General features: G+C 35.5%; 1 protein-coding gene and 1 long non-coding RNA gene across 5 annotated transcripts; one reads left to right on the top strand and one right to left on the bottom strand.

The window, feature by feature from the left end:
* Window positions 1–24734: 24734 nt before the first annotated feature.
* LOC149144359 (uncharacterized) lies at window positions 24735–32187 on the top strand. Its single transcript, XR_016264527.1, has 5 exons — window positions 24735–25483; window positions 25652–25710; window positions 31650–31724; window positions 31810–31892; window positions 32031–32187. It is a non-coding gene; the product is annotated as an uncharacterized LOC149144359 (long non-coding RNA).
* Window positions 32188–38774: 6587 nt separating this feature from the next.
* Window positions 38775–48008, bottom strand: LOC149144358 (uncharacterized). 4 transcript variants are annotated; one of them, XM_089452997.1, is made up of 3 exons: window positions 46863–48008; window positions 46575–46642; window positions 38775–41054 (listed from the first exon to the last, which is right to left on the bottom strand). In XM_089452997.1, the coding sequence occupies exon 1, from the start codon at window positions 47885–47887 to the stop codon at window positions 47264–47266; it is 624 nt and encodes a 207-aa protein (XP_089309123.1). In that variant the 5' UTR covers window positions 47888–48008; the 3' UTR covers window positions 38775–41054; window positions 46575–46642; window positions 46863–47263. The 4 variants fall into 4 exon arrangements, with proteins under 4 accessions (XP_089309123.1, XP_089309124.1, XP_089309125.1 ...); XM_089452998.1 differs by having other exon boundaries at window positions 38775–38851; XM_089452999.1 differs by having other exon boundaries at window positions 46867–48008.
* Window positions 48009–72089: the final 24081 nt, after the last annotated feature.

Genomic DNA, 72089 nt, shown 5'->3' with positions numbered 1-72089 from the left:
TGGCCACCCACCTATTCCACTTGGACCCCTGCCATTGTTTGTTTTAGTTTCCTTAATTATAGCATAGTTTACTATTTTTGGCAATTTTTCGGGTGTTGAACTTTCAGAGCCATTTTGAGGCCCTAAACAACTTTTTTTTGGAAAACGGGAAAACTCATAATTTGTAGTTAAAAGTTATACTCCTGAGATATATATTTCAAATGAGGTATCATATACGTTAAACGGAGATTGTATGCCAAAGTTATGACGCCATGAAGTTGATGTGCAAAATTACCCCAACAGGGCTCACAAGATTTTGGCGCTTAATCTCCTAGGGTTAGGTTTTTGGATGTTTAGAGTTTTCCATTGTTTCTCAATAATAAATAGGCCTTCGAGCCAGTCATTGTAACATAGTTTAGAAGGCATGTATATGCCACATCTTTTCTCAAAGATAAGTTACCATTGCCTGAGCTAGTTTATTTCCATTCTGCATGTAAATAATTTTCATTACTTTGTTATTAATGAATTGAAGTTTTGTTTTCATTGTATCTATGTGTTTATGTTTATCTCTGTATTTCATTTCATTCCTTCATAAATATGGATCAGTGGTATCATATAGGTCTGCTCTTCCTTTATTTTTTTGTGCATGTTCCCAATGAGGTCGGGGTATAAGGAGTTAGGATTTGAACTGGTTGAGCCTTTACAAGACTGTCCTTATCGACACCGAAGACCTCCCATGGGGGAAGAAAAGAAGGAAGAGGGAGTAAGATATCTTATCAAATTGTTGCTCGAAGAAGCCCTTGAGCGGAAAAGGAACAAGATGATGGACAACTTTTCCCATATCCTTTGGTAGATTCCCACTGAAGATGCATATTCATCTAGCAACCACTTCATAGGTGTTTCCCCATTCAAGGTACATGTGAAATTTGATATCCCTATATTCGAAGGCCAAATAGATGTAGATGTTGTAGATAAATGATTGAATCTGTTGGAAGGTTATTTTTTGGTCCATATTTTCTCCGACAAGGAGAATATTACTTTTGCATTGCTATGGTTGCCCCCCATGTCAAGGACTGGTGGGGAATTAATTATAAAAAAAGGGCCGAGGAACCCTATTTGTTTACATTCGCCCCCTCTTGGAACTCTTTTTGAGATGCTGTCGAGGAACAATATTACCTTGTGGGGAGCTATGGGGACAAGTAAATACAGTGGACCACACTACGGAAATAAAGAGACCAAGATGTGCATGAGCTCACAAATATTTTTCATACTCTATGCACAAAGTTCAATGTCAAAGACTCTGAGTGACATCTAGTGCTCAAGCATTGTGGTTGTTTGAACAAATACATTCATGAAGAAATGAAGTTCTTCGACATATCCTCACTTGGTGCAACATATCGATAAGCTACCAATATTGAAAAAAAGTTTAAACAAAAGAAACATGACTTTGGATCTGCGAATCTGAAGCAAGGCAAGAGCGCCCCCAAACCGCAGAATAAAGGACAAAAATAAGGTGGAGCAACCCATGACAACCCATCAGAGCCACAAGAAAATAATGGCACCATGAAGATGAAGGACACATGAAAGTTGTGTCAGTTCCATAAGAGCCTCACTGACAACACAAATGAGTGTTGCACCAAGTAGTCATTAGTGGCAAAGCTAAAAGCTTCAGAATTTGATGCATGTTTTGATTTTGAGCCAGAACTTGACAAGGAGAATGACAAGGGGAAGTATATTATTGATTCATACCCAATGCCACCATTTTCGCCACCAAGGTCCAAAATATTGAGCCAAAATATCTTGAGGAGAGGGGGCATCTCTTCCACTCACATATGTGGGTGAAGTGTTTTTTGCTGCAGTACATAGACTTTACTGAGAAAAGAAACACATGAAAACAGAGAAATAACAATTACAAGAGGAAAGACATCACCATTTCGCCTTACACATGAATCCTAAAACACTATCTGTATTAATGGAAATTGATCACTTTAGCTCAGTGACATCAAATGGTAATCGTTTTTTGATACAAATCCCAACCTTTGTACTTCGATTTGGGAAGTGCTTATACAAAATTATCAAAAAATATCTTGAGTAAAAACCTCAAGATCTTTTACAAAATTATCTTAAACTATTTGTAAAAATAGAACAAAAATATAGATAACTGAAACAATTTTGATGATATCTATCTTCGAGGCTTGTTGTTGATGACTGGGCTTGGAAAAAGTGTTGCTTTGTTACTAAAGATCAAACAATTTTTACTCCAATTTTTTACATAAATGGTCCCATCTGTCTTCATCTGGAATTGGCATTTTAATAAAATTTCTGTATGTCTCATCTACCTCAGTGAATTTTTGGAAAGTTGGTTTGACCAAAAATAAATGTTTGATTTCATATTTGATAAGCAAATCAAATTCCAAAGTCTCCATGAAATCTCCTCCTATGATTGAGCCTCTAATCACTGAAAACATTGATTTGTCCCCGGCTATTGAGTACAAATTTTGCTGATAATCTGTTAGGGGCACTAACTTGTCTCCAATTCCCTTTAGTCCTGGAAGTCCTTTCAAATGTAATGCATTGAATTTCTTATGAAACTTCTGGATGCCGGTCTCCAAATGCTGGCACTTATTTTCCAACTATACTAGCAATTTCATTTTAGTAAGGACTCTCCTGACTTCCAAGATAGTCTCTGTCCTATGTAAATCATCCTTGGTTTTTGAATTCAAAACTTTAATTAAAGTGTTAGCTTCCCCTGGCCTCTGTCCCAAGTTATTTCTTACATATTACATTAAATCCTTTGATATTTGTATTAAGTCCTCTTGTTCAAATATTATTTCAATTGAAGGCCATATTTCTCTGATGGCGTCATTTATCTCAACCCATATGCATTCTTTAGCCTGTGGTAGTGCTTGAGCCATCACAGTCTTATTTCCTAGCTACTCAATTCTTTGGGTTAACCTGTGAGATTTATGTAGTTCTGCTATGTATAAATTATCTATCTTCAAATTTTGATCCTGCAAAGTTTTAAGTTGGGCTTTTAATTTTTCAATTTCCTGCCCTTTTATGGACAAGTGTTCCATAGATTTAACCAACTCATTTGAGGAATCTGTAGTCTATGCTTATGTTGTTGTCAACATAGATGCTCCCGCTATGGTTGCAATTGAAATAGGCACTGTGGTTAGAGGAACTATTGCTAGTTGTGAAGATTGTTCCTTTTCCTTCAACGACCTTTCCATCTCAATATTCATGTCCTTAATCTGACCATTTTGTTCAATTATTATTTTGAACATGTCCTCCTTTTCTTTCTCAATCTCCCCAACTTCCTTAGCTTAGGGATCCTCAGAGGAGGGAAGTTTGAGTTGCTTCATAAATGTTGTTATGTCTGCATTTTTTCTCCTCACAATTTCTTCTGCTACTTTTATATCTTTGGGGTCATACCCCAGTTTAATTACCAGGTCCTCCAACAGTTTGATCCTGGTTTCCTTAGCCAGAGATGAGATCTTTTCAAGTTTTAATTGAGAGTATGTTGTTGACAGAGGCCTGCAGTTTGGATGTTGTCATGGCAGTATTGGTTAGAGTAGAGTATAACATTTCACCGGTTTGTTTATGCGGGTCTATTTGGTCAATGGGGTGAATATTCTTGGCATCAAAGGAGAATATATATTTATTGTAATCAACTAGAGTCTTTGGAAATGGAACCTGTGTTTGAAGGAATGCAATTTTCATTTTCCCCTTTTCTAAATCGAAGGCTGAAAAAAGCCTGTGTTGTGAAGAGGTTGTTTGCTTCCAGAATTAGGAGTAGGTTGTGGCTTTGAGAAACTCATTCTTCTTCTTAATTTCTTTAAATTTTGCAAAAATAATTAGTTCATCCTGGTCCTGAACTAACTCTGTTGTTTGAGCTATATTTGGGGGATCTTGGGAAGCTAAGGAAGTTGGGGATCCTATGAGGATATCTTCTTCCCTTGTGGAAACATGAGGGCTTGTTAGGACTATGGTGGCTTTCTCCTCATCCTCTTGCATAAAAACGGGTTTAGTATTAGTCTTCTGCTTCTTCTTGCATATCATAAACTCTTTGACTCCAGCCTATATCACTGAAGGGGAATCATCCTCCCTTGGAATTTTTTCCTTCTTTACTTGAGGTACTGGAGTCTATGAGGTAGTTGTGGATATCACCTGTTCTTCTACCTCTTGTAGTGTATTCTCCTCCCACTGACCTTGATTCATGAACTTCTCTATCTCTGGTCTAGGAGTGTGAGTATACGAAGTGGTTTTTTGCTCCACTCTTAATTTGGAAATGATGGGAAAAGGGTCATATGACCAAGTGAAACTCAACTTGAAATTCATTTTCTTAAGGAGAAAATCTTCATCCTTACTTGTTGCCCTGGTGTTACATATAAATGGTCCAACTTGTGGCTTGATCTTGAACTGAGATTTTTTCTTTGCTGCAACAAAATGAAGCTCACCCATGTTTATCATCTGTCTTATATATTCTAGTGAGAATATCCTCATCGGAATAAATTCTGGCACCCTGTATGGTGGAAATTCACACCCATAAACTCTATTCTCGATATAATTTTGGTACAAGTACCAATCTCTTGTCTTATTCTTCTCACTGAGATGCATAATTCTCTGTATTTCTGGTCCTATCCTAGGTTACACTTTACTATTCAACAAGCATGCAACTGTATATAAAAACGGATCTACAAAGTCACTAAAAGTAAACTCATTGGAATGCTTCCTGATCAAGGAAGTCCAATGAATTATTGATTGAGAATTGCCCTGCTCATATAATTTCTGCAATGAAAATTGGAATCTCTTGACTTGGTGAAACAAAAATAGATGCACTAATACAAAAGCATATTTAAGCATTCCTTCTATTGAAAATTTCATAAATTGATCATGAATTGTGTCTACTAGAAACTAGCTGTAGTGGAACATGACATAAGGTTTCTCTCCTGTGGAAAAAAACTGATAGAAAACCAAGGATAGGCTCATCAACCCACTGATTGGATTGATAGCCTAAAATACATGATACTAGTGAGACAATCTGCTTGGTCATGTATGGAAACATAGAAGATGGGTAAGGTGGATTATTTTTAGGTAACTAGACATCTTCTAGTAGGAAAATCTAAAAAATTTGGCTCTCTGTGGGAAGGTAAGCTTCTGGTAGAGTTCCATGAGGGAATCTACTCAGGGAGTCATTGTTTGGGATATGGAGCATTTGGTTTATTGACTCGAGGGTTATGTTGAACAGAATGTCTCCAATCTAGGCCACATTTGCCCTCTGAATAGGGATATACCTAAATTGACACCAGGAGACGAATTCAGGGAAGTCGTGTGTTTGGGGAAAAATGAATTGGGGTAGGATAGAATCCCAGAGGCTCAGTTCATTGCGCTAGTCCAAGAAGTTATGTTTTAACCAGTTGTGGAGTTCATACAGGTCGAACTCACAATTGGTTTCGATAGTTTTATACTCCTGGTCCACCAGAGGTTGATGGTCTAGGTCTATGATTGGGGGTAACATAGGGTTTTCCTCTACAATTTTAGATTTTGCTTTAGGGGCCATGTTAACAAAGGATTCAAATTACTCGTGAAACTGGTTGAAAAACTAGTATTAGAGGTGCAAACTGGTGATTGGAAAGATGCATGTGTCCCAACAAGGGTTTAGATCACTGTTGCAGTGGCAGGTTCTGGTTGATTAAAAGAGCATTGTAACAACTTTGGTACAATATCTTGAAATGAAAAAGAAGGTGGATAGAACGGGATTGCTGGGTTAATATATGCAAATGGTGCTTATGGTTGCAAATTAGCAGTTGGAGGCACAGGTCCATTGTCATAGGGAACAAACAAATAATAATTGGTAACGGTTTAGAGATGATGTGGTGGGTGGCCAGGTGGCAACAATATATTGGGAGAAGTGAGGACAGGATGACCACCTAGCGGATGGTGAATGGAGTGAAGGTCGAAGGTCAATGGTCATATAATGGGAGTGGGAGCGGAAGGTCAATGACTATGAAGCAAGAGTGGGATGGTGGTTTTCAGGGGGGGGAGGGGCAGTTTGTGGTTTTGGGGGGGGGGGGGGGGGGTTGCGAATAATTTGGGAGGCCACCACGTAGAATGGGTGGTAAAAGGGGGAACTGCTTTTCTGATTCCCCCCTTGGTTAACCGTCGAAAGGACGGGGCGAGGGGGGGGACTGAAGGTCACCACCCGTTGTTGATCCGAGCGAGTGAGATATCATCCATCTAATATTGCACGCTTTTTACCTAGAAGACGACAAAACGTCCCGCCGCATTACACTTCATTTCAAACCTTACACATATTCGTGCTTTAAGCATAGAAAGTAGGCTTTATTGCACTAATTTAATTAAACCACAATTAAAGATGTAATTTAAGTAATCAAGCCTAACTAATCTAATAAAATCACAGTTAAGCCATGATTAAACAATGTGGCTAACCCATTTTATTCTACCTATTGTAATTTAACCACGGTTACACTAGGTGGTTAATTATTCACTAATCTAAACTAATGATATTTAATTAGGCCTAATCACACTTAAACAGAGTGATTAAACCTCTAATCCTATTTATCTAACTTCACCGTGGCATTTTGACTAGCAACACATTATTCAAAATTTCTAAGGTATGACTTATGCATTTTTTCAATTTTTTGAGTGGCATTTAGACTTGCTCACTTATTCTTGGTGTATTTTGATCCGTTTTCTTATTTCCATTTTTTTCATATATGTATATTTTTGTATCCCCTTTGTTTATTTTTTCTTTATTTTATTTTATTTTTTTCTTTTTCAAATTTCATTTTTCTTTTTGGAAATAACTTGCAGAATGAAAGATTATTTACGACATCTCATTTATAAAACTCAACAGCTAAATAGTCAGCTTATCCTATATATTATAAGACTCTAACAATGTGTTTAAGAAGAACTTAAATACATAAGGTAAGTTGAGAAGCACAAAGCTTTGATAGTAGCAAAGATATATTCCCCTGTAGAGGAATTTGATTTTAGTGATATTTTTTTCTATTGTTAAAATAACTTCTATTAAATTTATTTTGTGTATTGTTTCTTTTTTTCTTTTTTCCAAGAGAACAAAAATTGTATTTTTAATTAACAGTAATAAAAATTACATTTTGTAAACACACTAGAGTGTCTATGAAAATTAGTCAATAACATCAAAGCATAGAAACACAAAAATATATTAGACACGAGTCAACAATAAATTAGAGATTCTCGAAATACATAAGGCCGAGAAGCTCACTGACATGTGAGTGCATATAATATCATGTTTTTCACACAGAAATGAGAATTTATGATGTCCATAACAAATAATATCTAACAGATAATAAAAAAACAAAAAGAACAAAAAGTAGAAGTTTGTGAACGATCTACGTGAGCCAAGTGAGATATTATGCTTAAGGAGTGGATCTGTGAACCAGCTATAAGAAAATATAGAAATAGTGCCACCATGGTACTCAGTGATCCGCCAACAATCCCGAACCAAATCTAGAGCCTCTTTGGAGAGACCATCTACACTCTAGTTGATTTCCTTGTATATATGATGGCAAGATAAATATGAGAACATAGTTTTTAACCAAAAAACATCATCTAGTATAGGTGATAATATAAATTCTTGCACAATTGTGTGTCATTCAACCACTTGACCACAATCTTAGAATCTTCATAAATTTGTATATGCAAAGCACCCTGTTCAATAACAAATGCAAGAAGGTTTTGACAAGCAAGTAGTTCAACATAATTATTTGTTCCAACACCTAGACCCATGGAAATGTGAAAAAGGATGTCAATAGAGAGATGAAGAATGAAGTTTCCCCCACAGTTACCACATAAATTAACCGAAGCACCATCAAAGTATGCCCATGGTTTTTTCATGTCAGGATGCTCAACCATGATTTCACGCACCCAACAAACATCTTTCTCTTGTGGAAAACAACTTAGGATTGATTTTTCTCCAACAACAAGGATCCTTGGAGAATAGACATGGTCTTGAAAGATAGCTTGATTATAGGTTATCCAAATTCCCCAACATATGATTAACGAAAGAGATTTGAAAGTACGGGAGGACAAGAGAGAGAGCCAATGTAGCCAAGCAAATTTAACAGATTGTCCATACTAGGGTCTAATTTGAGCTTCTGCGAACCTGCAATGTTCACGGATTTGATGAACGAAAGGGTAGCTAAGAAATAGGTGAGAAATTTTTTCTCCTTTTGCCTGACATAGAGCACACCGTCCAAGCCCAATATAGAAACACCTTTTGAGAACATCCCACATAGGGACTTTTCCATTCATAACACCACATGGGAATCTTAGCCTTCAGTGGGGATTTGGATTTCCAAATGATCTTCCACCACCATTGTGAAACAATTAGATGATGCTTAGAAGAAATAAAGATATAACCAATTTTTGGGGAATATAGCCCACTCTTATCCTCGACCCAAACAAGATCATCATCCTTTCTCGTTATATGAACATGACTAGACTGTAAGGAACTAATATAATGGTTCCGATGTTCCATGAAAGGTTCTAGGATTTCCATCTCAACTGCAAATTTCCAACCTTGAATCCAAAAGGAAGTGGAAGTTGGGTTGGTAATGTGAGCTAACTTTGAATACCCATGATCCCGAAGATAATAAATTAATGGGGAGGGGAGAATATGTTCACATTAACAACTAGGCCAGGGGTCTTGGCTAAGATGGACCTGAAGACTCGATCCAACTTTCCAAACTAGACCATTGCAGATGGTTTCAAAAGTATTTTAGATAACTCTCCATATGACATAGATATTTTGTTGATGTTTGTCCTTAGGAGAGACCCAATCCTCCATTGTGAGAGGAGAAATTTATTTATCAATTACCACCATTGTCCAAAGGCTTTGTGTGGTAAGAAGGAACCATCCACATTTTATAACTTGAGCATGGGATAATAGGAAGATGTTATTTAGGCCCTAACCACCAAGGGCCTTTGGTTTAGATATATTTTCCCACCTCACCCAAGGGAGGGATACTTCAGAGTTGGAACCGAACCATTAAAAATTGTAACATACCCACCTTATGTGCTACAAGACACCTTTTTGGAATCCATGCAAGGGAATACCAATGCACATGAATTGCTTCAAGTATAAATTTGATGAATACCAGCCTACATGCCTAAGAAATCCATCTGTGACACCATATTTTAATACGTTTCTCAACCTTAGGTATTAATGAACACTAATCCGATTATTCTATAAGTATTTTTCTTTAGGTGAAACCCCAAATATTTGATGCCATCATCAAGGTGAGATATTTCTAATGTATTGATTTTTTGTATTCCATCCTCCTCCAAATTTGAAATAAGAAGGAAAGATTATTGAAAATTTATTGACATACCAGTGGCCTTCCCAATTAATGTAATAATGTTCTTCAATACCACCACCTTGCGAGGATTTCCATTACAAGAAATGAGGATACCATCTATGAATAATAAACGGGACATAGCTAGGGATGTAGTTACTAAGCACCCATGGAAATCCCCATTTTGTTTTTCTTCCTCCAAGAGCTTGCTAAGACCCTCAACAACCAACAAAAATAAAATGTCCAGAGAGGGGGGAACCCTGTTGAAGATCCATTTGAGCATGAAAGAAAGGAGATGTTGCAACGTTGATTAACGTAACAAAGGGGATTGTTTATATATAACTCATAAACCATGTCATGAAATCGATATTGAAACCCACATGAGCTAAAAGTAACTAGAGATAAATTCAACTGACTTGATCACAGACCTTTGATAAATCAAGTTTAAAGATAGCCCCTTTGAGATTCATTGTCTTAAGGTAATACATACCTTCCTGCGCCACCCCAATTGTTTCACGAATCTGTCTACCTTCAAGGAAATTGAAATTTTCTTTAGAAATGGAGGCAGAGAGTATCGATTTAAGACGAGGGGCAATCATCTTCATGATAAATTTGAAAATGACATAGCATAAGTATATGGCCCTAAATTTATCGAAGGAAGTAAGGGAGTCCATTTTAGGGAGCAGAGCTATAAATTTAAAATTTAATGCAGGGAGCATATGGTGGTTCCTATGAGATTCCTTAACCACAGGTAATAGATCATTCCCCAAAATTTCATAAAGACCCAGAAAGAATTCAATACCCCATCCATCTGGACCAGGGCTCTTGTCTTTTTGGAAGCTTTGGAGAATGATATTTAACTCATCCTCTAAAACTTTGGCGATTAGTTAACAATTGTCCTTCTCATTGAGAAAATGGGGAAAGGGGAGAGTCGTACAGATGATTTCATCTATTGTGGCCTCCTCTTGGGCTTTAACGAGATCTTCAAAGTGGTGGACACCCAATACGTCTAGATCTGAGAACGTAGAAACACACCTTCTCGAATGATCCTTTAATGACCAAATCATGTTTTCCATCTTGCGGCCTTTGGAAAATGCATGGAAGAATTTTGTGTTATTGTCCTTGCATTCCAACCAAATGGCTTTACTCTTCCAGAATATATTTCCTTCTCTTTTCCTATTGGAAGAGTAGGTCTCTAGATTCAATAAACTCATAGCCTTCTGCCTCTTGTAATGCAACATCCATAAGATTTTCATTAATCGCCTTAAGTCTGACTATTTTTTTGTATAAGCCCAATCCTTTGTTTTTTGCTTGATTTCCTTAAGGTTTTCCAGTCGAAATCCATAAAAGTGGTGAGAAAGGAGACCACTATTCTTTAACCATCTCCATTAAGAAGGCATCCTTCAACTAGGTGGAATTCATATTGAAAGGGTAAGCTCGCTTACAGGTGGCAACTTTAATTTCAAGGAAGATAGTGAAATGGTCAGATGCCCCGCCGGTGTTGACCCACTGTTTAATGGAGAAGAATTAATCAATGATAGCTTCTAAAATGAGGGACCGGTCTAGTCTCTTGGCTATATAATTTGGACCTGACCTCTTATTTCTCCAGGCAGGGTAAAGCTTCAGAGACTCCACATCTATAAGGGATCAATTAATTAAGAAGTCATGGAAAAAATTAGCCAATGAATCAATATTTTCTTTGTACCCCCAGGATTCAGAGGCACCCATGGATACATTTAGATCTCCCCCATTTATGAGAGTAGAATGATTTAAAATGTCTTACTAAAAAAAGACTCCAAAAAGTGTCTTCTATTTTGAGTAGGACCATATACATTGAGCAAGGAGAGGGAGCTAGAAAATTCCTATAAAAAATGTTCTATACCAATACCTGCCATCATGCTCCATGCATTGAGGAATTTGAAGCTTCGACTAATCCATCCCGCCACCAAACCCCCTGAGCGACCTACAAAATATATACACTAAACATTCCACCCACGCAATAGTTTTTCAAGACATTGAACAATAGAGGGTCCAAGTCCCAGGGTCTCTTGGAGGAAAATAAGACCAAGGGACTCAGATTAAATAAGGTGTTTTAGAGAGATTCTTTGTGGTAGACTCGTTAGACACCTAAAATTGAAAGAGAGGATTCTCACAAGGGCACATTTAAGGGGGTTGCAATTGCTCTAAGGGCCCATTGTATTGAAGCTTGTCTTCTTGCTACCATATCAACCTTGGAACACTCTTTAACCTTTGTGGTATAGGACTTCCTACCCCGACCCATAGAATAAGTGCAAGAGATATAAATTTGACCTAACCCTAAATTAGAGAGTTTTTTAAAGTGATCATTTAAATGGGGACGAACATTTTATGCATAAGAATCATCACTCGACAAGTGGGAGAGAGAATGTGAGGGGGTGGTAATAGGAGAGGATAAATCACATTGAGAAAAAGAAAGGGTGTAGAGGGCTTGGGATGGAGAGGTAAATGCAGCGAGGAGAGATAGAGGAGAAACCCATAAAGGTGTGGGAGAGGGGAAACCATGATTATTATTAGAAAAGAAAAATATATCACTATTGTGAGAAAAAACAGAGGAGGTAGGAAGGGTACCTAGAATAGAAGCTCTAGGGGTTTTAGAAAACCGATCCCTTGTCCACATGTATGGGATCCAACTGAGTTGTAACAGCTATGGATTCCATCTTCTCTGAAATCCTGGGAGGAACACCCGCCTCCCCACTAGAAAAAGGAAACTTGTTCAGAAGCCCCACATCTTCCCAAAACAGATTCTCCTCATTTGTCGATGCTAACCAAACCATTGGGAAATATTTTACAAGGTGACCATGTCGATGACATCTGCGGTAGTGGAAATGAAAACCTTTGTAATCAAGTTCCTAAATAAACCATTCCCCAACTCTGAGGTCAATTTATTTAGGAAGACCACCACTAATATCCACCTTAACCATAATGAGATCCATAATCAAAATCCATGATGTGAGATACAAAGAATCATGGGCCAAATATTTGTCAATATTATTTTCGATATCTTGAAATGTCTCATCCATCCAATAGTCTAATGACAAACCTGACAATTGAATCCAAAATGGAACTAGATTCGACTGCTTGCGAGCATTGAATAGCAACGACCAAAATTTAAAAATAAAAGGAGACAAATTGATATGCTAAACCCTTTATTCGATAACTTTTGCATCACCTGAGTCTGCAAATTTCAAGTGAATCCACCCCTTCATAAGAAGCTCCATCTCTGGTTGTGCCTGAACCAAGGGAGAAATGTCACGAGCGACCTACTCCCTTAGGATTTGAATCACAAAACAATGACCTTGAACCCTCACAACCAATGATGTTTCTGCCATGGCCATAGTCCTCTCTATTTGGACATTTCCCCCCAACACCAAAGCCACCTTAGGGAAATATTTCTTGTGGATGTAGTGGGGTTTCTTTTGAGCAGTCCTAGTATAAATAGAATTCTTTCTAAGACGAAACCTCGAGATATGTTTCTAGGAGAAACCTTTGGATTGAGTTGACCCAACTTGAGATACCAGAAACTATGAACACTGAAGCTGAATGGGATCAATACCGATAGGGTTTGGAAAATGACAACAACTATAATGCACATAGGAACATAGGCATGGATAGGCACATATGCCCTGAAACCCCATATGACTCCCATGTCAATACCAAATCCAATCGACTCCTGGGATCCCAGACCAATAAATGAAGGGTTGTTTAACAAAAATTCCAATAACGGTACCAACCTTGATAGGATCGAATCCCATACTAGACCAATCAAGCCTAAACTCCATCCCACTGAGAGTTGTCAAGTGTCCTCCTTAGAGCAAGAAATCGACTGATCAGTTGACACCATAGCGTCCACATCATTGGATGAATTTTCACGAGCCATATCTGGAAAAGTGAGATGTGGAGAGTGGCAGCCTGATGTAAACAGTGAGGACCCTGAGATGTCCATTGAATCCAACAATGGATATCGTGAAAAAATACAACCTAGTAAAACACACCAAAGAAACAAGGTAGAAGCAGGAGTAAACTAAGAAAAAACTTAAAAAACCATAATCACTAACCCCTGAGTCCCTATAATGTGTTAATTCCATATCTAGGGCTCCTGCACCTCTAAGGGTCTATACCCATTGTTGATTTTGTTGATCTTATATTAGAACAAATATATGTGAACATATTGTTCCTACATAGGGATCTTGAAGAAGAAATCTACATGAAACAGCTAAAATGTTTTGGAAGATAAAGAAGTCCCTATATGAATTAAAACAATCCTAAGAATATGACATATAAGTTTGATACCTATTTACTGGGACATGGTTTTTAATCTAAGCAAAGTTGTTCAGTGTGTGTATTCTAAGAATATTGGTGACCATTTTGTTTATGTGTTCTTGTATGTGGATGGTATGTTGTTGATTACAAACAATAAGGAATTCATCAAAGATGTCAAAGCTCATTTTTATTTTGAATTTGAATTTATTTAGGTCATGAAAGTTAAGAGTTTGGAAAAATAAATAACTCTGGGTGAATCAAAAGAAATATGTTAAGATAATATTGCATATGCTTAATATGCAGGATTGAAAATTGGTAAAGGTCCCTATTCCAATAGGTATGAAGTTATCTAGAAATCAATGTTCCAAGACAAAATAAGAGGTTGAGGACATATACCTTCTTCACTATGTAAGTGTTGTTGGAAGTGTAACGTATGCTATGCCCTATACTAAACTAGTCATTGCCCATGTAGTGGGAGTTTTTAGTATGTTGTTAAAGTCAAGGAGAATTCTATGGTTGTAAAAAGGGCCTTCAAATATCTATGTGGCACTCTAGATTATGCAATATGCTACCAAGGGATACTTGGATCTCACAAAAAGATAGATATGTAGGGCTTTGTTGATACAAATTGAGCTAGATATCTTAATCACATAAGATATACAAGTGGTTACGTTTCTAACGTATTTGGTGGAGAAATAATTTGGATGAGTAACAAGTAGGTTGTAGTTGCACTATCAACAATAGAATCTCAATAGATGGCAACTATTCATGGAAATAAGGAAGCTATATGGTTGCAAAGTTTGTGTTTAGCTAATGGTTTTGTGTAAAAAGTAGTGAAAATAAGTTTTAATAGCTCAAGTGCATTTTTTCTTAGAAAGAACCCTACCTTTCATTCCAAGATGAATCATATGGATGCTAATTAGGGGAATTTTTAGGTCTAAAATGGACCTCGTAGGGAAAATAATACAATAATAGTTAAAATAATAATCAAAATATATATGATTTTTTAAAGAAAAAAGAAATGAAACTACTTTTTTAACTTGTATTTTTCAGCGTATCTCCTTATAGGTTTACTCAAATGTCAAATGTTGATACTTGTTGGATGCATAATTAAATTCCACATCAAACGAGTACCTACTCTACATACTTTTGAGTAGACCCACATAGAAAAAAATTGAAAATACATGAAAAAATATGTTTCATGTTGGTCTACTCAAAAGTACGCAGAGTGGGTTCTTATTAGATGTGGAATTTAATTTCGCATAGAAACAAGTGTCTACACTTGATATTTGATTAAACTTATAAGGAGATAAGCCGAAAATACAATATAAAACAAGTAGTTTTCTTATTTTCGCTTGAAAATATTTACCCCTAGGGATGACATCATCATCTTGAATCCTATTGGTTCTTATAAAGTTAATTTTGTTAGTACATTTTTTGTTTTGAGGCCCATTTTTTACCTCAAAATTACCCTAATGTGTAGTACCATTTTGTTATAGACATTGTTGAATAAAACAAAGTATATTGGAGAATGATGATACCTTGAAAATTGTCATAGGTTTATTGACAAAGTCTATTTGCCCAAAAATATTCTCTTTGTTTAGAGAATCAATGGGCATTATTGGCCCTAGTAACTAATTATATGAAACCCTTCCCTTTATCCCATTTTTTCATAGAATACAACAAGTGGGAAAATGTTGAACATGTTGTACTCTTTATGGGAAGACTTAATATCATCCTAGGTCAAAGGGAGTTTAGGGGGCCAATAGGCTCCCTAGTAAGAGTTCAGGGGTAGGGCCCTTGAAAGAAAATTCTAGGTCTATTTCTGGCATGTTTTGTGTTTTTTAGGCCAATTGTGTTTTTATTCCATAACCAAAATTAAGGTTGTAATCTAACTTGAGATAAGATATTATAATTTTGGATGCTATGGAATCTGTAATATTGTATTGTATATTGAAGTTAATACAATGAAATAGAGAGAGAAGTGGCTCTTATTTTGACTCGTTTTCTTAATTAAAGGCTTCCAAGGTAATCTTTGTGTATTGTGCGAGTGCTATTGCTATTTCATGTGTTCATATTTTTTTAGTATTGTTTTTCTTGCATAGGTATTTCAAACTATTTAGGAACAAAGAAGAAAATTAACTTTGGGCAAGTAACCCTTCTAGTGGTTTCTATGCGGCCATACTTGGGGATGAGACAATGTTTTCCTCATATTAGGAAGATAATATTGTTTTGGGTGGAAGATAAAATTTCCATTAAAATGCAACAAATTCCTTTGGATGACATTCTCCAATAATGTCCTTCCTTGGGATAACTTTATCAAACAATTTTTTAAGGGTCATTTGTGGTGTCCACTATTTAGAGGTGCTTTAAGACAATTTTTCATATTTTGATTGGTTGTAATTTTTGATTGGAAGTGTGAGTTGCAACAATGAACCTTATGGGATAAACTGGATCTGGTAGAGGTGAATCTTTAGAACAAATCTTAAAATCCTAGTGAGAGAACAAAATATTAAAATAATTTCAAGCATTGCCTTTACAATTCCATTGGATCATTTGGAAGGGTAGGAATGAAATGCTTTCTGAGGAAATGTTGAAACCCCCCTTATATATTTTCTACAAGAATAATTTGTTTTCAAAAAATATATGAAGGAGACTTTCCTTTGGTTTCATCTCTAACTTTGTCAATTTGAATAAAGCTTGTACTGAAAATCCATGGATAGCTCTGTTAGTTAATGGTAGGCCAACAAACTATTTTCAAGCCTCCAAGGGAATAAGGCAAGGCTGTCCTCTTTCCCCTTTCTTGTACATCCTAATGGCAGACTCGTTAAGTAAAAAACTGACAGCTGAAAAGAAAGCAGGGACATCTCCAAGCATCAAGCTGATGAAGGGCTAGAGCCTCTCAACCATGCCTTATTTGCAGATGACTCTCTTCTTCTGGGTGGAGCCTCCATCAAGATAGCCAAAGTCTATAGTGGAATTCTCCAAAAATTCTACAGCATATTAGGAGCTCTTATAAATAAAAGGAAAAGTGCAATATACGGGTGGAATGTGGATCAACATTCAATTACCTCTTGGGATAAAATCAAATACCTCGGGTTACCAATAACCCTGGGTTCTAACAAATCTTCATTGTGGACAGATGTAATAAGCACAATTAAGTCCAAGATTATAGCATGGGGAGGGCAATGGCTCACCAACATTGGCAAAATCATCCTTATTAAATCTGTTTTATCCTCCCTGCCAATTTATCAGGCTTCCTTTCTTCTGGGCCCAAAGAAGATCATGGACCATATCTCCAAACTGATCAGGGATTTTCTGTGGAGGGGAGGAAGAGGAAATCAAAGAAAAATTCACTTAGTGGACTGGGACACAGTCAAGCACCCTATCTTTGAAGGAGGCCTGCAGATAAGAGACCCATGCCTTTTCAATCTGGTTCTGGGAGGCAAAATCCTCTGGACCCTCTTCTCAAACAGCAAACACCCTATCAATCAGGTTCTAAAGAAAAAATATCTAAATGGCTCCATGCTAAGAAACCTTCATATTGATAACAACATCAAAGGGACGATGATATGGCATCTCTGTTGTTGTGGGATAGATTTATTCCAAAAGAACTTGTATCGTATCCCTGGCAATGGAAAAGACAGATGTTGTGGCAAGACACTATAATGGGTCAGTCACCTCTTGGCAATTCTAAAGTAATCAAAGAAGTCAGGAATTGGCTCATGCAACAAGGAATTCTCACCCTGGCAGACATTTCAACATGGGATGACTCTGGAAACTGGAGAGATTGGAATATTCCACGAGCTCCAGAGTAGCTGCGCATTCAAAAGACACTCCTGGAAGAAGCTTTAACGGGCTTGGCACTAGTCCACTTGCATTCGATGGACAAATGGGGATGGGGAAAGATTGGAATCTACAAGGTAGCACATGGATTCGCCTCTCTTCAAGCTCACCAAGCTCCGATCCACACTGCAGCGTTGTGGAAAAAGGTCTGGGACCCTCTTGGTCTCCCCAAAATAAACTTCTTCACCTGGGTTGTAATGCATAGGAAAGTGCTAACTGGTGACAATTTGAGTAAAAGAGGTATTTACGGGCCACATTGGTGTTCTCTTTGCTACAAAGCCCAAGAAACCATGGAGCACTTATTCGTGGATTTCTCATTTGCTTAAGAAGTTTGGGACTACATCCTTCAAGGCCTTAATGTCTCTGCCCCATCGCAAGTCATAATAGTAACCCTCTACAACACCTAGAGAATGCGATACCCCCACGTGACCCAAAGAAAGACAGCATGGAACAGAATCTGGAAAGCATTACCTAAATACGTCTACTAGAAAATATGGCTCACCAGAAATGATCAGATCTTCAACAACATTCTGAATTCCCCTTTGAAGGTGGCAGCAAAAGCAAAAGCACTACTCCTCGAGACTATGGCCAATCACCCCTTTAAAAACGATAACTAGCTCCTCCTTGAAGAAAAGAAATGGCTGGGAACTTATATATTCTGAGACAGGATAAAGGACACTACTCGCCCCAATAAAACTCTTGTATGGAGATTATGAGATACAGACATAGATTTTCAAGCTTGGTGGAGGAAACAGGGTAAAACAACAATACTTTTTTATGGTGCCTCCAAAGGCAATACAGGGATCGTATGAGCAAGCAGAGTGATCTACTCCCCAGATGGTATCCGAGAAGATAGCTTCAGCGGGGGTCTTGGATAGAGAACCAACAACCAGGCAGAAATCCTTGGGCTGCTAAAATCCTGTCAGATAGCACGTGAAAAAGGCAATAAGGAAATACAAGTCTTCGGGGATTCAGAAATTTTGATAAAGATATTAAATTTGGAGGACCACTTCAGCAATCTTGCACTTAACAAGACACTTCAAAGGCTACTATACGTGCTTTAAGATTTCTCCTCCTACCTTATTTTCCATATCCTACGTGGTTCAAATAAGGAAGCAGACGCAAAAGCAAACCTGGCATGCCTTCTGCCTCAAGGAGCATTTATCAAGAATGATGAAGAACCTACATGGATCCCAATCCTGTAATCTAGAGTATATCTACACCTTTGTAAGGAAAAGGATAGCGGCAACTAAAAGTACTTTTGAATATTGTAATGATGGTTGTTTTGGTTTCGGCCCAACTAGTTTTTAAATAAGTAAAAGAAATAAAAACAAAAAAAACAAAAAAATAAAAAATAAATAAAAGTAAAAAAATCCCAAAGATCATTTTGATGTGGAAGGTTTGAAAAATTTCCTTAAAACTATGTCTAATGAGATGGTAGAACTTAAGAAGCAGGTTGTTGAATATTCAAGGAGATCTTATAGACCATTTAGGAAGAATCAACTTCCCCAACCTCAACCACGTGCAAAAATTTCAAATGCAGATTCTGATGTTGAAGATGAAGAAACAACATCAGCTGAAGAAACAAAGGAAGAAGAAATAATAGAAGCTCATGTCTCAAGGGATTATATCCTTACTACTTTGGAGAATGAAGCAGAAGAAGAAGCTCTTCCAGTTAGTACCCGAAGTAAAAGATCCGTAGATACCACACCAACAAGCAAAAATCAGAAGAGCCCCAATAACTCGGCCAAGGAAAATGGTACACCTAAAAAAACTTCTAATCAGCCCACTGATCCTACCCTAAGTACTTCTAAATCACCTAATCCTTCTATTTCTTCATCAAATACTTTAATAGTTTCTAATACCATTGAATACAACAGAGTGGAGGACATGAAAATGTCCAAAGAAAATATTTCCATGTATGAGGCTAGTAAATTAAAACAGTAGCAGAAGTTATTACTAAATGAGCTAAATGATGTGCCTGCATCTTCATTTCCATCAACTACTGTTACTTCTAAAGTATCAAAAGGAAAAAATAAACCACCTCATGTCCCCTCAGATAAATTGGATTCTTATGATGCAATCTTGATTAGAGACAAATCTAATTCTCATACTCCTGTTCTTTTTTTAATTTTTTAACAAAAATGTCCATAATCGTCTAGTAGATTCATATGCTTCTTCTAATATCATGCCTTAAATTAAATTTAACACCTCATAAATCTGTTGTGCAAATTGTTCAACCGGACATAACAAAAGTAAAAGTTTTGGGAGAAATGAATGATGTATTGATTAGATTATCTTCTAATTCAAAAAATATTTCAAATCATTGATACCTAGGTAGTTGATATCGTTGAACTTTATGGTCTCATCTTAAGCATGGATTGGTATAAAAAGTTACGTGGTTATTTCGCAACAGATTGGTTGCACCTTTGTCTCCCTTAAAACGGTAAACCAAATCAAATCAGAGTTGATAGGGAAAAACATATGAAGTACTTTGTGACTCATATAGATGAAGAGAATGAAGCTGTAACTTTTACCAATAACATTTTGGGGAATTACTCTTCAGAATCTTTCTTTGATAGTTTTCCTCCCCAATGTCTCTTATTCCGGTTGATTATGTTTCATGACAAATAGAAAAAATTTCACAAACAGACTCATCAAAGTGTATAAATATTTTAGAATATCATGTAAATAAGTTTGATGATTTATTTTGGACACTTTATTATGACGGATCAAAGTCCAATGATGGCACAAGAGCTGGTTGTATACTAGTTAACGTAAATGAGAGAAAACCATGCTTGCCTGCAAGTTAGAGTATGAATGCAGCAATAACATAAATTGCACAATCCCTCTGGGACAACCATCCTAGCAGCTAACATAAATTGCGCAAATCCACCTAAAATTTGCATAATCCTGGGAGACAATCACCTATTCCTCTCATAAATTAGGAAATCTCTCTGGGATAGCCATCTCTGCTCAACCCAGAAACTGCACAAATTTTTATCCCAAGCCCGCAGATCGATGCATGTGCCTTCAGGTTGACCAGTTCCCTCCGGGACTGAGTAAAACTGATTTGCATGCATGGACTATTTCTCCCAAGGCATCATGCAAAGGCATCCCTTGATTTAGGGGCCTATCTTTAGTAGTTGGAGGTTACATGCAAGGATCATTTCAGAAACCTCTCACCAAATGTCGCTCTTCCTAGATTTGTGGCATGCGCGTCACATCTTCGATTTTATCAAAACTCATGAACCAGACGCTACAGAGCTCTTTCTTCGCATTGACCTCGTAGCTCTGACATCCCACATTCCATCTAGGAGTCATTGGCACATTCAGCTCAGTTTTCTTGGGGTAAGCACGCTGTTCATGACTTGCGCTATGATTTTGTCTCTTTTTGTGTTTCGCTTTGTGTGAGTCCTGTCTGTTTAATTTCAATGAGCACTTGTTGTTGTTTACATGCACACTAGCTTGTACTAGCATCATTTCAATTTTCGTTAACATCTCACTGCTGTTGCATGGATGAAACTGTTTTTGCACGGACCGTCGTCATTGTGGCGACTCGTTTCACACACTTACATGATTTCTCGTTTCCTGAATCCTGCACTTGTTGTTTGCATGAATGATCATTCACTCTTGTTTGCACTCATCTCGTCATGCATTCACACGTCTCACGTTTTCATTTGCCCGTCAGCCGAACTGGGCTGTCTTGGCTCGGATTGTGCCTTGTTCGGCTAGAACTGCGTATTTTCGGAAGCGAAGGCTCTGCCTTCCCTCTAGAAATTGTGCAAGTCTAGCCAGGCACTGACGTCCAGGCTTGTACTACACAATTCTTGGAGGCAGTGTCCCGTTGGCCCTAGAAACTACACAATGAAGTTTGCTGGTTGCATGTCACCACTGACTGAAATTGCGGATTGCACAATTTCAGTCCTCAGTAGGCCAGGCTGGACTGTGCATTGCGCAGTTCCAGCAGTCAGTCAGCCTCCTGACAACCCAGACTATGCCTTGTGCAGTTTTGGCATTCCGTCTCCCAACCTCCTGGCGGAAATTGCGTGACCTTCATGATCAGTCACACAGGTATGTTGCAAATCAATCCTCAAGTTCATTTTGGTTTTCGACTGACCTATTGCTTGCCATGAGTGTTTCCATGTCTCCAGGTATCATAGGTGTTCATTTGCCTCTCAGCAGCACAGGTACAATGGTTTCCAAGAGAGCAGAGTCGAAGACACCGTTCAGAGCACACTTGGGGATGTAGTCGATCAAGTGTTTATGAACTTTCCTACCCATGAAAACATCAAGTTGTTCGTAGACAAGGACATCAAGATATGACGAGAACAATATCATAGGAAGAAACACCATGAACAACAGCTGAAGACAACATACTGATCCAACGAACGCAAGAGGAAGGTTGTTGACAACACAGAGGTGAAACAAAGTTGCAAGCTCAAGCATATCCACTTGTGATGAAAGCAACTTCAGAGACTCAGGTTATGAGTTGACGACACGAGATGGAGATCATACGAAGGAAGAGAACATAACATAGAAGGAGTTGCATGTGCTGAAGCAGCAACTCAAGGAAGAAAATGAGTTGCATAGACAAGAGAATGAGTTGCAACAGGAATAGGTACAACAGGGTGTTTTGGAGAATTTGGTATCTACGGATAAATACTAATTCCCTGGATAAGTAGCTGTATATAGAACAATACTTTAAAGTGTTTTAGACTTTTCCTATAAGCAATAGATAAGATTAGAAGATAAGAAAACCTAACTAGATCCGACCAATCTTCTCCAATGGACTTAGCTCCTCCTCGATGGTTGCTTTGCGTTAAGACCAAAGCAACTTTGGTAACGCTGGTGACAGAACAATTGAAGCCTCATCTCCACTATTCGATAAAGGCTATAACGTTAACTTAACGAGAAGCAGGAAATTCGAACGAAATATTTTCTTATAAAATAATAAATAATTTTTAATTGCGATGAGCAAAAGCGTTTAATTTTTCACATTCTACATAATATTAACAAAGTTTTGTTATAAAATAATGATTAGACATTGTTTAAATTTAATAATGTTTCATACAACATATTTAGTGCACGAAATTTTTTGTTCATATCATAAATTATAAGCTGATTTTTTCTTATTTTAGATTAATTATAGATTAAAGAAAAAAGAAAAGAAAATCATTTTAACATTCACGAGGCTAAAGATAGTTTATGGGACGGATTGCTTTTTCATTTGGTTGATGTACTCTACCTTTTTTTTGTGAATTCTTACAATAATCATTCCCAGCTTATCGACAAATCCTTCGCTAAATAGATTATCCCAAGAGCTAGTTGTTAGAATATTTGGATAACTTTCCCTGTTGTATTTGAAGGCCTCACATATTAAAATGAAGTGCTTTTCTGTTTTCACTTTTCTGGAAGAACAAAAAATACAAACTTTTTCCTCCCACACTTCTTTTGGCCTTTTTCAACGCCCTATTTCACAGCGGAGTTGATGAGAATTAGTCCTTAACTGAGCAATAAGAATTTTGGCTCTCCAAGAAATATTGACCTTTATGTACATGCTTTTTGTTGATGATTATGAGTGAGATTAAACACTTCTATATAGTATTTTTTCTTTCTCCCTAGCTCCTTATCCCAAGTAAGCTTGTGGAAATTATCCATAATAAAAACTTTTATCTCTTTATTGTTTATGGGACACGTGTTCGAGCAAATACCCCATTTCCTAAACCATTTGTTATTTTGTTGCATCCAAGTCTTCTTTCTTTTGCATTGTTTAGAAGATGTTGTATTGATTTTTTGGTTGTGTTTTAATATATTATTTATATCATTCCATATTTGGTTTATTAAGAAGTTGAAAAGACTAGCTACTCAAACTTTTATGTTGAATCCATTACTTTTGTGCTATACTTGTACTTTACGGTTGAATGGAGTACTTTTGTGCTATACTTGTACTTTACGGTCGAATGGAGTACTTTTGTGCTATACTTGTTCATAGGTGAAACAATGTATCATCATATACATCTCATTTTCAACTTCTCTTTATACATATAGAGCACAGTGATTTTTCTTGATTAGAACCTAATTTGAGCTCACATAGTAAACATTCATATATATAGAGATTCTCTTTTAGAGTAATGGTTATTATGTGAATCTCCCATTAATAGAATCTCATCACAAAGATCTTGTTATGACTTCTCTAAAACTTTTTTAATCACTACATATCATAAATTATAGTGTTGATCGGAACTCTACATCTATTGAGGCTTGCTTCCAGGATTGGATGTTTGTAAACCACCAATTTCCTGCTCTACCTTTAGTAAACATTTATATGTATAGAGATTCTCTTTTCGAGGAATGGTTATTATGTAAATCTCCCATTAATAGAATCTCATCACAAAGATCTTGTTATGACTTCTCTAAAACTTTTTTAATCACTACATATCATAAATTATAGTGCTAATTTGGAACTCTACAGCTATTGAGGCTTGCTTACGGGATTGGATGTTTGTAAACCACCAATTTCGTGCTCTACATTTATTCATATTTTTTTCATGGAATTTGGAGATCCAAAAATGTTTATACTTTTGAAAATATATCATAGGGCATAATGTCAAAGAATGAAGGTGTGAGGACATCTAGGACTTTCTAGGCACATCAAACTCACTAATATTTGAGAGAGATTCCTAGTTAGTTTCTTTGATAGGGTGTCTTGTATGCAATTGTGTAGAACCTTGGTATACATTACACTTTACTTATCTTAAAATACAATTTATTTATATCTATAATTTGTTTTCCTTTATATATTTTATTCTCATAATATATTTGTTTTCATTTATATATTTTACAATGATAATATATAAAATACTATGAATTATCATAAACCTATACATTACCTTACTCTTAAAAAATAATATATATATCTATTATTTAAAATTAATATCAATTTTTTAATAAAATCCATAAAAATAATATTTTTAATGATTAATAAACTTATTATTATTATTTTTTATAACAAATAAACCACTCCAAACTATAAATAATAATAAAAACAGGTTACAAGTACATGGTGCACAGTTCAATGCACATAACCATATTTTAATTTCAACGGTCACATTGGTCTCTGTGCAGATCATATTTTAAATACACATTTTGATGTCAAAGGCGGCATTGGGCTCTGTGCGGATGCTAGCGGCGGATTTGAAAGAGGGAAAAACTTTCGAAATTCTTGAAATCCGATATATATTATCACAGTTACACGCTTGGCCGGCAGAGCAAGAAAGAGTGGAAGGCTAAAGATTGTAGAGTATCTGATAGATGGTAGCTGGTAGGCATTTGCTAGCCTGGCCGGCAGGAGCCAGAGTGGAGAATTTTGGCCTTTCATTTGCTACCTTGGCCGACAGAGCAAGAGTGGAGAGCAGAAGATCTGAGAGATGGTGGGCTTCTTATTTTTAGCTGGAGCTTGGCGGAGAAGGAGAAAGCAGAAGATTGGAGAGATGGTGGGCTTATTTTTCGCTGGAGCTTGGCGGAGAAGGAGATTGGTAGAACAAATTAGATAATAGAGCCTGACAGATTTTGGAATTTGTTGGGTTTAGACAGAAGAGCAGGACAGATTTTGCTGTTTGTTGCATTTTGATACTCTGTGTTTTCTTTTTTTCCTGGAGCATGGCCATGCTTAATTTCTGTCTGCATTTTCTTTTACTTTTTATCTATTTTGTTTCTGTTTATTTTCTTTTCCTGGTTGGTCTAGATTTGGGTTTGTTTGCTGTTTTTTTGGTTCTGGTGGTTGGTCTAGATTTGGGTTTGTTTGCTGTTTTTTTGGTTCTGGTGGTTGGTGTAGATTTGGGTTTGTTTGCTGTTCTTTTGCTTCTGGTTTGAGAGGTTGGAACTTGTTTGCTGGGTCAAAGAGCTAGGGCGATGTCGCAATGAGCAAAAGAGGGAGGGCGATGTTGCAATGAGCATAAGACGGGATGATTGATTTAATTGTGAAGACTGAGAAGGTAGGTACTGTTTTATCTATTTGGTATTTAAATTATCAGATTTAAATACATTATCAGATGACATAATTGTATTTCACTATCTCATGGATAGATTAGTGTTTTTACCAGAAGTTTTATCATATTTTTTTTTCTTTGGATTAACTTGTGCCGTTTTCTCTTGAGGTGCAGGTGAAGAACTATATGACCATCCTGGAAAACAGGGCTGCGGTGTATTTTTTAGATTACAGGTGAGATTAACGTTAACTTTTTGGTTTCTCTCCTATCTCATAAGATTAGGGATTAGATACATATGCACTATGGTTTTAGTTAAAAACTTCTTATTCCCAATTGCATTTGCATGTAAGGGTTGGGAAAGATTTTATAATCTTTGATGAGTTTGGTTCTTTTATGTTTCTGTCTTTAGGTTTTTTTTTGGTATTGTTTATGTCCTAATAGGTTTTAATTTTTGAGTATTGTTATCAAAGTTCAATAAATTGAGAGTGATTTAGTGTTAGCATAAAACCCTTGAATGTTCAAATCTAAATAAGGTTTCAGGTTTCCAGAAATTTCTTCTTAGAAATTGTTTTTAGAAGTTTATAATCTGTGATGTGTTTGGTTCTTCAATTTCTTTGGGGTTTTATTTGATAATCTGTGATGTGTTTCGTTCTTCAAATTCTTTGGGTTTTATTTTTTTGGTATTGTTTATTAGGTTTTATTTTTTGAATATTGTTTATGAAATTTCAACTTATTTGTGCTGATTTAGCATTATAGCATAAAACCCTCTAATAACCAAGTCTAAAAAAGATTTTGGGGTTTCCAGAGTCTTCTTCTTAGAAACCTTTTGTAGAAGTTCAATATGTAGAGGCGAGTAGTACAAATAATTCTGCATTCCCTGATCAGAACCACAATCTGTGATGTGTTTGGTTCTTCAATTTCTTTGGGTTTTATTTCATAATCTGTGATGTGTTTCGTTCTTCAAATTCTTTGGGTTTTGTTTTTTTGGTATTGTTTATTAGGTTTTATTTTTTGAATATTGTTTATGAAATTTCAACTTATTTGTGCTGATTCAGCATTAGCATAAAACCCTCTAATAACCAAGTCTAAAAAAGATTTTGGGGTTTCCAGAGTCGTCTTCTTAGAAACCTTTTGTAGAAGTTCAATATGTAGAGGCTAGTAGTACAATTCATTCTGCACAATATTCAATCCCTACATAAATGGTTTGGAAAAAGTTGAAAAGAAATGTACTTCTTACATTTTCCTTCCTATTCAGTCTACTACTGCAAACATTTCTGTAACCCAGGCCCATAAAAATGCCTTTCAGGTTTTTTCAATTTAAGAGAGTAATACACTAGCGTTTATGCTTTGCATTCCCTTGCATATTGATCTTAGAAGAATTACAAGTACATTCTTATCTATCTAATTCCATCCATATATGTTATGCCTTTAACAAGTTCCATTTATTAATTTTTCCCTACAGCAATGTGGTTGGGGTTCCCTCATAACTTACAAGGAAGTGCCAGGTTATCCATTGATGAGTTTGCTGAGGAATGGATAGTCTAAAGATTTAACCCTCCTAAAAGGTACAAAAATAGTGCAGAAAAACTTCACCAAAAGGAAACCACCCAAATATTCTCTCCCCCCTTCCTATGACAACCAACCATGGTTGGTGGATAACTCTTATCCCAACTCATAGTCCATCTCCTGCTAAAGTGGACAAAGAAAATGTAAAAATGTTCGCACTTTCTGAATATTTTTAATTGCACTATATAGTGTCTATATACCGTCATAACTTAGGAGCATTTAAACAGGGTCCCTTCACTGTGTTCAGTGTCTGTACAATTATAACATAGGAGCGTAATGTAGGTAAGTCCTAGGGTACATTCACTTGTTAGATTCCTTTAGTCTTTTCACTTCATTATAATTGATTTAAAAGGCATCTTTAAAACTGCTTTAGGAATGAGCCAGATTCCTTTAGTCTTCTGACTTTATTATAATTGATTTAAAATGCATCCTTAAAACTGCTTTAGGAATGAGCCAAATTCCTTTAGTCTTTTGACTTTATTATAATTGATTTAAAATGCATACTTAAAACTGCTTGAGGAATGAGCCAGTAAGGGACTTTCAAATCAGTAAGATAGAAATTCAATTAATTTAAAATTTATCCTTAAATATACTTTAGGAGTGAGCCTATAAGGGATTTTAAAGGTATGAGAAATCCACCAGTGAGGTAGATGAAATATGGAGCCAGAAATGAGCATGGATGTAAGAGGATGATGTTACCAGTAAGGTGCTGTAACACACCCTTGGGAATTTTTTTTTTTCTTAACCTATCTTATGAGGTATCTTGAGCCACCCTTGTGAACCTTTTTTTTCGTAACCCATCTTATGAGGTATCCTGAGCCAGTATTAGGAGCAGTCAAACCAAACTGTTGGTGTTGGTTATCTACTTTCTATCCCTTCTTCTGGGGTTTTCCCTTCAACTAAGCTAAATAAATGCAGAAAGTGGATGTCAATTAAAAGGATCTGCCCATGAAGCTATGAGCAAGAGGGGTATTCTGGATGGTGGGGAGGAAAAGGGTGCAAGAGCATCTGGCCAGTATTATGAGCAGTCAAACCAAACTGTTGGTGTTGGTTATCTACTTTCTATCCCTTCTTCTGGGGTTTTCCCTTCAACTAAGCTAAATAAATGCAGAAAGTGGATGTCAATTAAAAGGATCTGCCATGAAGCTATGAGCAAGAGGGGTATTCTGGATGGTGGGGAGGAAAAGGGTGCAAGAGCATCTGGCCAGTAAACATTCAGATGAACCTGGTCATTCTGGTTGGTTGGATGCCAATGGTGAGAAGATTTTAATTGACACGATCACCTATTGTGCACCCAATAATTAGGGATGGAGGGCTGACATATTGCTATTAACCAGAACAGACCCAATTCAGCATGTCTTGCAGCGTAGAATACACAGTTTATTGATGCGTGTGTCTATAATTTTCTGGAAGAAAGGCTTGATGACTTTATTAGCAGGCTTTTTATTTGATGACTCACACGATTAATCATAATCAAGTGTCTAGACTTTTTGGGCTGCTGTATGGCACACAATTCTCGTGACGTGTCTAGATTTTTCACAAAGAAAGGGTGTCAGGATTGCTCTATGAATAGCTTGCTGTGAGGACGAACAGTAAACTTTATCTATAACTTATATCTGGGGTACTTGGGGTTTCTATGTATACGTATATGGTATTGTTTGTTTTCTTAATCAGTGTAATCGGTTGTGTATCTTCCCTCTGATTTAAAATTGGTCACTTAGTGATCAGTCTGCGCTACTCAATGTCTTGATTTGATAATTGGTTGGTCACTTTGTTATCAGTCTCTAGCACTCAGTATTTTGATTTGATAATTGGTCATTTGCATAGTTTGTTACCATGTCCAAATAAGGTGTCTGTGCCGCGGTAGATATACCAATGCGTAGTTCTGATTCACAGTCTAGCTCCCATGAACAACCATTTGGATCCACTCGAGTTTAATTAGGGTAAAGTTTTTTCCCATTTGAAAACCATTGCAATTTACGGAGACTGAATTGCCATCTTCTTTCCAATCGAGAAGTCTTTCAAGTTTAGGGCAAGATTTAAGATGGTCAATCTCTGCTGCTGGTGGATCAAGAGGTTGCTACTTGTGCAATGCCTAAATCCCCTTATTTATCAGGACTTTGATTGAATAGCTTGCATGAGAAGTTCCAGATCCTTGGAATGTCCTAGTACCACTGGAATGTCAACTTTTGACCAACAGCAGATGAGGATTGGCATTCTTCTATCTCCGCCTTGTTAAAATATGGATTTCGGTACTAGATATGTGCAATTCTTATAAAAAAATCAGATTGCCTGGAAATGCATACCCATTGTCCTCCTCCTAGGTTTTTTTGGAGTTTTGTAGCCTATCAGCTGCCCTCTCATCTTTTGCACATACAGCTAATAATTTTTTTTCTATCCCAGTTCTACGATAGATAGCATATATAAGAAATGAATACTTCAAAGTTTCATGCTCTTCCAATTTTGAGGTGTTGTCCGGATAAATATTGCTTGAATTTTTCGACAACATGCATAAGGGTCAATATTTCGGATTTCCTTATCATAGATGCATAAAAGCTTCTCTTTGTGAATCAATTTCTACTTTGAAAAGCAATAGGCTACTGATTTTGCCTGACCAGTGTTCATGTCAGTGCTCAAGGCATCATATTTCACTTCAAAAGTCTGTGAGAGCCAGCCTTCTGTTACAAGTATTTGGCAGATGCCTGCTTGCGTTGGTACAGTTTGCCATGTACAGTGATTTTTTTGTTTTTTTTAATAGTCACAGTAATTCTTTGGATTTGCTTCATTTATCTATTTAGTCCAACAAACCTTTTGAAGAATGAGTTACAAGAAATGCAATGTGGTGAGTGAGGACCTTCAGATATTCAGTCTGACCCTCGCTAAACCTAGCTGTTGCAGTACTGGATAGACAAACTTAAGTTACTTAATGAAGTCATTTAGTTTCACCTTCTGTTACAAGTACTTGACAGATGCCTGCTTGAGTGTTGCAGTTTGCCATGTAGAGTGAACTTTCCTTTTGCCATAGTAGTTCCTTGGAATGCCTACATTTATCTAATTAGTTTAACAAACCTTTTGAAGAATTGATTACAGAAAAATGCAATGTGGTGAGTGTGGACGGAACATGCAACCTTTAGATATTCAGTCTGATGCTCTCCAAATGTAGGTGTCACACTACTGGATAGACAAACTTAAGTTGTTAATGAAGTCATTTAGTTTCACCTTCTGTTACAAGTATTTGACAGATGCCTGCTTGAGTGTTACAGGAATGAACTTTTCTTTTGTCATAGTAATTCCCTGTATTGCTTTCATTTATCGATTTAGTGTTCAACAAACCTTTTAAAGAATGAATTACAAAAATACAATGGTGGTGAGTGTGGACCGAACATGCAACCTTCAGATCTTCAGTCTGATGCTCCCCAAACCGATCTGTCACACTACTGGATAGACAGGGGCTTTTACTAGACACAATCTGATACATGTCCAATAATTATTTTACTATTATTTCTCTCTCATCCTTAAGATACCTGTATGGGGAATATTCTACTCTTCCAGGAACCTGAAATATATCTTCAGTCTGATGCTCTCCAAACTGATATATCATAAGATGCCTGTAGGGGGAATATTCTATTGTTCAAGGCAACCCAAAAATATATTTCTATTGCTCTTGAAGGTAAATTGCAGATATCCTCTAATGCAAATTCACTATATTCATCCTGTATAATCAACAATGAATATATCTTTATCTTTTTTGAATGTTGTGTAGCTTTTCAAAGTAACAGATTAATCATGCATAAATAAGCTCTTCTGGACTTTGATAGATAGTTTGATCAAATATGGTACAGGTCAATTGATGTACCATATGTAAAACATACTGAATTGTACAATGGGTATGGTTCCCAACTGTACCGGTTCAGCAGAATTTATAATGGGTGTACATCGCTATTAATGCAAAAAAGACTCAATTGAGTAGTTTGTCTTACGCTGTAGGACAAAACAGATTTCAATTCAGTAGTTTGTCTTACGCTGTAGGGGCAAACGGACTCAATTCAGTAGTTTGTCTTGTGCTGTAGGGCAAACAGACTCAATTCAATTCAGTAGTTTGTCTTGTGCTGTAGGGCAAACAGACTCAATTCAGTGGTTTGTCTTGTGCTGTAGGCCCTCGATTGCTCTCCCATCAACTTACTGAGTTACTGAGGCCAGGCCAGGCAACTGTAGTGACTTGTGTGAGCCCAATGACCTCCCCTCAGAGCGTGGCACATGAATGTAATACATGTTTTAAATATATTTTGATATTCTGTGAGCGCAATGACCAATCAGAGAGTCTGGCACATGTTTTTTTAACGTAATTAATTTATTTTAATGTATTTTGTTATTTATTTTAAGCTAAGCTACCAAGTTGCTTAGCTTGATTGAATCAGTCAATCTTGAAGTGCGTTAATGGCTCCTAAATTATCTTCCAGGAAGGAATTATATCTCTGTGAAATTTACAATGAACTAATTTTTATTCTTAATCAAATATGAAAAGGTATTTAATTTTTTTGTTTTTTTTTATTATCTAATGGTATATTTGTAACCAAAAATTTATTTTTCCTATTTTATCGAACAGGCATAAAACAAGTGGACCGAGAGAGGGCTTTTGACAAGAAGTTATAAATGAGAATATGGAATTGCATATGAAATGGTGAGTAAAATTTTTATTAGTTACAACTATTATTTTAAAATAAAATTATTATTACAACTTTGAGGCTTCTTATTATATGAAACAGGTATTAAAAAAATAGATCAGAAGCGTTTCCACTCAAACCCAGATGGAGAGTGTTAGTAACAAAAAATTTTTATATATGAGAAGGTAAATGGAATTGTTTTGCAATTTCATACTCCATGTTTAATGGACTAATTTTGATTTGGTCTTAAAAAAATATTTAATTGTTTGTTATTGATTATCTTAAAATATTATCAAAATTATAATTTTTTTAATGGTATGCAGGGACCAAGAAGGTAGATGGAAAGAACAGGACCAAGAAGGGGAGTGCATTGGCAAAGGACCAGGAATCTTTGTAATTGTAAATTGTATTATTATTTTTGATGTACCACTCAAAAACAATACTTCAATAATAATCAGTTTTTTTTTGGAGAGGGGGTTGACCCCTTCTCCCAACCTTCCAAGATAGCATGGCCAAAGCTATCTTGGAGGAGTCTCATTGTCTTGGATAGTTGTCTTTTTCTTTTTTATTTTTTATTTTTATTTTTACAAGTTTTTTAATTTTAACATTTTATTTTAAGTTGTTTGGCAAACAATAATTTTATGATACAAGTCACTTAAAATATGATTTCTGATATAATGATTTTTTATTTTTAATGCTTTTATAAAAATTATTCAACTTTGTGTTTAAAAAAAATTGATTGAACATATTTACTTCTTTTTCACAGCATAGCCTTTTCTACCCACCAAAATGACTATAAAAATTAACTCACAAAATTACTCTCACATTACTCTCACAAAATTACTCTTCACATTACTCTCACATGAATACTTTATATACCAAGCACTTTGACATGAAAAATAACTCATAAAATTACATTTAAAATTTTGTTATTTAATAAAAATTTATATTTAAAATTTATACAATTAAAACCTTAAATTTTACCTGTGTTGTTGTGTTGTGTTGTGTTGTGTTGTGTTGTGTTGTGTGTGTGTTGTGTTGTGTTGTGTTGTGTCGTGATGTGTTGTGTTGTGTTGTGATATGTGATGTTGTGTTGTGTGTATATATATAATTATACACATTAACATTGTGTATTTTTCATTTTAAAATTATTGAGATTTAATGTTTCAGAATATCTGTACAACAATGTTATGTTATTTGGTTATGAGTATTTGAATACGAGTATTATGTTATTTGTATGAGTATCTTTACATTTTAAAACTGCATTTATACATTTATTTCACATGTTATTATTTCCTTAGCAACAAGTGGAGTATTAAAAATAACTTATAAATTTTAAAAGATAATAATGATTTTTATTTTAAAAAGGGTCTTTTTCACCATTTTCAAAAATAGGATGCTTGATGTTGGGAAGGAGTTGTATTTTAATTTTTAATAATTATTTTATGTAACTGTCTATTTTAGTTTTAATTTTAATTTTAATTTTCTAGTTTCACAAATAAGTTATATATTAATGATTTTTGACATGTATTTCATTTAATTAATTAATATAAGATTAGTTTTGTTTTAAGTTGGTGAACAAACTTTACATATTGCATGACAACTTTGATTTTAAATCTTTTGCATTATTCATATGGTTTTCATATAATACTTTATATAACTATCACAAATGATGTTTAAAATGTGATTTAACCAAAATTATATAACTATCTCAAATGATGTTTAAACTGTGATTTAACCAAAAATATTAATTGGAAAATTAAAAAGTGATACAAATAAGATTATAATTTAAATATTTATTATGTGATATTGTGTGTTTAAAATGTGATTTAACCAAAATTATATAACTATCTCAAATGATGTTTAAACTGTGATTTAACCAAAAATATTAATTGGAAAATTAAAAAGTGATACAAATAAGATTATAATTTAAATATTTATTATGTGATATTGTGATGTATTGAAATGTGTTGTGTTGTGTATTTTGATTCTACACAATATATTGTGCATAATTTGTACACATAATAAGTTGTGTATTTTTCATTTTATAAAATTATTGAGATTTAATGTTTCAAAATATTTGTACAACAATGTTATATTATTTGGTTATCAGTATTTGAATATGAGTATTATGTTATATTTATGAGTATTTTACATTTTAAAAGTGCATTTATACATTTATTTTCATATGTTATTATTTCCTTAGCAACAAGTGGAGTATTAAAAATAACTTGTAAATTTTAAAAAATAATAATGGTTTTTATTTTAAAAAAGGTCTTTCTCACAATTTTCAAAAAAAGCATGCTTGAAGTTGGGAAGGAGTTGTATTTTAGTTTTTAATAATTATTTTATGTAACGGTCTATTTTAGTTTTAAAATTTTAACTTTATTTATTTTAATTTTCTAGTTTCACAAATAAGTTACATATGAATGATTTTTGACTTGTATTTCATTTAATTAATTAATATAAAATTAGTTTTGTTTTAAATTGGTTAACAAACTTTACATATTGCATGTCAAGCTTTGATTTCAAGTCTTTTTCATTATTCATATGGTTTTCATATAATACTTTATATAACTATCACAAATGATGTTTAAAATGTGATTTAACCAAAATTATATAACTATTACAAATGATGTTTACACTGATTTAACCAAAAATATTAATTGGAAAATTAAAAAGTTATACAAATAAGATTATAATTTAAATATTTATTATGTGATATTGTGATGTGTTGTGTATTTTGATTCTACAATAATATATGGTGCATAATTTGGTGTATTTTAAATTAATTGAATTTTTTTATACCAATTATAAATCATTGTAAAAATCTAAAATTGTGTTATTTAATAAAACATAATACTTAAATTAATTGAATTTTTTTATACCAATTATAAATCATTGTAAAAATCTAAAATTGTGTTATTTAATAAAACATAATACTTAAATTAATTGATGTGTTTGAAAAAAAATCAACTTCACATTTTAAATGTGTGAAGTATTGAACTGTGTTGCCTCTTGGTAATATTTAATTGTATACCTATAATATTGTGTATTATTTGATGTATTTTAAATTAACTGAAACTTTTAAAATTTGAAATTTAATAAATGTTAGCTTTTATAATATTTGTACAATATGTAAATCATAAATTTCAAGCTTTGATTTCAAATCTTTTTCATTATTCATATGGTTTTCATATAATACTTTATATAACTATCACAAATGATGTTTAAAATGTGATTTAACCAAAATTATATAACTATCACAAATGATGTTTACACTGATTTAACCAAAAATATTAATTGGAAAATTAAAAAGTTATACAAATAAGATTATAATTTAAATATTTATTATGTGATATTGTGATGTATTGAAATGTGATGTGTTGTGTATTTTGATTCTATTTTATTAATACCCAATCATAGGTGAGTTAATAAAAATAAATTTGTAAAATTGTAAAAATACAGTCATCATAGCATGGCCAAAGAGCCATAGAAGTCTTTTATTGTTTTTTCTTTTTAAGAATTCTAGCTTAATTTTGTAATTTTGCTCTTTGATTTAATGATTTATTTTGATGTTATATTAATTATTTAACTTGTTTAATTAATTTGATTTAAACTTGTGATTTAAAAAATAAAAAAATTTAACTGCATCTTTGACATTTTAAATTTATATGGATCACATTCATATGGTTTTTCACATAATAGGATATGTAATGGTTTATAAATTTCATAATTTATACAAATAAGATTTTAAATTTTGTATATTTTGACAAAAAGTTACAAATGATTTCATGAAATTGCTTTCACAATTTCATGTGAGATGGTTAGTATTTATAATCATTATTTAAAAAAATATTTGATTAAAGTATTTACAACTTTTGTTATTTGTTATTACAAATTAAAGTTTCTTATTATTAATTATTTAATTGGGGAAGTGAAATAAGATTAATTTTATTTTAAATTTCAATTTTTTATGGATTACATTCATATGGTTTTCACATATACCAACCACAAATGATATTGAAAATTTTTAAATACAAATTAACAATTGAAAATTTCAAAATACTGTCACCATTGTCCTATTGAAGTTGTAGTATCTCCATTCTATGCATAATACTGTCACATTCAATCTATTAGGCCATATTGGTTCCTGTTAATCTGCAAATTATGTTTTGTATATATTGACTGGACCTATTTTCTTAGCAAATGATGTAATACTTGCCATTATATTTCTTATATAATACTATCTAGCTTTTTTTGGCTTGAAAATTTCAAAATTTATACGATTTTAAATTTATATATTTTGGTACAAAATAAAATTATTATTAAAACTTTAAAGCTAAGTGACAGGTATCAAGAAATGAAAATAGATCGAAAAAGGTAAATGGAATTGTTTTGCAATTTCATACATAATTAGTGAAATCTATAATGGATTATTGTTTATTGGATTTTAAAAAATATAAAATATTTAATTGTATGCCCCATCAACAAAGCAAATGGAAAGAACAGTGGATGGGGAGGGGAGGCTAGAAGTGCTTTAGTAAAAAGGTTTTTTTTTTTGACAAAGATTCATCATATATTAGTAGAATTTTTGTACATCCTCAAACTCTTTTTAATACATTATTAAATTTTTTTTGGGAAATTTTCACTTTGTTAAGTATTTTTAATTGACTATTTTACTTTTATTTTGCAAACAATAATTTATGATTTAGACTTCGCATTTTAAAAAATTTGATTGATCATATTATAATTATATTACATTATTTTTCATATAATAGCTTTTTATACCAACCAAAAAATCAAGTGCAAATTGTATTATTATTTTTAATGTACACACTCAAACTATATTTTAATACAATTAAATTTTTTTTGGGGAAAGATAGCATGGCCAAAGCTATCTTAGAGGAATTTCAAATTTTCAAGAATATGTTTTTAATTACTTTTAACATTTTTCTCACAACATTATTTTTTCACAAAATTAAGTTAAAATTCTTAAAAAGAAAAACAAGAGAATTTGTAATGGGGCTTTGGCCATGCTATGATGACTATGTTACAATACTTGTCTACGTAGCCTTTTACAATGTCAAAATGATAGTGAGCTCTCTAGGCTTCTCTCCAATAAAATCTTAAATCAAAATAAATAATTTTTTTTTTGGGTCCAATAGTCGGAAATATGAACATGCTAAACTTGAAAACTATATACAATTTACCTTACTATATTAAAATCTATAAATCAAATGAAAAATATCCATTTATTAAAAAAATCAAATTTTTGATTTTTGTCCAAATATTACAAAAGGCCTCTATTAATTTAAAATACACCAAATAATGCACAATATTATATATAGGCATACAATCAAGCAATACATTTCAATTACATTACAAGGCAACTTAAATAATTTTTATTTTTTTTATTTTTAATTTTTCAACATTTTAAATATCATTTGTATTTTAAAATGTAGATTTAAAATCTATATACATATTTTTATAATAAAAATACAAATTTACATTTTCATAATCATATAACATAATCTTTTTTTACAAATATTTTTAAAACATTAAATCCCAATAACATTAAATTAATTTAAAATACACCATATTACACAAGAAGTTATGTGTATAATCATTATTATCACAACACTAACATAAATAAGTAATAAGATATTAATTATATAATTTTATGAGTTAATTTTCATAGTCATTTATGTTTGGTTTATCCATATCAAGTGAAAGTATTGTCATTGTGAAAAGAGATAAGTATACTCAATCATTTTTACTTTTATTTTCCAATTAATATTTTTTAATAATATTTTAAACATCATGGTGGAAGTCAAATTTTAAAATGTAAATTTAAAATCTATATACATCTTTTTATAATAAAAATACAAATTTACATATTCACAACCATATAACATTCCATTGTTTTACAAATATTTTTAAAACATTATATACCAATAACAATAATTTAATTTAAAATACACCATATTACACAAGAAGTTAGTGTATAATCATTATTACTATCACAACACAACATTAATTTTCATGGTCATTTGTGTTTGGTTTATAAGATATCAAGTGAAAAGTATTGTGAATGTGAAAAGAGATGAGTATACTCTAATCAAATTTAAAATTTGAGGTTGGATTTCTTTTTCAAACACATCAATTAATTTTGAGTATGTTTTGTTAAATAAAACAAATTTATATTTTTACATTGATTTGTGGTTGGTATAAAAAATTCAATTAATTTAAAATACACCAAATTATACACAATATTATATGTGTACAAACAAAATACACAACACAAAGCATTTCAATACATCACATTATTACATTATAACACAACTTAAATAAATATTCAAACTATAATCTTATTTGTATCACTTTTTATTTTTCCAATTCATATTTTTGGTTAAATCACATTTTTTCAATTAATATACTAAAATATTTTTCTTAATATATGATAATTCTGTGCCCAAAAGCCTTTGCCAACGCAGTCCCCTCCTTTGTTCTTTCCATCTACCTTTTTGATCCCTGCATACAATTAAAAGATTATAATTTTGATAATAAATTTATTTTAAAATAATAAATAACAAAAAATTAAATATTTTTTTAAAAGGCCATCAAAATCATAGTCCATTAAACATGCAGTATGAAATAGCAAAACAATTCCATTTACCTTCTCATATATAATTTGAGTGAAAAAGCTTCCCATCTATTTTTTTATACCTGTTTCATATGATAAAAAGCTTTACTGTTTTAATAATAATTTTATTTTAAAATAATAAATAACAAAAACAATTAATTAAATACTTTTTAAAATAATGATTATAACTAATAAAAATTTCACTCACCATTTCACATGAAACTGTAAAAGTAATTCCATCTCCTCATTTATAACTTCTTGTCAAAAACCCTAAAGCTTTCCATCTATTTTTTTATACCTGTTTTATATGATAAGAAATTTTACTGTTTTAATAATAATTTTATTCTAAAATAATAAATAACAATAAAAATTAATTAAATACTTTTTAAAATAGTGATTATAACTAATAAAAATTTCACTCACCATTTCACATGAAACTGTAAAAGTAATTCCATCTCCTCATTTATAACTTCTGGTCAAAAGCCCTCTCTCCATCCACTTGTTTTATACCCGTTTGATAAAATAAGAAAATTAAACTTTTAGTTACAAATATGCTATTAGATCATAAAAACGAAAACAAAAAAAATATCCTTTCATTGTAAATTTCACCAGTTATCGCATATCAAGTAAACAGAGATAAAATTAGTTATTATAATTCCTGCCTGGAAGATACTTTAGGAGCCATAGAATGGCCATTTACGCACCTCAAGATTGACTGTCAATCAAGGTAAGCAACTTTGTAGCTATATGGATTTGGATAGGTATATTTTAAGTAAAATGCAAAATAAATAAATAACAAAAAACATTAAAATAAATTAATTATGTTAAAGAAACATGTTAACACCAATTGATAACGAATTAGTGATAGAAAAACATCAACTACCAAAAACGCTTGCCAGATTCTCTGATTGGCCATTGCCCTCACAGAATATCAAAATATATTTAAAACATGTGTTACATTCATGTGCCACACACTCTGAGGGGAGGTCATTGGGCTCACACAAGTCACTACAGCTGCCTGGCCTCTTTGAATCATGAGGGAAGTAACTCAGTAAGTTGATGGGAGAGCGATCAAGGCCCTACAGAACAAGACAAACTAAACTACTGAATTGAGTCTGTCAGTTGGGAACCAAACCCATTGTACAATTCAGTATGTTTTACATATGGTACATCAATTGACCTGTACTATATTTGATCAAACTATCTATCAAGTCCAGAGGAGCTTATTATGCATGATTAATTTGATACTTTGAAAAGCTACACAACATTCAAAAAAGATAAAGATATTTCATTGTTGATTATACAGGATGAATATAGTGAATTTCCATCAGAGGACATGTGCAATTTACCTTCAAGAACAATAAAAATATATTTTTGGGTTGCCTGGAACAATAGAATATTCCCCCTACAGGTATCTTATGATATATATCAGTTTGGAGAGCATCAGACTGAAGATATATTTCAGGTTCCTGGAAGAGTAGAATATTCCCCATACAGCAGGTATCTTAAAGATGAGAGAGAAATAATAGTAAAAGAACTATTGGACATGTATCAGATAGTGTCTAGTAAAAGCCGCTGTCTATCCAGTAGTGTGACAGATCGGTTTGGGGAGCATCAGACTGAAGATCTGAAGGTTGCATGTTCGGTCCACACTGGCCACATTGTATTTTTGTAATTCATTCTTTAAAAGGTTTGTTGAACACTAAAGCGATAAATGAAGGCAATACAGGGAATTACTATGACAAAAGAAAAGTTCATTCCTGTAACACTCAAGCAGGCATCTGTCAAATACTGTAACAGAAGGTGAAACTAAATGACTTCATTAGTAACTTAAGTTTGTCTATCCAGTAGTGTGACGCCTACATTTGGAGAGCATCAGACTGAAGATCTAAGGTTGCATGTTCCGTCCACACTCACCACATTGCATTTTTCTGTAATCAATTCTTCAAAAGGTTTGTTGAACTAACTAGATAAATGAAGGCAGTCCAAGGAACTACTATGACAAAAGAAAAGTTCACTCTACATGGCAAACTGTAACACTCAAGCAGGCATCTGTCGAGTACTTGTAACAGAAGGTGAAACTAAATGACTTCATTAAGAACTTGTATGTCTATCCGTAGTGTGACACCTAGGCTTGGAGAGCATCAGACTGAAGGTTGCATGTTCGGTCCACACTCACCACATTGCATTTTCTGTAATTCGTTCTTCAAAAGGTTTGTTGAACTAAATAGATAAATGAAGGCAATCCAAGGAATTACTATGACAAACGAAAGTTCACTCTACATGGCAAACTGTAACACTCAAGCAGGCATCTGTCAAATACGAGCATCACACTGAAGGTTGCATGTTCGGTCCACACTCACCACATTGCATTTTCTGTAATTCGTTCTTCAAAAGGTTTGTTGAACTAAATAGATAAATCAAGGCAATCCAAGGAATTACTATGACAAACGAAAAATTCACTCTACATGGCAAACTGTAACACTCAAGCAGGCATCTGTCAAATACTTGTTACAGAAGGTGAAACTAAATGACTTCATTAGAAACTTAAGTTTGTCTATCCAGTAGTGTAACAGCTAGGTTTAGAGAGGGTCAGACTGAAGATCTGAAGGTCCACACTCACCACATTGCATTTTTTGTAACTCATTCTTCAAAAGGTTTGTTGAAATAAATAAATAAATGAAGCAAATCCAAAGAATTCCTGCGACAAAAAAAAAGTTCACTGTACATGTCAAACTGTACCAACTCAAGCAGGCATCTGTCAAATCTTGTAACAGAAGACTGGCTCTCACAGACTTTTGAAGTGAAATATGATGCCTTGAGCACTGACATGAATACTGTGGTCAGGCAAAACCAGTAGCCTATTGCTTTTCAAAGTAGAAATTGATTCACAAAGAGAAGCTTTTATGCATCTATGAGAAGGAAATATTGACCCTTATGCATGTTGTCGAAAAATTCAAGCCATATTTATCCGGACAACACCTCAAAATTGGAACAGAGCATGAAACTTTGAAGTATTCATTATCCCAATGAAATTTTAGTGAACAAGCAGGAAAGTAAACTACAAGGCTTTTTCTTTGAGATTCAATACAAGAAGGGCATAAATAATGCTTCAGCCGATTTCTTATCTATGCTATCTATCACAGAACTGGGATGGAAAAAAGAATTATTAGCTGTATGTGCAAAAGATGAGAGGGCAGCTGATAGGCTACAAAACTCCAAAAAAAAACCTAGGAGGGCAATGGATATGCATTTTTAGGCAATCTGATTTTTTTATAAGAATTGCACATATCTAGTACCGAAATCTATATATCCTCAACTGCTGTTGGTCAAAAGTTGACATTCCAGTGGTACAAGGACATTCCAAGGATCTGGAACTTCTCATGCAAGCTATTCAATCAAAGTCCTGATAAATGAGGGTATTTAGGCATTGCATAAGTAGCAACCTCTTGATCCACCAGCAAAGATTGACCATCTTAAACCTTGCCCTAAACTTGAAAGACTTCTCGATTGGAAAGAAGATGACAATTCAGTCTCTGTAAATTGCAATGGTTTTCAAATGGGAAAAAAATTTACCCTAATTAAACTCGAGTGGATCCAAATGATTGTTCATGGGAGATAGACTGTGAATCAGAACTACGCATTGGTATATCTACCGCGGCACAGACACCTTGTTTGGACATTGTAACAAAGTTACAAACTATGCAAATGACCAATTATCAAATCAAAATACTGAGTGCTAGAGACTGATAACAAAGTGACCAACCATTTATCAAATCAAAACATTGAGTAGCGCAGACTGATCACTAAGTGACCAATTTTAAATCAGAGGGAAGATACACAACCGATTACACTGATTAAGAAAACAAACAATACCATATACGTATACATAGAAACCCCAAGTACCCCAGATATAAGTTATAGATAAAGTTTACTGTTCGTCCCCACAGCAAATCCTGACACCCTTTCTTTGTGAAAAATCTAGACATTTCACGAGAATTGTGTGCCATAGAGCAGCCCAAAAAGTCTAGACACTTGATCATGATTAATCGTGTGAGTCATCAAATAAAAAGCCTGCTAATAAAGTCATCAAGCCTTTCTTCCAGAAAATTATAGACACACGCATCAATAAACCGTGTATTCTACGCTGCAAGACATGCTGAATTGGGTCTGTTCTGGTTAATAGCAATGTGTCAGCCCTCCATTCCTAATTATTGGGTGCACAATAGGTGATCGTGTCAATTAAAATCTTCACCATTGGCATCCAACCAACCAGAATGACCAGGTTCATCTGAATGTTTACTGGCCAGATGCTCTTGCACCCTTTTCTTCCCCATCCAGAATTCCCCCTCTTGCTCATAGCTTTACGGGCGGATCCTTTTATTTGCCATCCACTTTCTGCATTTATTTCTCTTAGTTGAAGGGAAACCCCAACAGAAGGGATAAAAAGTAGATAACCAACACCAACAGTTTGGTTTGACTGTTCATAAAACTGGCTCAGGATACCTCATAAGATAGGTTAAGAAAAAAAAAGTTTACAAGGGTGTGTTACAGCACCTTACTGGTAACATCATCCTCCTACATCCATGCTCATTTCTGGCTCCATATTTCATCTACCTCACTGGTGGATTTCTGACACCTTTAAAATCCCTTACAGGCTCATTCCTAAAGTAGATTTAAGGATAAATTTTAAATTAATTGAATTTCTATCTTACTGATTTGATTTCTGACACCTTTAAAGTCCCTTACTGGCTCACTCCTAAAGCAGTTTTAAGGATACATTTTAAATCAATTATAATAAAGTCAAAAGACTAAAGGAATCTGACTCATTCCTAAAGCAGTTTTAAGAATGCACTTTAAATCAATTATAATAAAGTCAAAAGACTAAAAGAATCTAACTAGTGAATGTACCCTACGGCCTACCTACATTACGCTCCTATGTTATAATTGTACAGACACTAAACACAGTGAAGGGACCTGTTTAAATGCTCCTAAGTTATGACGGTATATAGACACTATATAGTGGCATTATAAATATTCAGAAAGTGCGAACATTTTTACATTTTCTTTGTCCACTTTAGCAGGAGATGGACTATGAGTTGGGATAAGAGTTATCCACCATGGTTGGTTGTTATAGGATGGGGAAAAGAATATTTGGGTGGTTTCCTTTTGGTGAAGTTTTTCTGCACTAACTTTGTACCTTTTAGGAGGGTTAAATCCTTTCCTCAGCAAACTCATCAATGGATAACCGGGCACTTCCTTGTAAGTTATGAGGGAACCCGCACCACATTGCTTTAGGGAAAAATTAATAAATGGAACTTGTTAAAGGCATAACATATATGGATGGAATTAGATAGATAAAAATGTACTTGTAATTCTTATAATGTTGTTGAACAGAGAAAACAATGTTGTTGAACAAAGAAAAATGGATTGTTGTTTGGGAGTTGTTTGATGTAAGAGAATATTTTCTTTGGTTTGGAGATAGGTTAATTGCTCTAGCTTTGACTACTTCTACCCCTAAAGGGAGATTATCAACAAATACAGGATACTCCAGTGTTACCAGTCTTACTCTCTAAGACTAGTTGTTATTGGCATAAATAAACACAATAGAAACATAAGGAATGAGCTGGGTTTCTGTCCATCTAAGATCAAGATGCAAGGGAATGCAAAGCATAAATGCTAGTGTATTACTCTCTTAAATTGAAAAAACCTAAATGGCATTTTTATGGGCCTGGGTTACAGAAATGTTTGCAGTAGTAGTAGACTGAATAGGAAGGAAAATGTAGGAAGTACATTTCTTTTCAACCTTTTCCAAACCATTTATGTAGGGATTGATTTTGGACAAAACTATACTAATTTGCTTCAGGTTAATATTGTGTAGAATGAAAAGAAAGAGCTTAGGGTGAACTACTTATTAGAACAAATCACATACCTAGGATTTGTCCCACCTTAGAGTAAACAAAGGTGCAAACCCTTGTCAAGTATTTGAACCTTCTTTACTTAGCTATCCTAGGTAGGCCCCAAGCACACTTTGTGCCAGTTCACTGTTATAGGTAATAAAATGGTTAATAATCTGACTAGTGTAAGCTCAACATGGCATGGATTGTATGTCACTCAACTAAACAAGAAACATCCAATAACCAAATTCTTTCTACAAGTTTAAACATTAGAAGGTTTTATGCTAACAACACCAATTAATTGTTGCAAGTCACTGAATGGTTAATAATCTCACTCCAAATAAGCTCAACCTATTAGTTTATAAACTCAACATGGCTTGGACTTCTGGTCAGTCTTTACATTTTAAATGTCCAATAACAATGCACAGAGGAAAAAAAAAACTAATAAAATTGCAGTAAAATTCTACTTGCATATTGAACTTCTACAAAATAATAATAAAATAAAAATAAAACAAAAACATACCAAAAACAAACAAACAACATTGAAAAAAATTGAAGAATATTCTGGAAATCCCAAAATTTTCTTTAGACTGGAGCATTAGAGGGTTTTATGCTGATGCTAAATCAGCACCATGCACGAGCCCCACTTGGATATGGTAGTCAGACTGAATATCAATGCCACTAAGCATTATACTACTTAATTCAGTAAGGTTAGCACTTACATTATTAATCTTACTAAGTTTATACTACCATTAAGGTGAAATTACAGTATTCAAGTGGAGAAGTCCAACCAGTAACACCAGTTATACTCGCTCTTTATCAATGAGTACGCTCTAAAGTCATATTACTCTTGATTACCTCGTATGCCCATAGTATATAGTTAAGGTAACTAATGAGCAAATTTGAATCTTAACCAGTACAATAAAGCTATGACATAAACGGTAGAAATACAAGAGTTATGTGCTATATAAAGCATCACTATTCCGAGCCTTACAGGTACCCTTAATTAGCTTGCGTTAGTGTTGTAAAGGTTTTATCTTGAGTGACTAGAGCAATTGACTGGCCACTAGCCCCATGGTTTATATTGTACTTAGTCGATACTAATATATTGTAATCTAGTCTATGCCCTTGGTATTGTATTAATTGGCTATGATATGCATGTAATTAAAGCATAGTTTGCATGTGAGCTATTATACATAGTACTATTGATTACTGGGGTTATTTACAGGTCATTTTATTCAGTCTTGTTGACCTTAATCACGGCTACTATTCATTTTAGAGATTGATATCAGGGTAAGGTGTAATGCTAGGCTAATCTCAATTACTAAACCATATAATAGTGTGAACACTAGAGCTCAATTAACATAGTAGCAAGTGTTATACGTCACAAAACAGCTTAAGCATACTAAGAACAAGCTGCATATAGGGCTAAGAACTCACTTATATCCATGAAAACCGGTATTACACTCTGATCACTCACCACGTAGTAGTTCTATTATCTCATGTAGCATTATCTAGAAGAATATTTGCTAGTTTACAAGTTGCTTATTTATCTATTAATGATGGACTCATACAGGGTAATAATGAAGCATTTACGAGTAATATGCTGGTAGCTTAATTTTCTTAAGTGTACATGATAGCATCGTAATTCAACTCTTAACATACCCTTAGTTATATGTCTAGTTAATCCAAGAATTATTTGTACTACTCGCCTCTACAGGTTGAACTTCTACAAAAAGTTTCTAACAAGAAGACTCTGGAAACCTCAAAATCTTTTTTAGACTTGGTCATCAGAGGGTTTTATGCTGATGCTAAATCAACACAAATATGTTGAAATTTCATAAACAAATATTCAAAAAATAAAACCCAATAAATAGTACCAAAAAAATAAAACCCAAAGAAATTGAAGAACCAAACACATCACAGATTATGATCTTCTAGAAACAATTTCTAAGAAGAAATTTCTGGAAACCTGAAACCTTATTTAGATTTGAACACCCTAACACTAAATCAGTCTCAATTTATTGAACTTTGATAACAATACTCAAAAATTAAAACCTATTAGGACATAAACAGTACCAAAAAAACTAAAGACAGAAAAACTAAACCCATCAAAGATTATATAGAGTCTTTCCCAACCAAAAACCAGAGACATAGAAGAACCAAACTCATCAAAAATTATAAAATCTTTCCCAACCCTTACATGCAAATGAAATTGGGAATAAGAAGCTTTTAACTAAAACCATATAAACCATAGTGCACATGTATCTAATCCCTAATCTTATGAGATAGGAGAGAAACCAAAAAGTTAACGTTAATCTCACCTGTAATCTCAAAAATACACCTCAGCCTTGTTTTCCCACGACTATTTATTGGTCATCTAGTTCTTCACCTGCACCTCAAGAGAAAACAGCACAAGTTAATCTAAAAGAAAAAAATATGATAAAACTTTCAGTAAAAAGCATTAATCTATCCATGAGATATTGAAATACAATTATGTCATCCTAAAATTCAAATAATATAATATTACTACCAAAAATTTAAATAACAAATAATTCAAATAACATAATATTACTATCAAAAATTTAAATAACAAATAAATAAAACAGTACCTACTTTCTCAGTCTTCAGAATTAAATCAATCATCCCGTCTTATGCTCATTGCAACATCGCCCTCCCTCTTAACCAAACAAACAAGTACCAACCTCTCAAACCAGAACCAAAAGAACAGCAAACAAACCCAAATCTAAACCAACCAGGAAAAGAAGGAAAATAAAATAAACAGAAACAAAATAGATTAAAAAAAAAATGCAGACAGAAATTAAGCATGGCCATGCTCCAGAAAGAAAAGAAAACACAAAGTATCAAAATGCAACAAATAGCAAAATCTGTCCGGCCCTTCGGTCTAAACCCATCAAATTCCAAAATCTGTCAGGCTCTATTATCTAATTTGTTCTATCAATCTCCTTCTCCGCCAAGCTCCAGATAAAAATAAGAAGGAAGCAATAGCATGTCAGAGGATCGAATCCCGGCGAGTGGAGGATCGAGACGGAGCAGCCACAGGCCGCCGGGGCTGACGCTCCCCATTCCCCCGCGCGAAGAGCCGTTCGCCTACAATGCCGTCCCGGTGCCCTTGCCATTGCCGTTGCCACCACCGCCTCCGAGACCGGCGGTGGCAGCGGAGCTGAATCCGTCGGAGCTGGAGAAACTGGGAATTCTGGGCTACGGCAGTGAGGGCAAGGTGTACAAGGTTCGGCACAGGGCAACCCAGACGCTGTACGCCCTCAAGGTCGTCCATGGCAACCACGATCTTTCCACCCGTCGCCAGATCGTTCGCGAGATGGACATCCTGCGGAAAACCGATTCCCCGTACGTGGTCAAGTGCCACGGCGTCTATGACAGGGGCGGTGAGATCCAGTTCGTGCTGGAATACATGGACGGGGGCTCGCTCGAAAAATGCGGCCGGATGCCCGAGCCCTTTCTTGCCGCCGTCGCGAGACAGGTTCTCCACGGCCTCGAGTATCTCCGATCTTCTGCTCTCCGATCTTGCTCTGTCGGCCAAGGTAGCAAATGAAAGGCCAGAATTCTCCACTCTGGCTCCTGCCGGCCAGCTGAGCAAATGCCTACCATCTACCATCTATCAGATACTCTCCAATCCGCCGCTAGCATGCGCACAGAGCCCAATGCGGCCTTTAACATTAAAATGTGTATTTAAAATATGATCTGCATTTTTTCTCTCTTTCACATCCGCACAGAACCAATGTGACCGTTGAAATTAAAATATGGCCTCAAAATATGTACATTGAATTGTGCGCCATGTACTTGCAACGTGCTTTTATTATTTTTTATAGTTTGGAGTTGTCTATTTGTTACTTATTTTGAAAAAAGTTTATAACTAGCAATTGTCTCAAAAATTGGGACAAAGAGAGGCCGATAGGATTATTAAATCGGAATTGTTGAATTTTTCTAGAAAAATTAAGGTGATTAATAACAAATAAAATAACCTTATTAATTTTTCTAGAAGAATTAAAGGGATTAGTAACAAATAAAATAATTTTACTAATCACCAAACTAATCTAACTTCATTCCTATGCGTCCATCTCATTCCCAAATATTCCAAAACATTTCTAAAAATGGAAATTCGAATTAAATTCAATTGGAATGATTATTTCTTTACATTTAAATACACTGCTCCCGAATTCATAAATATGGCATGTCAGAAGGAGATAAAACTAATATTATATAAACCACTGTTTTACGACCAGGCCGAATCAACTCGGAAACGGCCGAGTCATACCGAGCCGTTACCAAAATGTGTGACCAGGCCAGCAAACCGGCTCGGTTGACCGAGTCAACTATGACTCGGCCGAGTCATCCAATGACTCGGCCGAGTCATCCAATGACTCGACCGAGTCATAGTTGACTCGGTCAACCAGGCCGAGTCCGTATTGACCAGGCCGAGTCAATGAAAGACGGCTGGGCAGCGTAAAAAATAAATTTTATTCACTTTTTTTTGGATTTGTGGTAAAGTTAAAATCAGTTTATGGATTCCAAAGGGTTTAGGTAAATTGTTAAGTGCTTTTGGGGTCCATTTCCCCCTCCCAAACCCTATTTAAGACAGCCAAATGCTCTCATTCACTCACAGCAGTCTTATGCATTTGAGTGAGAATCTTCTTTGAGAATTAGTGAGCAGTTCTTCAACTTGTTTTGGAGCAGCAGTGAGGAGTCTTGGAGGAGCATTGTAGCTGGAGTGAGGAGCTTCTTGGGCAGCCATTTGGAGCAGCATTGAGGAGCTGATTTTTGGAGCAAGCTTGAGGAGGCAGTTTGTGCCTGGAGGTATTTTTTTCCACCCTTACAAATCTGTTTTTGCTTAGTAAATTTTAGGTGCATATCAAGAAAGCTTAGAGAGTGTTTTTTGTCAAATAAATGAACATTGAATCAATTTTTTTTTTTTTTTTTTTTTTTTTTTTTTTTTTTTTTTTTTTCAGATTGTCTTCTTAGTCAAAAAATGGCACCTAGAGCAAAAGATCCTGCTTGGGCATATGTTGAAATGGTTGATAGTCAGATGTGTTGCAAGTTTTGCCATAAGAAAATTAAGGCAGGTCCTGGGGGGATTAATAGGCTGAAACAACACTTGGCAGGGATTAAAGGCCAAATTACTGCATGTCCCTCTGATGAAATTGGGGAGATTAGAAAGAATTTGGTGGAAATCTTTGAAAAATTTAAAGAAGATAAGGCTAGGCAAAAAGAGATACAGGATGAAATTGGGAGGAAGAGGGAGATACAAAGAATGATGGCTACCAACCCCCACTATGATTTTGAGGGTTCTTCCTCTATCCCTAAAACTGAGGCATCCAACCCTTTCCGTTATGTTCCTCCCTCTTTTGGTTCTGTTCAAGATAAGGGAAAGGGTAGAATGAAGGGTGATGTGACTATCAAAAGTTATTTCACTACCTCCTTTCCATCAGATGCACATGGTCCTGAAGTTAGTAAAGGTCATATTCAGCCCACTTTAGATGACCATTGGAAGAAAGAATTGAGGGAGACTGCTTGTGACTACATAGCTAGATGGTGGTATGATGCTGATATCCCCTTTAATGCTGCTCGTTCACCATATTATGAGCCTATGTTTGATGCCATACATGCTGCTGGAAAAGGCTTCAAAGGCCCTAGTATGCAAGAGCTAAGGGGGTTTCGTTTGCAGAAAGAAATTCAATCCATTAATGAGTATTTGCAAGAGTTCAGGGACTCATGGGCAAGAACAGGGTGTACCATCATGTCAGATGGATGGACTGATCAAAGAAACCGTACCATCATAAACTTTCTTGTCTTCTGCCCACAGGGAACCATGTTTTTAAAATCAGTTGATGCATCTGATAAGGTAAAAGATGGCCACTTGTTGTTTCAGCTATTGGATGAGGTTATTGAGGATGTGGGGGTGGCTAATGTTGTTCAAATCATCACAGACAATGCCTCTAACTATGTTCTTGCTGGTAAACTGTTAGAGGAAAAACACAAGACCATCTTTTGGACCCCATGCGCTGCACATTGCATTGACCTCATGCTTGAGGATATTGGAAAATTAGATTGGGTCAGAAACACTGTAGATAATGCCAAAAGCATAACAAAATTTATCTACAATCATACACTGGTTTTGAGTCTCATGAGGAAACACACTGGAGGCAAGGATATTATTAGGCCTGCCATCACTAGATTTGCTACACATTTTTTGACATTGCAATGATCAATCTATGCTTTCCCAACATAGAAACTTGCAAAAGATGTTTTCCAGTGATGAATGGAATCAAACCAATTGGTCTAACAAACCAGAAGGCATAGAATTGAAAAGGAAAGTCCATGATGAAACTTTTTGGAGAAAGGCAGCAGAGATTGTGAAGCTTGCTGAGCCACTGGTTAAGGTGTTGCGGTTGGTGGATGGGGAAAGGTTGGCTATGGGCTTCATTTATGAGGCTATGGATCAAGCAAAGGAGCAAATAAAGACAGCATACAAGGATAGAGTGGCAAAGTATGGGCCCATTTGGGCAATCATTGATGAAAGATGGAACAATCAACTCCATCGCCCTATACATGCAGCTGGGTATTTTTTGAACCCACGGTATCATTATAGAGCTAAGGAGTCAGGAGCTTTGAGGGGGGAGGTCAGAGATGGACTGGTTGATTGCATTGAACGCATGATCCCATCGGAGTCTGATCAGCTGCAGATACATCAACAGGTCACATCCTTCAGCAATGCAACAGGTACCTTTGGGAAGAACCTAGCAAAGATTGCAAGAGAAGCAGATGAGCCAGGTAAACAAAAATTTCAATTTTCAATTTCTTAATGGTTTTACAGTTTTACTTTTTTTATTAAAGACTAAAGTTTGTTAAATCATTTATAATTTGAAAGTTAGATATAATTTGTAATTTTGTTGAGCTTCAGCCTTCATCTAACTCATAATTCATTACACTCCTATGTTTTTTGCAGCACAATGGTGGGAGGCCTTTGGTGGCCAGTGCCCTCAATTGCAAAAGTTTGCAATTCGTATTTTGAGTCAAACTTGCAGTGCATCTGGGTGTGAGCGCAATTGGTCTGTCTTTGAGAGGATTCACACAAAGAAGAGAAACCGTTTGGAGCAAAAAACGGTTGAATGATCTAGTTTTTGTCCAATACAACCTTCGGCTCAGACGGAACCAATTGCTGAACAAAAGACCTGATTCAGATCCCATTGTGTTGGAAGACATTGATCCAACATCAGATTGGGTAGTGGAGAGTCGTGCACCAGAGTTTGATCCTGATGAGGATCTTGATGAACTTGAACTGGAACATCCACTTCAGCCTGTTCAGTTGAATGCAGATCCCGATCCACCAGCCTCAGTCTCACAGCCAGCAAGGACTCCGAGGAGTAGGACTCCAGTTGTAGGTGCTTCCTCTGCTCAGCCACGACAGAAGCGCAGCCGCATATCTACTCTATCTCAGCTTGCATCTGCTAGTGGTACTGGCACCACTTCTACAGTTGCAGTTGGAGACGATGATGATGAGGAGGAGGCATGAGGCCCCTTGTCTGACTCTGATGATGATGATGAGTCTGATCCAGAGATTGGTCGAGATGATCTTGGCTCCTCTGGCAGTAGCCAGTAGTACTAGTATTGGAGTTTGGTCAGCATCACAGTTTACTTTTGTTGTAGAGGCCATTTCTAGCCTCCTTGGTTATTTGTATTTTGTTTTGAGTCTTTCACTTTGATCATGTATGACAGTTGACTATGTATTGCCATTGGGTACCATTTTGATATAATGGATTGGTTCATGAGCCTACTTTGATCATATGTTGTCTTCCATCTATATTATAATGCTATGTGTTTGGAAACATGAATGAAAATCTTTAAAATTATGTTTAAAATATTTAAAATTATGTTTTTTTATAAAAAAAATAAATATTTAATGTATTTTTTACAACGACCGAGTCATTGAAATCGACTTGGCCGAGTCATTACCGAGTCGGAGTCGGAGTCGGAGTCGATCCTCGGCCGAGTCGGAGTCGTAAAACACTGATATAAACATGTACATGGACTCAATTTTTTTAATATAATAAAAATTAAAAAATTAAAATATAACTAAAATCAATCATGTTATAATTTCATTTTAAATTAAAAATTATATAAATTTTAATCTAAATTGATGATACCCTAATTTTAATGCTAATTATGATTTATCAGCAAAGAGGGTTATAGGTTTTGTACTTACCTGGAAAAATGCCTCTGACAACTGCACATACAAGTAAACACATACGAATAAGACATCTCGTAATACTTATTGCCTATTCAATGCTCTCTCCTCTGTAAAAATAAAACACTAATTGCATGTCACAATCGCTTTTATTATGATTTTCATAGGAGCGTTCAATAGACAACCCCGAAAACTGTCGGGAAATGAGAATGTGAAGTGAATTTTCCTGAGAAAAGGAATTGAAGCATAAACGGGAGTTAACAAACATTTATAAAGGGTTTCTAGGCTACCTCAATTATTCTCTGCATCGGAATCAATCATAAAAAGCTTCCATTATTATCGTGGAAATTCTCAGCGAGAATTGGAGCATGAGCGGGAGCCACCAAATACTTAAAGAGGTTTTCTCAGCTACCTCTACTCTGCATTACAAATCAATCACGAAAACCTTCAATATTACTCTGGAAAATTCTGATTACATGTTAAAAATTTTAACAGATCAAACCAGAATGAAAAGTATCCAGCCAAAAAGGACAGATCTGATGCTGCTTGAAAAACGGCCATTGATTTGAGGTTCAAAGGCGAGACAAAGTGTAAAGCCCGCGTGTTGAACACTTTCCACGATAATGAGCTCTATTGTTGTTTATCTGAGTCATCTCACAGAATATGCAGTGAGCAGAGTGGGACTACTCCACTTCAAACCCTTTGGTTCGGTTCTGGGAATGGTTTGTTGGTCACCTGCCAGGCCACTCTAAACCTATCAAGATAGTGGTCACGAGAAACGAGAATCTCACAAAAATGAATAAGAAGAAGATTAGGAATACGTGAGAATGACGATAAGAATGGGATTGATTGATATCGATCAATCCACTTGGAAATTCAAGCAGATTTGATTAAAAAACAAAAATGCTAGAGACCAAAAAGGCGTAAAAATGAAGATCCCAGAGACCAAGACCAGGGAAAATGATATGCAATCCATGTTAATGAGAAAGGGCATGTCAATGCGCCCTGTAATGCTTGGAGGTGGAGTAAACACTGCTCATAACCCAGGATTCGAGGTTAACCGTAAACGTCGAGGATCCTAGATCTGATGACCTCAAGCTTTCTAATAATGGTTGCCAGCTTGACTTCAAGATTCTCAATTTTGGTTCCGAGCTTCCAAAATGCTTCAAGAAGAAGCCTGAATTGAAGGAAATTGATGAAGATGCTATTCTTCATGACGACGAGGCTAAAAATGCCTCAGTACAAGTGCACAAACCTGCAACAACCTTTTCATTTCTATTATGGAAGCAATTTCATTCCTATTAGGGAAAGCAAGACAGTTAAGCAATATGGCTAATAGAAAATAAAAAAATGTTAAACAGCCGGCCTAATTAACGATAAGCTAGTGCTTGCCAAAAGCCAGCGAAGATAGAAAAAACAGTGAAAATATCTTGCCATGTCAAGAAGGCAATTTAACTGAATTAACGATAAGCTAGTGCTTGCCAAAAGCCAGCGAAGATAGAAAAAACAGTGAAAATATCTTGCCATGTCAAAAAGGCAATTTAACTGATATTTGGAAAAAGCAGTAAAAATATCTTGCCATGTCAAGAAGGCAACTCAACTGATATTTGGAAAAAGCAGTCACACTTCAAATCAATGGTTGAAAGTGTCTCACTTGATCCAACGGAAGAGGATGAAAGTGTTGACAATTGTTGATGCATAGGAAAGGCCTATCGGCCTAAAAATAAATAACAGGTTTATTAATTATTAAAATAAAAATTGATTTTATTAAAAATTTGGTATTAATTTTAAATAATAGATATATAAATTTTAAAATATATATATTTTTAGGATGATAATAAAATAATAATAAGAATAATTTACTGTATAGGTTTATGATAATTTATAATATTTTATATATTCATTGTAAAATATATAGATGAAAAATATATTATGAGAATACAATATATAAAAGAAAACAAATTATAGATATAAATAAATTGTATTTTAAGATATGTAAAGTGTAAGTATGCCACGCTTCTACACAATTGCATACAAGATGCCCTATCAAAGAAATTAACTAGGAATGTGTCTCAAATATTAGTGAGTTGGATGTGCCTAAAAAGTTCTACATGTCCTCACACCCTCATTCTTTGACATTATGCCTTATGATATATTTTCGAAAGTATAAACATTTTTGGATCTCCAAATTCCATGAAAAAAATATGAATAAATGTAGAGCACAAAATTGGTGGTTTACAAACATCCAATCCTGTAAGCAAGCCTCAATAGATGTAGAGTTCCAAATGAGCACTATAATGTTAGATGATCCAAAAATACAATTTTATCATAGGTTATAAAATTAGAATAAATTTAAGATATTAAATTAATAATTATTATTCTAGAATGTTTAATTATTTAATGGAGACTTTTAGAATTAGCATATTGTTGTAACTAGATATGATTCTCCAAATGTGTCGTATCTTAGGCTCTATTTTAGGAGATTTGTTAGCTAGTTGGTTTTTATAGCATTTATTGTAAATGGACACTTGTTATTTAATAAGAGATCTGTAATTAGAGGTAGTTAGGACATGGAGCTTATAAATAGCTCATTGCAAGAGTGTTTGTGTTGTTCGGGTGTAAACTCTTGCAAAATCATATTATGTAATTGTTTTTTCTGATTAATAAAATTATGTGTCTGAGGACACTTCTACAATTATTGTGGTATCGGAGCTCCAGTAATGCTGCAGGTGATTTGAGGAGGAGATTCCAGCTCTATCATATCGTGGAAACTCAACTCCGTTGAAGTGATCAGAGAATGATTGGTATGGCATTTGTCCAATTTTTTTTCTTTGTTTAAAAGAAACAGATATTTTATTAATGAATGAACAGCCCCTTCGGAAGAAATAAAAGTTTTGTCCTGCGATTTCTGGCTTGGAGGATTTAAAATCGTGCGTGGTTTCTTGGATCTCATTGGTATGTCAGCTGATGCATGTAATATGCCCTCTTGAGCTTTTGGTGCATCCAGATTCGATCAGGCCCTCTTGAGCTTTCGGTAAATTAAAACAGCGTAACAGAACTGGGCGCTTTGGTTATTGTTTGCAACATGTGTTTATTTTTTGTTTTGAGTACATCAACACTCTGCATTTGAATGGAAATAAACTCACAACATTTCTGTAATTTAATTTGTTTTTTGTGCTTTAATTGCGCTGGTAAATCCAGCATTCCCCACCTTCTGAATCCCCATGACCGGATCTAAGTAACCCTTTGAACGTTTCAGCCAAAATGGACGCAAAATATGTAAAAATCGTTCATGAAATGAAAATGAGTTGAAGAATATTGATGCGTAGAACGTTGAGATCGATAGGCGTTCACTGAGAAATTTCCTGAGTAAAGAGAATCCAAGTATTATCTGTCAGCGCGTGGACATAATTACAACGCAATTTAGACAAAGGAAAGCGTGGATCTGAAGCGTAGCGTTGTTGGACTGATCTGCGTGGAGAAATTCGGGCCAATCTGTTGGACTGAGCATGATTGTGGGCCTGCTTCCTTAAATTTGAAAGCGTTCCAACCAGCGTTCTAGCCAGCGTTCGCATTGCTGTTCCAACTAGCGTTCCAACCAGCGTTCCAACAATTGTTCACACTGTCGTTCCAGCCAGCGTTGCCAGCCTGCGTGGATTTTTAAAAGTTAGCGTGAGTTAGGATGTGTTTTTTTTAAAAGGCATGATATATGCTTTAAAAGTAGATTTATTCACTTTTTAAAAGTTCACATAACATTCATTTTTTTTTAATGGGGTTCTTAAAAAAAAGCAAAGAGAGTCATGATAAGATGCATAATAAAGTTTTTTGTAAAGGGGAAATAAGGTGAATTATAAAGTTTTTTTAATAATTTGTAATTTGGAGAGATAAGGTTTTTGTAATATATAGTTTGTAATTTGTAATTGGGTGAGATGCGGTATATAATTTTATGTAATTGGAGTAATAAGGATTTTGTAAATATTTGGAGAAATAAGGTGATTTGTAAAGTTTTGGAGTAATAGGAGATTTTACTTGTAATTTTTTAAAGGGAATAAGTGTAACTCAAAGTAATTTTACTGTGAGGGGGGTAAATTTTTTTGTTTTGTTTTTTTTCTTTTTACGAAGTTTTGCAAAAGCATCATTGTAAAAGTCAAAATTTGAAAGTTGCCCTGTAATTTTTGAGAAATTGACTAGAGCCAAGTGCAAAGCTCAGTCATTTTTCTCCTGCTTCAAATGACTATAGGAGGGTCAAGGCCAAACCCCGATAGATCGTGTTTTTTGCGTGGTGTGTTGTGTTGACTATCTTGTCATTTCTGTTATGATTCTTGGTGCGACGCTTCGACGCTACAATGTCTAAGTTGATTAATTTGTTTTCTGATTCCGACAAACTTGAAGGCACAAAATCTTATAAAACATGGCATCGTCTCATCGAAAGCACTCTCATTTACAATGAATTATGGGAGGGTATATGTGATGGAGATGTTAAGCCGAATAAACCCACAGATGCAGCTGCACTAGCAAAATGGGAAATCAAAAATGCTAAAGCCTTAGCTCTTATTAAATCTTCTGTGAATAATGAAATGTATGTCCATATAGAAAATGCTACAGATGCATGGTCTGCTTTGAAAACTTTTAAAGACCTCTTTGATACTCAGCCTGAATCAAAGAAAGTCGATCTACAATTAAAATTGTTGCAACAAAAATTAACTGAAGGCGGTGATGTTCTTGAATATATCTCAAGACTTAAGAATATTAGGCAAGAAATTATTAATGTTGGTTTTCCCGCAATTGATGATAGCTTTATGGTCACAATTTAATTGCTGGACTTCCTTCTTCCTACACACATTTTTTGGAGACTCTACAAGTGACTGGGAAATTAGAGAAACTAAAGTTTGATGAACTCTGTGAAATTTTGACTCAACATGATAAAACTTTTGGGAAGAAGAAGAAAGTTGGTGAAGATGTTTTTCTCACAGAGGCCAACACTAGTTCTCGAGGCAGAGGCAGAGGGAATCAGAATCACGCAGCACATAATGTACAAAGTCGAGGTCGAAGCCAAAGCAGAGGAAACAATTTTAACAGAGGAGGAAGGAATAATTTTCAAGGTAGAGGAAACAACCAAGGAAGAGGCAATTTTCAAGGACAAGAAAACAATAATCAAGGTAGAGGAAAATCTCAACATAGAACTCAAAGCAGAGGCAGAGGACAATCTTCAGGAAGAGGAAGAGACTTAAGTCAAATTATGTGTCGAAGATGTAACAAAGTTGGCCATTATGCTGAAGATTGTCGAACTTCACTTAATAAAATTCCCAAGTTTCAGCAACATTCAGCGCAATTTGCAAATGATCAAGATGATGATAACTCAGAATATGTTTTTACTTCCTCACCAGCATCACAACTTTCATCCCATCTTAGAAGTGACTATGAAGATGCCTGGATCTTGGATTCCGGGGCAACTCAGCACATGACTTGTGGACGTGATTTTTTTTGGAATTTTCAAGATTGCCAACTTAATTCAATTTTTCTTGCTGATGATACAAAACATACTCCTTATGGAAAAGGAGCAGTTAAAGTTTTTCTCCCTGGCATTGGAGAAAAAATGATTTCCAATGTATGGTATGTACCGAGTTTTAAGAAAAATTTGCTCTCTTTAGTCACGATTCGACAAGCAGGACATCAGGTGATTATGGAAGATGGTTTAGTCAAGATTAATTCAATCAAACATAACTTGAAAACAATCATGACAGGTTATGAAGATGGAAAACTTTTACGGATGAAAGGGACAGTTATTCCAAGGCATTCTGATTTTGCAGGGGCAGTGACTACAGGTATTTCACCTATAAGACTATGGCATGTAAGATATGGACATTTGAATTTTGAGTCTTTCTCAATTGCAGAAACAAGGAATGGTTAAAGGAATTCCCACTTTCAAAAGGGAAAATGCAAAATGTGAAGCTTGCATTTATGGCAAACAAAATCGATAAAGTTTTCCAACAAGTTCATGGCGTGCAAACAGGTGGCTACAACTAGTTCACAGTGATGTTTGTGGACCACTACAAACTTCCTTTGGTGGATGCAAATATTTCTTACTATTCATTGATGATTTCAGCAGAATGACTTGGGTTTACTTTTTGAAGAACAAGTCGGAAGCATTTGATAAGTTTAAAATTTTTCGCCAACTTGTTGAAAATGAAGTCAAAGAAAAGATAGGTACTCTCAGGACAGATAATGGGGGAGAATTCACTTCAAATGAATTCAAAAGTTATTGCAGTGAAAGTGGCATAAGACGACATCTTACAGAAGTTTACACTCCACAACAAAATGGAGTAGTCGAAAGAATGAATCACACCTTGTTAGGAATGGCGAGATCCATGTTAACTTTCAAGAGGTTAAGTCCAACATATTGGGCAGAAGCAATACATACAGCTGTCTACTTAAGAAACAGATCTCCAACTGCTTCTTTAGATGGAATCACACCTTATGAAGCTTGGTTTGGGTTCAAACCTAGAGTTAAACATCTTAGAGTTTTTGGATCAGTATGTTATGCCTTAGTTCTGAAAGAAAAACGAACTAAGCTTGACTCATGAAGTTTACAATGCACAATGATTGGATATTCTGATGAGAAGAAAGGGTATTGTCTTTTGACCAATGGAAAATTCATTGTGAGCAGGGATGTCATTTTTGATGAAACTGAGAGTAAAAGTGCTGAAGAAATCAAAAATCTTCTTAACAAAATAGAAACTAAGGGAAGTAAAAGAAATGGAAAAATGCAAAGTCAACCAACTTCACCAAATTGGTATGAACTTGATTTTCCTTCCTCTGAAGATGAGTCATCCAGTCCATCTACATCAACAACATCATCTGGGTCTTCTAGCAGTTCATTCGCATCTCCAAGCAGCAACAGTTCTTCTGACAATGATTCTCCACATTCTTCACCTGAACGACGAACATCAGTTTATATTAATCCTCTTTACAATGATGGAGACTTTACAGAAGCGCAAACAAGTGAGCACCAACTTCCGAAATGGGCAGTTCAACTTTTGAATGATGTAAAGCCTGATGAACAGAATAAAACAGGCACCAGAAGGGCACATAGAAGTGAAGGCAATTTTGCCTTGATAGCAAATGATTTTACTGAACCTTCCACATACAAAGAAGCAGTAAAACATAAAGAATGGCAACAAGCTATGGTTGAAAAATATCAAGCAGTAATTGATAACAACACTTGGAAACTTGTTGATTGTCCAACAAATGTTAAACCCATAGGATGCAAATGGGTTTACAGAATTAAGTATAATCAAAAGGGAGAACTTGAAAAGTATAAAGCACGACTTGTCGCAAAAGGTTTTGCGCAGCAGGAAGGCATTGATTATGAGGAAACTTTTGCTCCTGCAGCTAAATGGAACACCATCCGATTAACACTTGCATTGGCCGCTCAGAAAGGATGGAAAGTTCATCAAATGGATGTGAAAAGTGCTTTTATCAACGGAGATTTACAGGAGGAAGTGTATATGACCCAACTGCCAGGTTTTGAAATTGAAGGACAAGAACATAAAGTCTGCAAATTGATTAAGGCTTTATATGGATTAAAACAAGCTCCCCTAGCTTGGTATGCAAAGATGGATGACTACCTTAAGAAATTTGGTTGTCAACGAAGTGAATCTGATGATACTCTGTATGTGCGACAACAGGGAAAATATCTGGTAATTCTTGTTATGTATGTAGATGATTTGATCATTACTGGCAACCATGATGATCATATTGCACAGGTGAAAAAGGAGTTACATGCAGGTTTTAAGATGACAGATTTGGGATTACTTCACTACTATCTTGGAGTTGAAGTCTTCCAACGTCCACATCATATTTTCATTTCACAGAGTAAGTATGCAGCAGAGGTTCTTCAACGATTTGCCATGCAGGATTGCAAGCCCGTTCTTACCCCCATGGAGCAAAACTTGAAACTTTCAAAATTTGAAGGGGGGGAAAGATGGACAGTACAACTTACAGACAATTGATTGGCAGCTTGATTTATTTGACAAATACTCGTCCTGATCTATCTTATGCAGTCAGTATTCTTTCACGTTTTATGCAGGAACCACGAGACAGCCACTGGAATGCAGCCAAAAGAGTTCTTCGATATATCCAAGGAACAAAAGATTTTGGTCTTCTTTACACAAAGACTAAAAATTTTGTACTTGGTGGATATTTTGATGCCGACTTTGCTAGGAGTATTGATGATTGAGCATCAACATCATGTTATTTAATGAACATGGGGTCAGCAGCAATATCTTGGAGTTGTAAGAAACAGGCTACACTGGCCACTTCTTCCGCAGAAGCAGAGTACATTTCAACATGGGAAGCAGCATGTGAAATTGTTTGGTTGCGCCGAATTTTGCAGGACTTGGGCATTTCTCAGACAGAAGCTACATCATTATTCATTGACAGCCAGTCAACCATAAAACTTGCCAAGAACCCAATTTTTCATTCAAAGGCAAAGCATGTGGACACCAAGTATCATCATATCATATCTCTCATTGCCAAAGATGTCCTCAAGCCAGTTTATTGTCCTTCCGAAGATAAGATCTCCGACATTTTCACGAAACTGCTTGGCAGAATAAAATTTACTAAGTTCAGGGATGAACTTGGTATCTGTTGTAATGTATCTTTGGATCATAGGGGGGAATGTTAGATGATCCAAAAATACAATTTTATCATAGGTTATAAAATTAGAATAAAATAATTATTAATTTAAGATATTAAATTAATAATTATTATTCTAGAATGTTTAATTATTTAATGGAGACTTTTAGAATTAGCATATTGTTGTAACTAGATATGACTCTCCAAATGTGTCTTATCTTAGGCTCTATTTTAGGAGATTTGTTATCTAGTTGGTTTTTATAGCATTTATTGTAAATGGACACTTGTTATTTAATAAGTGATCCATAATTAGAGGTAGTTAGGACATGGAGCTTATAAATAGCTCATTGCAAGAGTGTTTGTGTTGTTTGGGTGTAAAATCTTGCAAAATCATATTATGTAATTGTTTTTTCTGATTAATAAAATTATGTGTCTGAGGACACTTCTGCAATTATATAATTTATGATATGTAGTGATTAAAAAAAGTTTAGAAAAGTCATAACAAGATCTTTGTGATGAGGTTCTATTAATGAGAGATTTACATAATAACCATTCCTCAAAAAGAGAATCTCTCTATATATAAATGTTTACTAAAGGTAGAGCAAGAAATTGGTGGTTTACAAACATCCAATCCCGTAAACAAGCCTCAATAGATGTAGAGTTCCAATCAGCACTATAATTTATGATATGTAGTGATTAAAAAAGTTTTAGAGAAGTCATAACAAGATCTTTGTGATGAGATTATATTAATGGGAGATTTACATAATAACCATTACTCTAAAAGAGAATCTCTCTATATATAAATGTTTACTATGTGAGCTCAAATTAGGTTCTAATCAAGAAAAATCACTGTGCTCTATATGTATAAAGCTAAGTCACCTGACACGGGGATTCGGGACACGCGGGATTCAGGATTCGTGGTGTCGGATTCGGGAAACGCTGACCCCCGGAACAGGACACATTATATATTATTATTATTTATATATATATATATATATTAAAAATTAGATATTATCATATTTCTTACGCAAATTTTAATTAATGATACAAATTTATTGATTTCAAACATAGATCTTCATCTATAGCTATTAGCATGCATAGTACATACAAAATTCAAATAAATGTCAGTGGTACTGGTCACATAAATGATAAATCTATTAAAAATTTAAATCATGATTCATAATTCATAACTGAAAGACAACTTACAACTACAAGATAGTAAGATAAAAACACTGACAACTGTAGTTTTCTCATTAAGTCATCAAATCAAAATGTGTTACATAGGTAGTGTTGGTGCAATGCCAATGGCAAATAGAAATAGAAAATATAAAACAACTACAGGTATACAAGCCTCAAGGCATCAATTAGCATCAGAATCAGCATCACTGTCCCCATCATCATGGTCCCCACTGCTCTCCTCTACATCCTCCTTCTCCCCTGTATCCATAGTCGCCTTTGCATCTGCTGGTATGGAGGCTAACCCCTCTAAGTCATCAAATCTAACAGGCTCTAGCACTGGATCATTGAGATCCATGTTGGCCAATGCCAACTCAACAATGGTGTCCAGACCCATATCATCAAGAACAGTGTTACTTGGGAGCGGGAGCGAAAGCGGGGAGCGGGAGCGACATATTCAGAAGCTCTTGGTTTTTTGGTGCTCTTGATTAAATACGAGTTCCATACCCTAATACATGAAAAAATTCAATGGAAACATTGCAACCCCCCAATCCTAAAATCCTGAAAAACTGATAAGTCTGCTAGATTTTGAATGAAATCTAAAATTCTACTTTCTCCATATGAAATCCAATGAAGCCGGAACCACTCTCAAACATCCTGAGTCATTTCATGGTAATGTTAAAAATTTAAGTAAAAGGATGAAAATGAAGATTAATGAGAATGTAACTTTTACTTTAAGAATTTAACATTACCATGAATAACATATCAATACTAGGGCCTAGACTTGATTATGAAGCTGCCAAAATGCTCTACTCCTTGCTGCAACAGCACAAATCACTTACCAAATGAAAATATTAATGAGCAAACACGCCCTTTTCATACCCGCGCTGAGCTTAGCAAGTCCTGGAAACCGGACACGTGTCCTAAAATCGTGACACGCCCCTGAAAATCGCGACACGCCCTCGGACACGACGTGTCCGAAACGGACACGACGTGTCATGTGATTTGGACACGAATCCAGACCGAATCGTGTCGGATTCGCAGGGGGTTAAGGACGAATCCGGTTTCCTAGGTATAAAGAGAAGTTGAAAATGAGATGTATATGATGATACATTGTTTCACCTATGAACAAGTATAGCACAAAAGTACTCCATTCAACCATATAGTACAAGTATAGCACAAAAGTAATGGATTCAACATAAAAGTTTGAATAGCTAGTCTTTTCAACTTCTTAATCAACCAAATATCGAATGATATAAATGATATATTAAAACACAACCAAAATATCAATACAATGCAAGTGCAGACATCTTCAAAATAAAAGGAGATAAAAATGTGAATATAAAATTTGAAATTCTTAATCATGTAAATCTGGTAAAGAATATCTTATGAATATAAAGGAAGATATTCCAATCCTTTTTGTCCATGTAAAAAATAATAATTATCGGATATAAATATTTGCATTTGCATATCTACATTAATAGTAGCTTTTAGTTTGTGCAATAGGTGCTTCCACAAAGTTGGTGGTTAAAAAAGTGTCAATGAGATGTGCACGAATGTATGTACACACATACAAATGCACTCATGTTCTTAGGAATGTGCATCCTTTGGCCTCGACATTCCCTCCATTCATAATTATTGGGTGCACAATAGTTGATCATGTCAATAAAAATCTTCTCACAATAGTTGATCATGTCAATAAAAATCGTCAATTGTTCAGCAGAGTACAAAGAGAGAGAGAATGAGAATGAATAAAGTAACCAACATTTAATCAACTTGCAGCTGAAGTGCTCTTGCTCTTTGCTAGAAAATATCCTCCCTCTCTTGATTAGATCTTGTCTTACACACTTGCTTCAGGTCTTCCCTTTCTCTTACTCTTGACTTGCTCTCACACTTCTCTTGCACACACTCAACTCTAGCTCTCCTCATTCACAATGAACATGTTACACTCAACTCTCACTTGCTCTTGCTTAAATAGATGAGAAAAGAGAGTTACAAAATGAATTCATTCCTTGAGCCAATAATAGAAGAATTGAATTCCATGAGGGAGGAGTTACTTGAGGAGAAGTGTAACTCATCCCAAGAATAGAGAGAGAGATACACTTGTCTTGAGCAGTTACAATTTGAATTAGGGCGAGAGAGAGTATTTGGTAAGAGTTATAAATCGAATTGAATGAGGGAGTTACAAGTGCATTTAATGAGGAGTTACACTTTTGTCATACATTGAATTAGTGACGGAGAGTTACATTCTCTAAAGTGCGAAGTTACTGTTTTATTCCAAGAGAGAGGTTCAATTTGCCAAGTAAGAGATTCTCAATTTAATTTACTTATTTCATGAGAGAATTCGTTTTTATTAATCCATTAAAGGTGAATGACTTTAGACTATTTTATAAATAATAGTATCATAATAATAATAATAATACTAGTAAGGATAAAAATATTAATTCTTGACTTGTATAATCATGATTGATTTGATTTTAAAGTGGATTCCATATGTCGAGATCATCCTTGATCATTTAGACATGACTTTTTATTTTTGGAAAGTCACTTCCAAATTGAGATGTGACTTACTATTTTTGTAAAGTCATATTAGAATTTTTAGAAATGAAATTTTATTATAGGTGGTTCAAACGGAACTGAAAGATATGATTCTTCTAGGAGAAATTCATCCCTAAGCTATCAAATTTTAACAAAAACTTCACCAAAGAACAATGAAGACAAAAAGATGGTGTTACATGAAAAACTAAGAAACACCAAGATGACCAAAACTGACATGATGACCTCATACCTTACCAAGATCACACAGGTGAGAAATAAGTTGGTTGAGTGGGACAGATTATTCTAGATGACTAGTTGGTCAAGATGGTATTAAGTGGATTCCCCAAGAAGTGGGATGGATTCGTGGATGGTATTATGGATAGAGAGCATCTTCCAGGTTGGGGGAGGATGTGGGATGATTACATTCAAAAGGAGATCAAGAGGATATCAGTGTCCACTATTGAGGACAAGGGATATGATGTGGTGTTTCGAGATGGATAAGTTTTTATGTATCCCAAGGGATCCTGTATCACTTCTACCAAAGTGATTGGAGTATGCCATGGGAAACTCTATAGGTTCATGTTTCAACCTACTAGAGCATTGGTATCAACCACCACCACCACTGATTTACTAATGAATCTATCCAAGAGAAATACTAGCAAAAATTTACTGAGAGATTTTACCCTCACTCCGAGCAATCTCAGCATTGTCTAACCTCTAAAAAGCTAGTTGTCCAAGTGGTCTGCTTAGGCTCTATGTCACCCTAGCACTGCCAGCCACACGCACTACCTGAAACAACTGCCAATCTAGTCATTCTGCCTATTGTTGACTGGGAAAATGCTTCTCCAACACTCCAGAAAATATTCCCAACCTCTGGAATAGAAAGTGTCTTCCTCTTCAGCTGAATCGAACTACTCCTCTGAAGCATTTGCGCAATCCCTTCGCTACTTCCTACAAACAATCTCGATCTCCTCTTTCTGACTATCCAGAACTGGAAAACTTCCTTCGGACTCATCGCTTCTGCCCCTCTGTCTTTGCGTCCCCTCTCGGGCTCGAACTCTTTCGACAGAATGTTGTTGTTCTCTGGAAAATCAAACTGCCCAAGGAAATCAATCTCGAGTGTGTTTCTCCATCCACCCATCTACTTTTTATAATCTCAGTGTGGGACTCCAACGACGAAGATTAAAACTTAAACAATGGCTGAGATTATTTCCTAGTTGATCCGTGTGAGTTTCTAGCGAAATCTCACCTTCCTCAATTAATTACTGTTAATTAACCGTTTTCCCTAAGTTAGACTTAGGAAAAAATTAATTACTGATTAATTAACTTAATTAAGGCATCTCTAGGTGGATTTTCCTGAAATCTTTTCTAGGTTATGGAGTCCTAGTGTTTCTTAGCCTCTCTTACAATTGTCGAGACTATACACCATCTGATGCTACAAAAACTAACACTCCCTCTTAGCGAGGAATGTGTTCAAGTGTTGAATTGCTCCAACACCTTGTCTTTGCATCATCCTCCATTCATGCTACTGACACCTGGCCACTGTGATTATCTGCCACTTCCCACCAACCACTACGCAACTCTGATGTTGCATCTGTGTTGCTGCTGACACTGCTATATTGCTGCCAACTCTGCATCTGCCCTACAACTCCCTCTCAACTATTGTTGTTGCTACTGCAACTGAGAAGCATTTGAAATATTGAATCAACTATGTCTCTATGCTGCATTTGTCTCCTGAGCATCTCACTGCTACTAGCCTCTGCATTGCCAACTGAAGAATCTACACTATTGTTGAGTCTGCTACTGAGCCTCCTACTCTACTGTCAACACTACTTTGTGCTCCTCAGCACCTGACTATAACTAGTCTGCAACTGTCACTCTGGAATTTGACTGCATCAACTGACATCAATCCATCTTGATATTGAACACTATAGGCCCCTGTAGTAAGGTAATGATCAATGAGGAAGACACCCCAAAGGACCCTGCCCAACCTTCTACACAACTCTAGGACTATAGCTCCATATCACTTCACCTCACTCCTAGAGGTATAGTTGCAAACATGGCAAATTCCTCCTCCAACCTAGAGGACAAATTGTATATCTCTGCGGATGTTGTTGCCTGGTCTTGCTTCTCCTGCTTGTCCTTCTTCCTTTAAGGACACTAAGTACTATAGTGGTCAAACTTGCCACACCTGAAGCACTTGACCTTAGATAGGTCCTTCTTTTTCTTCTTCTCACCTTATGCCTTACTATGACCCTTTGATGCAAGAGCCACATTCTCTTCCTCCTCACCTTTCGAACCCTTACTGCTGCTTTCGCTAATGGAGGTCTTCACAAGTGGTCACCTCATCTCCTCCTGCTCTAGGTTTGACCACATCCGGTCCCACCCTGGTAACGTATCTCGTCCCAAGATGCCTTGGACGAAGATTTCTCATTCCTCGGAGACACTGTTCAGAGCCAAACGCACAAGCTCTGTAGTTTGAGGTGCCTCTCCCACAGCTGCAAGTTGATCCCAGATTTCCTAAATTCTGGTTTCTCATCTTCTCTTTCAGGAACATCTTTCGTTGCTCAGAAGGATTTTGATATCGCTGAATGAGAGTATCCCACATCTCCTTGGTAGTGTTCTTGCCAGATATATGTGAAACTGTATGGTCCCAGACTCCATCCAAGATCATCCACTTCGCCTTGGCCATCTCTTTCATGTACTCTTTCGATTGTTCTGCATTAGTCGATACTGCCACCACGCTCTCTGCAAAGGTCTTCAGGCCATGTTCATCTAACAAGAAGGACGTCCTAACCCTCCAAATGACGTAATTGGAAGCTCCCGCCCACCTATCTTGATCTCTAAGCCCAGTTGTGGCCATCTCTAAAACCAGTTGTGGAAGGATTTTGATATCGCTGAGTGAGAGTATCCCACATCTCCTTGGTAGTGTTCTTGCCAGATATATGTGAAACTGTATGGTCCCAGACTCCATCCAAGATCATCCACTTCGCCTTGGCCATCTCTTTCATGTACTCTTTCGATTGTTCTGCATTAGTCGATACTGCCACCACGCTCTCTGCAAAGGTCTTCAGGCCATGTTCATCTAACAAGAAGGACGTCCTAACCCTCCAGATGACGTAATTGGAAGCTCCCTCCCACATATCTTGATCTCTAAGCCCAGTTGTGGCCATCTCTAAAACTGGAATGGAAATCTCCCACTTTCACCTGCTCGATTGTTGAATCTGCTATTCACACTCTCTTCTGGAGTGGGAAAATATGCTTGCAACCACTCTCGGCTGCAACTGGAAATATGGATTTTTGAACTAGAAACCCTCTGAGAGAAATTCCCTCTGTGCGCTTCGTCTTCCACCCGGCACTGATTCTGCTATTGCTACAAAACCCTCCTGCGCCCAAACAAAGAATCTACTTAGTGAAAATCTGAGCTACAGTTACTCCCTTTGCCTGTTGGAATCACTCAATCTGGCAAGCCAAAATTTTCTGCAACCCTGCGCTAAAAAATCGAACTACCCTGCAATTCGCACTGCCTGGCTAGGCACTGCGCAGCCTTAAGAAAATTTGTCTCACTTCTTCCTCTAAACAACGAATTTTCTTCTTCCGCTTCTAACCTTCCTCGTCTGATAAAAAATGCTATGATACCATGTGAAAACTTCACTACTAAAATTCTATTGCAACAATTGGAATTAATTCTTCTAACAGTAAATTAATTTAGCAGTTTATTGATATGGCAACAACAAATTAACCACACTGCAATCTTCGCAAATAAAAATATTATGGAAGATAAATTGGAAACTGAGAAAATATTGGCACACACACATAAAAATATAACACTGTTATTTTTGGACAAAAGTCCCCGGAAAAACCCAATGTGGAAAAACCGTGCAACAGTTGAGGGCTTTTATTATTAAGCAGCAGTGAGAAAATTTTGAGTACAATAAAGGTTGCCAAAATGGTGAATCTATCCAAGAGAAATACTACCAAAAATTTACTAAGGGATTTTACCCTCATTCCAAGCAATCCCAGCACTGTCTGGCCTTCGAAAAGCTAGTCGTCCAAGTGGTCTACACAGGCTCTGCGTCACCCTAACGCTGCCTGCCACATGCACTGCCGAAAACAACTACCAATCTCGGACCCTTTGATGCAAGAGCCACATTCTCTTCCTCCTTCTCACCTTTCGAACCCTTACTACTGCTTCTGGTAATGGAGGTCTTCATAAGTGCTCACCTCATCTCCTCCTACTGTAGGTTTGACCACATCCGGTCCCACCCTAGTAATATATCTCGTCCCAAAATGCCTTAGATGAAGATTTCTCATTCCTCAGAGATAGTGTTTAGAGCCAAACACACAAGCTCTATAATTTGAGGTGCCGCTACCACGGCTGCAAGTTGATCCTAGATTTCCTGAATTCTGGTGAGAAAGGGATCAATGCCTTCACCCTTATGCATCCTAAGGTTTCTCAGCTTCTCTTTCAGGGGCATCTTCCACTGCTCGGAAGAATTCTGCTAAGTGAGAGCATCCCACATCTCCTTGGCAATGTTCTTTCCATATATATGTGAAACTGTATGGTCCCGAACTCCATCTAAGATCATCCGCTTCGCCCTTGGCCATCTCTTGTCTGTACTCTTTCCACTGATCTGCATTAGTCGGTACTACCACCACACTCTCTACAAACGTCTTCAGGCCATGTTCATCTAACAGGAAGGACATCCTAGCCTTCCAGATGACGTAGTTGGAGGCTCCCTCCAACCTATCCTGATGTCTAAGCCCAGTTGTGGCCATCTCTAAAACTAAAATGGAAATCTCCCTCTTTCACCTGCTCGGTTGGTGAATCTGCTATTTGCACTCCCTTTTTTTAGTGGGAAATTCTACTTGTAACTACTGCCGACTGCAACTTGAAATATGGTTTCTGAACTAAAAACCCTCTGAGAAAAATTCCCTCTGTGTGTGCGCTTCATCTTCCACCAGCACTAATTCTACTACTGCTACAGAACCCTCCTGCGCCCAAACATGGAATTTGTTTAGTAAAAATCTGAGCTATTGTTGCTTCCTTTCCCTGTTGGAATCACTCAATCTGGCAAGACAAATTTTCTGCAACCTTGCACTAAAAAATCGAACTGCCCAACAATTCGCCTTCCCTGGCTAGGCATTGTGCAACCCTTAGAAAATTTGTCCCGCTGCTCCCTCTTAACAGCAAATTTTCTTCTATTTCTGACCTTCCTCATCTGATCAAAAATGCTCTGATACCATGTGAAAAATTCACTACTAAAAGTCTATTGCAGAAACATGAATTAATTCTTCTAACTGTAAATTAATTTAGCAATTTATTGTTATGGCAACAACGAATTAATCACATTGCAATGTTCACAAATAAAAATACTGCGGAAGATAAACTTGAAACTGAGAAAACACTAGCACACACACATAAAAATATAAAATTGTTATTTTTGGAAAAAAGCCCCGAAAAAACCCAATGTGGGAAAACCGGTGCCGCACTTGAGGGCTTTTATTATTAAGCAACGTTGAAAAAATTCTGAGTACAATAAATGTCGCCAAACTAGAAAATCTATCCAAGAGAAATATTAGCAAAAATTTACTCAGAGATTTTACCCTCACTTCGATAATCCCAACACTATCTGACCTTTTGAAAAGTTAGCCGTCCAAGTGGTATGCCCAAGCTCTGCGTCACCCTAGCACTGTCTACCATACGCACTACCTGAAACAACCGCCAATCTAATGCTACAAAAACTAACATATGTGAATAGTATGTCACTTTTATTGATGACTACTCTAAGAAGACGTGGATCTACTGCATGAAAACTAGGGATGAGGTCTTCAAGAGGTTCCAAGGGTGTAAAGCTTATGGAGAAGCAAATAGGGGAGAAGTTCAAGGTCTTGAGGTCCAACAATGGAGGCGAGTATATGTTAATTTTAAATAACAATGGTATGTTCTATGCTTAGCACAATTTACTTCAATGTTCCTTAGCAACCCAATAACAATTTGCAATTATTTCCAGTAGCAATCACATCAACCATTAATCACATTGACAGTAAATGCAGAAGACAAGCCAAGACAAGAGGACACTAGATGTGGCAGATGCCAAGTAAAAACCACAATGTGGGGAAAACCCTTTGATCAAATCTCCTTATTATTATTCAATAGTTCAGCAGAGAGAGTACAAAATTCAAATAGACTAGCCCAATACAAAGTCAAATCAACCCTGTAAAATTCTACAGTCAAACTTCAACCCTAACTAGAAATTCAATGTTTGTCAAATCAGCAGCAAAACACCTCCTTTGAAGCTTAGTCAAAGGCAGTCCAATTTGACCTCTAGCAAAGGTCAAAGTCAACCAAAAACAGTCCAACAATTCTATTCAAATAGAAATGAGCCATGTGGTCAAACAACCTTGCAGTCAATGCATGTCAAATTGCCCCAAACACCTTGATTTTCGTGCCAATCAATGAGGCCTCAAGAGAGCAAAATATTGCCTCCAAAAACCCAGTCAAATCAACAGTGGTCAATGCTGGTCAATAGTCTGAAATTTTTGGTTTTGTTTTAGCCTAGAAAAACAATCCTCCTAGCCACACGTGTGGGGGAGAGAGAGAGAGAAGATGCCCAAGTTGTACAAACCAATCTGATGAAGAGAGAGAAGAATGTGTGAGTGAATGATGTCCAAATCAGGTGTGAGGTCTCTTCTATTTATACACTTTGTTGTGGGTGAAGAGACACATATTTTGGGCTTCTTGAGCCTACATTAAGTTGAGGCCGACCTTAACAATTTGCACACGAGAGAGAATAAATTCAAAATCACACTTTTGCTTGTCCGAATGAGATGATCCTTATATCAATCTTGGACCTCTCGAAAAAAGGAATCCAATGCAATAATCATCTCCATCATATGAGTTGTCTCAAGGTGAAATTTCGCCTTGGTTGCCAATTTTAACAATATACCTCCAATGAGAAGAGGAATTTTTGTGCTAGAGTGGGCATCAAGAAGGAGTGGACAGTTCCTTACACCCCTAAACAAAATAGGGTTGGAGAGAGGAAGAACGGGGCAATAGTTGAGGCAGCAAGAGCCATGCTCCATGATCAGGGGCTACCATTCTTTCTATGGGTTGAGGTATGCAACACTACAATGCATCTGCAGAATATGAACCCACATAGGGTGTTGGGGAACAAAACTCTAGAGGAGGCTTTTTCTTGAAGAAGCCTAATATTGGACACTTCAAGATTTTTGGTTGCCTAACATATTCACATGGCACTGA

Source organism: Pinus tabuliformis, chromosome X (assembly GCF_031772625.1).
Source record: "Pinus tabuliformis cultivar Carrire ecotype Pingquan chromosome X, CPIR1, whole genome shotgun sequence".
In the NCBI taxonomy this organism is placed as follows: Eukaryota; Viridiplantae; Streptophyta; class Pinopsida; order Pinales; family Pinaceae; genus Pinus; species Pinus tabuliformis.
The sequence above is the reverse complement of the archived record's forward strand: the minus strand, read 5'-3'. Positions and strand labels throughout refer to the sequence as shown.

Coding starts and splice junctions, on each gene's coding strand:
- LOC149144358 (XM_089452997.1), bottom strand. CDS start 47,887: ATGGTAGATGGTAGGCATTTGCTCAGCTGGCCGGCAGGAGCCAGAGTG.